The following is a 68057-nucleotide window of genomic DNA, read 5'->3' as shown; positions in this document are numbered from 1 at the left end:
GCTGGCTGGGGATGGGAAGTGAGGGCAGATGGGGTTGTCTGCCTCGCTGGGCCCCAGAACAGGGGTCCTGTTCTCTGTACCTACAAGCTCTGTTTTAGATGGTGTCCCTGTCATCTAATAAACCTCTGTGTTACTGGCTGGCTGAGAGTCACGTCTGACTGCAAAGTGGGGGTGCAGGACCCTGTGGCTTCCCCAGGACCCCGCTGGGGCGGGCTCACTGTGGGAAGCGCACGGAGGGGCGGAGGATGCTGAATGCTCCAAGGAGAGACCCAGGAGGTGAAGCCGTGTGAGCTTCTTGCCCTGCAGACAGTCTGCTCCGAGGGAGAGGAGGCTCCCCAGAGTCCTGCCTGGCTTTGTGGGGAGCAGTTCCAGAGCATCGCCAGGGGGAGCAGCTGAGCTGGGACTGATGGATCCACCCCATCTGAACGCCAGAGGCCCACTGGGGCAGTGGAAGGGGGCAGCCTGGTGCAAGGCCTGCGGCACAGGGAGTCAGGGCCTGGCGGCATGAACTCTGGCCCACACAACATGACAAAGTGTGTGTGGGTTTTTTAAAGGTGTTGCACTAATACAGTGTGTGCCTCAGTTTCCCTTGCATTGCACAAGTATCTTGGTGATGGGACAGGGTATGTGATTGTCGCAGAGGGGAAGGGACAAAGGACGGAGAAGGATAATGGCCGTGATAGAGGCCGGGCAGCTGGAAGTGAGTCAGTCTCCTGGTTGGGGACTCAGGGGCAAGGGCCCAGTGCTCTCGCCCCCCCCATGGACTTTGCCGAAGGGCCCTGATCTCGGTGCTGCCAAGCTCTGTTCTACGCTGGGCTCCTCACGATAATAACCCATCTGTCACACGCAGGCTGGGAGTCATGGCTGGCTGCAGCGTGGGGGGCAGGACCCTTTGGGGGTGAGGCTCCCCCAGGGGTCCCACCCAGGGGGACTCGCTGCTGGGAGCTCACGGGGTGATCAGGGGGCTGAACGCTCCCAGGTCGGACCCAGGAGGTGCCGAAGCGGAGCAGGGTCCTTGCCCTGGGACAGGTGCGCTGGAAGCTGTCACAGCAGAGGGTCCTGTCTGGCTCTTTCCTGAGCAGTGCCAGAGCCCAGTCCGGGCGCCTGGGACACATGTTCTCTGTCTGGTCCGTGCACTTGGCAGGGGCTCGGCTGGCGCTGCTCAAACTCAGCCGCTCCCAGGACGTGCCAGGCTCTGGGAACTCAGGTAAACACATTCCAGCTGGGAGCCCGGCGCCCCCGAGAGCGAGGGGATAAACACTGGCCTGCAGCTGGCCCAGGGACACGCCGACCCCGAGCAGAGTCACGGACGGGCAGGACGAGGGACGGGCTGGGGGGTGGAGCCAGCAGGGCTGTGCTGACGGGGCAGGAAGGGACAAGGAGCAGTGCTGGCTCAGCAGCTGCATTCGGTGGCAAAGTTGCTCGGCCGAGTTTCTTGCCGACGAGCCTGGTACTCATGCCCCGGCTCCATGGTACAGGGACACACAGTGGGCTGGTCACCCGCTCCGGCCTCAGGCGAGGGCTGGCCCAGGTGTAAGAGCTCCCAGGCTGATCGGGCGAGGCAGGCTCAGATGTGGCCATGCCCCAGTCAGGGCCCATTATAAGAGGGCAGTGGGCCAGGAGACTCGCTCTCTCTCTCTCGCCTGTGGAGAGGGAGGGACCAGGCTGCTGGGAGCTGAGGAGGGTACCTAGGGGGAGCAGTGCTGGGAGAGGGCCAGGGAGCAGAGCCCCAGGCTGCGGCCGAAGGAAGGGCCCCCTTGAGGGTACTGGGGCTGCAGAGGGGCAGCCCCGCTATAGGCAGAGGCAGCAGGTGTGATGGAGTAGGGACTGTCTGTGCGGGGGATGGGAGAGCAGGGGGTGACTTTAGGTGAGGGACAGGATCTAGGCCTGTAACCTGAGCCAGGTAGGGGGGAGGGGTTCAGCACCTTTGCCCGGGAAGCTGGACAAAGGAAGGGGCCGGCTGGAGGGAGTTCAGTTCAGTTTCACTTTCAGGCTGGGTGGTTGGAATTCAGGGAATCCCAAGCTGGGATCCAAGAACCCTGAACCCCCAGAAGGACTCGATTGAGGGGTCCTGGCTGTGTCTCCAAGCTCTGCTGTAACCTGCATTCCTGTTGTCCAATAAACCATCTGTTTTACTGGCTGGCGGAGAGTCACTGTGGGTCCCAAGAAGAGGGGTGCAGGGCCGGACTCCCCCACACTCCGTGACAACTGGTGGCAGCGGTGGGAGATACTGCACCCCGTGTACGGCGCTTCCTGCAGTAAGTGACTGGGGAGCAGTAAAACGAAGGAGTGATTAACCCCTGGGAGTGTGTGCCCAGTGAGAAGGACTTTGCAATAACAGGGTCCCCTGGGGGATGCAGTGAGCGGTCCCAGGGGCGGAGGAGTCTGCAGCTCGACCCTGGCAGAGAGGTGGTGACCTCAAGAAGGGCTGGTGCACTGGGGGTCTCCCTGGAAACTGTGGGGAGCGGCGAGCACCCCGGCCTGTGAGTGGCCAGCAGGAAGAGGTTTGCCCAGCGGCGCAAGTGTGACCTGGTGGAGCTGTGCAAGCAGAGGGGGCTGCAGCAGAGGGAGGCTCATCAAGGACCAGCTGATTGCCCACCTGGAGGAGGGAGATTGCTTGAATGAACGGAGCCCTGTCTCTGGGGGAAGCAGCCGGGCAGATGCAGCGCAGGCACCAGTGTCTGTCCCCGCTGGGAGTGGTCAGCCGGCGGACGAGGGCTTCCCGAGACCCCCCCTTCCTAGGCCTAGGGGAAGGGCGGGGAGGAGCTCAGCGAATGCCGAGGGCACCGTGACCCCCCTGGCCAGCAGGGGATCCTCCCAGTGAAGCTCACCCCCCAGCAGGGAATCGTCCCAGTGAAGCTCACCCCCCAGCAGGGGATCCTCCCAGTGACGCTCGGCATCTGTGGAGCAGAAGCGGCTGGAATGGGAGAGAGAGCTAAAACTGAGAGCTGGAGTATCATAACCTTAATCCCAGATTTGGACCTTAGCGTCCAAAATATGGGGGTTAGCATGAAAACCTCCAAGCTTAGTTACCAGCTTGGACCTGGTACCTGCTGCCACCACCCAAAAAATTAGAGTGTTTTGGGGCACTCTGGTCCCTCTGAAAAACCTTCCCTGGGGACCCCAAGACCCAAATCCCTTGAGTCTCACAACAAAGGGAAATAATCCTTTTTCCCTTCCCCCCTCCAGGTGCTCCTGGAGAGAAACACAGACACAAGCTCTGTGAAACTACACAGAGAGACTCCCCCTCTCTGTTCCCAATCCTGGAAACAAAAAGTACTTTCCTATTCCCCCAGAGGGAATGCAAAATTAGGCTAGCAATCCAACACACAGATCTCCCCGATTTCTTCCTCCCACCAATTCCCTGGTGAGTACAGACTCAATTTCCCTGAAGTAAAGAAAACTTCAACAGGTCTTAAAAGAAAGCTTTATATAAAAAGAAAGAAAAATACATACAAATGTTCTCTCTGTATTAAGATGATATAACACAGGGTCAATTGCTTAAAAGAATATTGAATAAACAGCCTTATTCAAAAAGAATACAAATTAAAGCACTCCAGCACTTATATTCATGCAAATACCAAAGAAAAGAAACCATAGAACTTACTATCTGATCTCTTTGTCCTTACACTTAGAAACAGAAGATTAGAAAGTAGAACTACTTCTCCAAAGCTCAGAGAAAGCAGGCAGATGACAAAAGACTCAGATACTCAATTCCCTCCACCCAAAGTTGAAAAAATCCGGTTTCCTGATTGGTCCTCTGGTCAGGTGCTTCAGGTGAAAGAGACATTAACCCTTAGCTATCTGTTTATGACACGCCCCCCAAATTGCAGACAGTGGGGAAACTCACTGGCGGCGATTTCCTTCTAGAACTTGAAAATAAACAGATTAATACAACGCATAGACCTTTACATATACTCCTAAGTATATAACTAACAGACTTCTACATTTTAAGAACACTTTTTAACTACTGAATTCTGGGAAACTCTCACGGGAGAGTGCATCAGCTACTTTGTTAGAAGCTCCTGTGATGTGTTGAATTTCAAAATCAAAATCTTGGAGAGCTAAACTCCAACGAAGAAGTTTCTTGTTGTTCCCCTTGGCAGTATGAAGCCACTTTAGTGCAGCATGATCAGTTTGTAGTTGGAACCGCCGTCCCCAAACATATGGGCGTAGCTTTTCCAGGGCGTACACAATGGCATAGCATTCCTTTTCACTGACTGACCAGTGACTTTCCCTCTCAGACAGTTTCTTGCTGAGAAACACGACAGGATGGAAGTTGTGATCTGTTGCTTCCTGCATGAGCACTGCTCCTATACCACGCTCAGATGCATCTGTTGTTACTAGGAATGGCTTGTCAAAGTCCGGGGCCCTGAGCACAGGGTCAGATATGAGCATCGCCTTAAGCTGGGTAAAGGCCTTTTGACACTCATCAGTCCACTTAACGGCATTTGGCTGGGTCTTTTTGGTCAGGTCGGTCAATGGGGCAGCGATTTGGCTGTAGTGTGGTACAAATCGCCTGTAGTATCCGGCCAAGCCTAAGAAGGATTGGACCTGCTTCTTTGACTTTGGGACAGGCCACTTTTGGATAGCATCCACCTTGGCCTGTAGGGGGTTTATGGTTCCTCGACCCACCTGGTGCCCCAGGTAAGTCACTCTGTTTTGGCCTATTTGACACTTTTTGGCCTTAACAGTTAGTCCGGCCTGCCTGATGCGCTCAAAGACCTTTTCCAGGTGTAGTAGGTGTTCGGGCCAGGAGTCTGAAAAAATGGCCACATCATCGAGGTAGGCAACTGCAAATTCTCCCAGTCCAGCTAGTAGACCATCTACCAGCCTCTGGAAGGTGGCGGGTGCATTTCGAAGGCCGAAAGGAAGGACATTGAATTCATACACCCCCGCATGGGTGACGAATGCTGACCTCTCCTTGGCAGGTTCATCTAGCGGTACTTGCCAGTACCCCTTGGTTAAGTCTATTGTAGAGATGAACTGGGCACGTCCCAACTTTTCCAATAGCTCATCGGTGCGTGGCATTGGGTAGTTGTCCGGACGAGTTACCACATTTAGCTTACGGTAGTCCACGCAAAAGCGTATTTCCCCATCTGGTTTGGGTACCAGAACCACTGGAGATGCCCATGCACTGGTAGATGGGCGGATTATACCCATCTGTAGCATGTTCTGGATCTCCCGTTCTATAGCAGCTTGGGCATGAGGAGACACTCGGTAGGGTGGGGTTCTGATTGGGTGAGCATTACCTGTATCAATGGAGTGGTATGCCCGTTCAGTCCGTCCTGGGGTGGCTGAGAACAATGGGGCGAAGCTAGTGCACAGCTCCTTGATTTGTTGCCGCTGCAGACGTTCCAGGGTGGTTGAGAGGTTCACCTCTTCCACACCACCGTCTTTTTTCCCGTCATAGTAGACACCGTCAGGCCACTCAGCATCATCTCCCTGGACTGTAAACTGACAAACCTGTAAGTCTCTGGAATAGAAAGGCTTGAGAGAATTAACATGGTACACTTTAGGCTTTAGTGAGGAATTGGGAAATGCTATGAGGTAGTTTACAGCTCCCAGGCGCTCTTGGACCGTGAATGGCCCTTCCCATGATGCTTCCATCTTATGGGCCTGTTGCGCCTTCAAGACCATAACCTGGTCTCCTACCTTGAAGGAACGTTCTCTGGCATGTCTGTCATACCAGGCCTTTTGCTCTTCTTGAGCATCCTTTAGGTTCTCTCTAGCAAGGGCTAAAGAGTGTCGGAGGGTGCTTTGTAGGTTGCTTACAAAGTCCAGAATGTTAGTTCCCGGAGAAGGCGTAAACCCCTCCCATTGCTGCTTCACCAACTGTAATGGCCCCTTAACCTCGTGACCATACACAAGTTCAAATGGTGAAAACCCTAAACTGGGATGTGGTACAGCCCTGTAGGCAAACAGCAACTGCTGCAACACTAGGTCCCAAGTATTGGAGAATTCGTTGATGAATTTTCGTATCATGGCCCCCAAAGTTCCATTGAACCTTTCAACCAGGCCATTGGTTTGATGGTGGTACGGGGTGGCAACCAAGTGATTCACCCCATGAGTTTCCCACAGTTTTTCCATGGTCCCTGCCAGGAAATTAGACCCTGAATCTGTAAGGATGTCAGAGGGCCAACCTACCCTGGCAAAGATGTCTGTTAGGGCCAGGCACACAGTGTTAGCCCTGGTGTTGCCTAGAGCTACTGCTTCTGGCCATCGGGTAGCAAAGTCCACTAAAGTCAGTACGTACTGCTTTCCTCTGGGCGTCTTTTTTGGGAAAGGGCCCAGAATATCCACAGCTACTCGCTGAAATGGGACCTCAATTATGGGGAGTGGCTGGAGAGGGGCCTTGACCTGGTCTTGAGGCTTTCCCACTCTTTGGCATACCTCACAAGACCGGACATACTTGGCAACGTCCTTGCCCATCCCCTCCCAGTGGAAGGACTTCCCCAACCGGTCCTTGGTTCTGTTCACCCCAGCATGGCCACTGGGATGATCATGGGCTAAGCTTAAGAGCTTCCCCCGGTACTTAGTTGGAACCACCAACTGTTTTTGCGGCTGCCATTCTTCCCGGTGTCCACCAGAAAGAATTTCCTTGTATAAAAGTCCTTGGTCTATAACAAACCGGGATCGATTAGAAGAGCTGAGAGGCGGTGGGGTGCTCCGTGCCGCCGCCCAAGCTTTCTGAAGGCTGTCATCCGCTTCCTGCTCAGCCTGGAACTGTTCCCTTGAGGCTGGGGTCACCAGTTCTTCCTCAGACTGTGGACTTGGGCTTGGTCCCTCTGGAAGCGATGTAGGTGATGGGGTTGTTTCCGTTGCTGGTGAACCGCTCTCCGCTGGTGCACCTGAGGGTATTTCAGGCTCTGGCTGAGCCTTTTGGGTATGGCTGTCTGTTGCTTCTGCCAGTTTTGGCTCGCTGGCGCCCTCTGGCGTTGAGTTTGAAGATGTAGTTGCACTTGCTGGTGCTGGTTGCTGTTCCAGTTCCGGGCCTGGGACTGGAGGTGCTGTGGCTGTTTCAGTGGTAGGCATGGAATCCGGGTCCACTACCTCTGTCTGGGTCTCTGGTAACACAGACGGGGCCTCTGTGGACGGCTCAGGATCAGGAATGGGTCTGGAAGCTTGCCTGGTTTGGCTACGTGTAACCATTCCCACTCTCTTGGCCCGCCTCACCTGGTTGGCCAAGTCTTCCCCCAGTAGCATGGGGATAGGATAATTGTCATAGACTGCAAAAGTCCACATTCCTGACCAGCCTTTGTACTGGACAGGCAGTTGAGCTGTAGGCAAGTCTACAGCTTGTGACATGAAGGGGTAAATTGTAACTTTGGCCTTTGGGTTGATGAATTTGGGGTCAACGAAGGATTGGTGGATAGCTGACACTTGTGCCCCCGTGTCTCTCCACGCAGTAACCTTCTTTCCGCCCACTCTCAAATTTTCCCTTCGCTCCAAAGGTATTTGAGAGGCATCCGGGCCTGGGGATCTTTGGTGTGATGGTGGTGTAATGAATTGCACTCGCATGGTGTTCTTGGGACAGTTGGCCTTGATATGTCCCAGTTCATTACACTTAAAGCATCTTCCATCTGATGGGTCACTGGGCCGAAGTGAGTTACTGGAGACTGGTGAGGTGGAAGGGTAGGGTGTCTGTGGCTTTACTTGGGTGGTATGTGGGGTCTTTGGCTGTCCTCGGTTGTAGGGTTTATGGTCTGTGTGCCCCCTGGGGTAATCGTTCCCCTTGACAGTAGCTTTCTTGCTTTCTGCCAGTTCCATCCATTTGGCTCCAATTTCCCCCGCCTCAGCGATATCTTTGGGATTTCCATCTTGTATGTACCGTGTGATGTCTTCAGGAACACCATCCAAGAACTGCTCCATTTGTATGAGGAGGTTCAATTCTTCCAAGGTTTGAATGTTGTTTCCTGTTATCCAGGCCTCATAGTTTTTTGCAATGTAGTAGGCGTGTTTGGGAAATGACACCTCGGGTTTCCACTTTTGGGTTCTGAAGCGCCGACGGGCATGATCTGGGGTTATCCCCATTCGGTATCTGGCCTTGGTTTGAAAAAGTTTATAGTCATTCATTTGCAGCTTAGGCATTTCAGCTGCCACCTCTGCTAAAGGTCCACTGAGCTGTGACCTCAATTCTACCATGTACTGGTCTTCGGGGATGTTGTACCCAAGACAGGCTCTTTCAAAATTTTCCAAGAAGGCCTCGGTGTCATCACCTGCCTTGTAGGTGGGAAATTTCCTGTGCTGTGGAGCAATAATTGGCGCCGGGTTGTTAGGGTTGGCTGGCACATGCAGCCCAGCTTTTGCCATCTCCAGTTCATGTTTTCTCTGTTTTTCCTTCTCTTCATTCTCTTTTTGTTGTTTTTCCATTTCTTTTTGTTGTTTTTTCCATTTCTTTTTGGTGTTTTTCCATGTCTCGGCGGTGGGCCGCCTCTTCTTCTGCTTGTTTCCTTCGGTAGGCCAACTCTTCTTCTTCTAGTTTTCTTTTGTGTGCTGCCTCTTGGGCTGCCTGTTCTCTTTGGAAGGCTGCCAGTTTCATGCTTTCTTCCTTTTCTTTCATCTCCATCTGTCGCCTGTGTTCAGCTTCTTTGATTTGTTCTTCGGCCTCAATTTTTGCCTTAGAAGTCATGGTTCCTGTTTTCTTGTGTTGGGGTGCCCTCCGGTGTTTATCTTTTGAACTGCAGGTTCTGTTGCCTCCTGAAGTCTGCCTAGCAACAGTGCCTTTTTTCCCTTTCTCTCTCTAGCTAATGTTCAATGAAAGGAAACCAGAAAAACCACTTTATTTGCATGCATATAAGTGCTGGTACTTGCCTCCTAATGGGAGGGCTATTGCATGACAAAAGACCCTTAACAGTTTGGTAATGGCTTCTCGCTTAACATGCAAGCCACAAACTGCCAGAGAGAGCAGAAAAAAAAAAATTCCCTTTGGTTCCCTTTTAAAACCAAACTGTTTCTCTCTGCTAAAAAGCCCCTAGCAGAGAAAAGAAAAATAAAATATTTCCACTGGCTTCTGGATTCTGTCTATCCTGTAACCGCTGCTACACCATATCATAACCTTAATCCCAGATTTGGACCTTAGCGTCCAAAATATGGGGGTTAGCATGAAAACCTCCAAGCTTAGTTACCAGCTTGGACCTGGTACCTGCTGCCACCACCCAAAAAATTAGAGTGTTTTGGGGCACTCTGGTCCCTCTGAAAAACCTTCCCTGGGGACCCCAAGACCCAAATCCCTTGAGTCTCACAACAAAGGGAAATAATCCTTTTTCCCTTCCCCCCTCCAGGTGCTCCTGGAGAGATACACAGACACAAGCTCTGTGAAACTACACAGAGAGACTCCCCCTCTCTGTTCCCAATCCTGGAAACAAAAAGTACTTTCCTATTCCCCCAGAGGGAATGCAAAATTAGGCTAGCAATCCAACACACAGATCTCCCCGATTTCTTCCTCCCACCAATTCCCTGGTGAGTACAGACTCAATTTCCCTGAAGTAAAGAAAACTTCAACAGGTCTTAAAAGAAAGCTTTATATAAAAAGAAAGAAAAATACATACAAATGTTCTCTCTGTATTAAGATGATATAACACAGGGTCAATTGCTTAAAAGAATATTGAATAAACAGCCTTATTCAAAAAGAATACAAATTAAAGCACTCCAGCACTTATATTCATGCAAATACCAAAGAAAAGAAACCATAGAACTTACTATCTGATCTCTTTGTCCTTACACTTAGAAACAGAAGATTAGAAAGTAGAACTACTTCTCCAAAGCTCAGAGAAAGCAGGCAGACGACAAAAGACTCAGATACTCAATTCCCTCCACCCAAAGTTGAAAAAATCCGGTTTCCTGATTGGTCCTCTGGTCAGGTGCTTCAGGTGAAAGAGACATTAACCCTTAGCTATCTGTTTATGACATGGAGGATCGTGAGAGACAGAGAGAACATGACCGGGAGGAGAAAGAGAGACAGAGGGAACATGAGCTGGAACTGGCGAGGCAGAGGGGCAGCGGGCCCCCAGCTGCGATGAGTGAGGGGGGGCCCAGGACTGCGCAGAGCTTTGATAAGTGCATCCTGGCCCAGCGTAAGGAGGGGCAGGACATGGATGACTTCCTGGATGCCTTTGAGACGGTATACGAGCTGCACCAGGTAGATCCTGCAGACAGGCTCCGGGTTCTCCCCCTTACTGGACCCCAAGGCCGTAGCATTGTACCGCCAGCTGGGAGAGGAAGAGAAAGGGAACGACGAACTATTCAAGCAGGCCCTGCTGCGCGAGTTTGGGCTGACTCCTGAGATGCACCGGGAGAGGTTCCAGAGTCAGGATAAAACCCCTGAGGTCTCATATCTGCAACTAGCCATCCGCATGGAGGGATACGCCAGCAAGTGGGCAGATGGGGCCCAGACGATGGGGGTCGTGGTTAAACTGCTGGTACTGGAGCAACTGTATGAGTGGTGCCCATCCGACCTGAGGCTGTGGTTGAGGGACCAAAAGCCAGAGAACCCGCGACATGCAGGGCGGCTGGCTGATGAGTTTGTGAAGAGCCGGTCGGGGGGTGGCAGGGAGGAGTCCCAAAGGAACAGGCCTGCCGCGATGCAGACAGAGTCATCCTGGGACCTCCCAGAGGGGGAATAGGGAGAACCCCTCCCAAGGGGAACGCCCAGCGTCAGGGACAACCGACCGGTTCGAGGGGACCAAGGGGACATGAGCTGCTATCAATGTGGCCAGAGGGGCCACATACGGTCCCAGTGCCCCAAGCTCAAGGACAGACTGAGCAGACCGACCCCACACCGGGTTAACTTGGTAGAGAACCAGCTGGTGCCCTGGTTGTGACCCATAGTCAGAGTCGGTGAAGGGCACTGTGCCCTGACAACGGGGAAGGGACTCTGCCTGAGGCACGGACCCTAACCTGGTGGGGAGGGAACGCACACGGACATGGCTCAGAGAGGCTGCTGCCTCAGACCCAGCCGGTGAGAGAGAGCAGGTCCCCATCCCTGTCCCAGCTGCTGAGTTCCAGGCCGAGTTGCAGAAAGATCCCTCCTTGCGGAGGCCAAAGGACCTGGCCGACCTCAGTGCGGTACAGACCATGAGGAGAGGTTGCAAGGAGAGGTTCCTGTGGGAGAAGGGGTTCCTATACCGAGAATGGGCTCCCCCAGGGGAAGTAGAGTCATGGGGGATCAGGAGGCAGCTGGTGGTTCCCCAGAAGTTCCGTCACAAGCTGTTGTACCTGGCCCATGACATCCCTCTCGCAGGGCACCAGGGAATCCGGTGCATCAGGCAGAGGCTGCTACAGAACTTTTACTGGCCTGGGGTCTTTACCCACGTCCGACAGTACTGCCAATCCTGTGACCCCTGCCAGAGGGTGGGGAAGGCCCGGGAGAAGGGGAAAGCGGCTTTGAGGCCTTTACCCATCATATAAGAACCTTTCCAGAAGGTGGCCATGACATAGTGGGACCTCTCAGCAGGGCAAACCGGTCAGGGAAGAAATACATCCTGGTGGTGGTGGATTTTGCCACTCGCTACCCCGAGGCGGTGGCCTTGTCCTCTATCGAAGCAGACACCGTGGCAGATGCGCTGCTGACCATTTTCAGCCGGGTGGGGTTCCCCAAGGAAGTCTTAACGGACCAGGGCTCCAACTTCATGTCGACCCTGCTCCGGTGCTTGTGGGAGATGTGTGGGGTCCGGCACAGCTGGGCCCCAGCGTATCACCCCCAGTGCAACGGGCTGGTGGAAAGGTTCAACGGGACACTGAAGATGATGCTAAAAACATTTATGAACCAGCACCCGCAGGACTGGGACAAGTACTTACCTCACCTGCTGTTCACGTACAGGGAGGTACCCCAGGAATCTACCGGGTTTTCACCTTTCGAACTGTTGTATGGAAGGCGGGTAAGGGGGCCCCTGGACCTGATGAGAGACGAATGGGAGGGGAAGGCCGCTCCCGAGGGAGAGTCAGTGGTGGAGTATGTCCTGACCTTCCGGGAAAGACTGGCCGAGCTCATGGGCCTGGCCAGGGAGAATCTGGCCCAAGCCCAGAGGAGGCAGAAGGTCTGGAATGACCGCACGGCACAGGCCCGCGCCTTCGCAACCGGGGATCAGGTGATGGTTCTCATCCCCGTGAGGAGAAACAAACTCCAGGCTGCCTGGGAAGGGCCCTTCAAGGTTGTCAAGCAACTAAATGAGGTAAACTATGTGGTGGAGCTGTCAAACCGGGCACATCACCGTCGGGTGTACCATGTGAACATGATGAAACCATACTATGACAGGGGGAATGTGGTGTTGGCCGTGTGTGGACATTGGGAGGAGCAGGGAGATGACCCCTTAGTGGATCTATTCCCTGGGACAAAAGCTGGTTCCCCCCTGGAGGCAATTCCCCTCTCTGATCAGCTGTCCCTGGCCCAGCACACTGAGGTCAGAGGGGTGCTGCATCTATACCGACAGCTGTTTTCCAACCAGCCTGGACGCACTAATTTGACTGTCTACCGGGTGCAGACCGGGTCACATCCCCCTATAAGATGCTCCCCTTTTCGGGTCACCGGGAAAACTGACCAGGACCTAGAATGAGAGGTCAAGGACATGGTGGCTTTGGGGGTGATCCAGCAGTTCTCCAGCCGTTGGGCCTCGCCAGTGGTGCTGGTCTCCAAGAAGGATGGGTCAATCCGGTTCTGTGACGACTATCGAAAGCTCAATGCCATCATGGTATCCGATGCCTACCCTATGCCCAGGCCTGACGAGCTCCTAGACAAGCTGGGAGGCACTCGGCACCTCACCACCATGGATCTTACAAAGGGCTACTGGCAAGTGCCGCTGGACGCAGATGCCAGGCTGAAATCGGCCTTTATCACCCCTCTGGGGCTCTATGAGTTTCTGACCCTATCCTTCGGCCTCAAGGGAGCACCGGCCACCTTCCAGCGCCTGGTGGATCAGCTACTGAGGGGGATGGAGAGTTTTGCCGTGGCGTATATTGACGACATCTGTGTCTTTAACCGGAACTGGGAGGACCACGTGTCCCAGGTTAAACAAGTGGTGGACCGACTCAGAGAGGCTGGATTAACCATAAAGGCTGAGAAGTGCAAGGTGGAGATGGCTGAAGTATCTTACCTGGGCCATCAGGTGGGGAGCGGCTGCCTATAGCCAGAACCAGCCAAGGTGGAGGTGATCAGAGACTGGCCCACTCCCCAAACCATAAACCAAGTCCAGGCCTTTATTGGGATGGCGGGGTACTATCGAAGGTTCGTGCCCCACTTTAGTGCCATAGCCGGCCCCATCACTGAACTATGCAAAAAGGGGAAGCCAGACAAGGTGATCTGGACTGAGCAGTGCCAGGAGGCTTTCCGGGCGCTGAAGGAGGCTCTGGTTAGTGGCCCAGTTCTGGCAAACCCAGACTTTGACAAGCCCTTTATGGTGTTCACCGATGCCTCAGACACGGGACTGGGGGGGGTGTTAATGCAGGAGGATGAAAAGGGGGAGAGACACCCCATCGTGTACCTGAGTAAGAAGCTGCTACCCCGGGAACAGAACTATGAGGCCATCGAGAAGGATTGCCTGGCCATGGTATGGGCCCCTAAGAAACTGGAGCCATATCTCTTTGGGCGACACTTCACCGTGTGCACCGACCACTCTCCCCTGACCTGGCTGCACCAGATGAAAGGAGCCAACACCAAGCTCCTGAAGTGGAGCCTGCTCCTGCAGGACTATGACATGGACGTGGTCCACGTGAAGGGAAGTGCCAACCTGACAGCGGATGCGTTGTCCCGGAGAGGGGGCCCTGAACTTCCCCAGGTCACTGGGCAGAGTGACCCCTCTCAGGTCAGTCTCGAAGGCGGGATGTGATGGAGTAGGGACTGTCTGTGTGGGGCATGGGAGATCCGGGGATTACTTTAGGTGCAGTTCAGTTTTGGTTTTGGGCTGGGTGGTTGGAATTCAGGGAAACCTAAACTGGGATCCAAAGACCCTGAACCCCCAGAAGGACTTGATTGAGGGGTCCTGGTTGTGCCTACAAGCTCTGCTGTAACCTGCATTCCTGTTGTCCAATAAACCTTCTGTTTTACTGGCTGGCTGAGAGTCACTGTGAGTCCCAGGAAGAGGGGTGCAAGGCCGGACTCCCCCACACTCTGTGACAGCAGGTCCAAACTCTCCTTGTTGATGATGAGTGGCTGACACTGCCGTCTGCACCAGGGCACGAGGAGTAGCTGGGGACTGGCTGTAGCCTACGACTGAGTCGGGATGGGGATGGGTGGGTTTCCCTGGGTGGGGAGACCCAGAGACTGTGGGGTTGTCGTGGAGTGTGGGGGAGACCAGGTCCTGCATCCCCCACTTCCTGTGATTCACCAGGACTCTTAGCCAGCCAGTAAAACAGAAGGTTTATTAGCCGACAGGAACACAGTTCCAGACAGGTCTTACCAGTACAGACAACAGGATCCTCCCCAGTTAGGTCCATCTTGGGGGACGGGGGCAGGGAGGCCAGAGTACCATCTGAGCTCCCCTCCATTTTCCCAGCCAGCTCCAAACTGAAACTGAAACTCCCTCCAGCCTCTCACTCAGCCTTCCCCCGGCTCCTTCCCCAGCCTTGTGTCCTTTGTCCAGTGTCCGTGGCAGAGGTGTCACCTGGCCTTCAATCCCCCACCTGGGTTCTCAGGTTACATGCTCAGGTATCCTCCCTTCCCCAAGGCAGCTGGTCCCAGCACAACCCCCTGCAACCTTCCCAGGATGGGGAATCTAAAATCTAAAGGTTTATTCATACAAGGAAAAAGATAGAGATGAGAGCTAGAATTGGTTAAATGGAATCAATTCCATACAGTGATGGCAAAGGTCTTAGTTCCGGCTTGTAGCAGTGATGGAGTAAACTACAGGTTCAAATCAAGTCTCTGGAGAACATCCCCAGCTGGGATGGGTCATTCAGTCCTTTGTGCAGAGCTTCTGTTTGTAGCAAAGTCCCTCCAGAGGTAAGAAGCAGGATTGAAGACAAGATGGAGATGAGGCATCAGCCTTATAGAGGCTCTTCCAGGTGTAAGAACCTCTTTGTTCTTACTGTGGAAAATTACAGCAAAATGGAGTCTGGAGTCACATGGGCAAGGCCCTGCACACCCTGCTGAGTTACAAGGCGTATCTGCCTCCTCTCAATGGGTCAATTGTGTAGCTGATGGTCCTTAATGGGCCATCAAGCAGGCTAAGCAGAGCTAACACCAAGTTATCTGGGATGTCTCCCAGAAGCACAGCACCAATTTGAAATACAGACAGGATACAGTCAATATTCCTAACTTCAACTACAAAAAGACACATGCACACAGACACCATAATCATAACCAGTAACCCATAACCTGGTCTTAGACACCTTATATGACCCCCTTTACATCGGATTTGGTGCCACTACAGGACCTTGGATGCAACCATGTTCTATATGGTCCCAGTTTAAGTCAATAACATGACACCCCCTGCCCTGGGTTGGTACCCCCTTCCAGACCCTACACCCCATCCCTCACCCCAACTCCCCGCCCCAGGTCGGAACCCCCTCCCACACCCCAAATCCCCCACCTGGGTTGGAGCCCCTTCCTGCACCCTGAACCCCTCATTTCTTGCCCCACCCCAGACCCTGCACCCCCAGCTGGAGCCCTCACCCCCTCCCTCTGCCTCAGACTGGGGAAAGTGAGTGAGGATGGGGGAGAGCGAGCGATAGAGGGAGGGGGGATGGAGTGCCTGGAGCTGGGGCCTCAGAGAAGGGGTGAGGTCTCCTGGAAGGGGCGGGGTGGGGGCAGGGCAAGGCTGTTCAGTTTTGTGCATTTAGAAAGTTGGCAGCCCTAGTGTCTGACGCGTCACCAACTCCTCCACAGCCCTGCTGGCTCCACCCCCCAGCCCGTCCCTCGTCCTGCCTGTCCGTGACTCTGCTCGGGGTCAGCGTGTCCCTGGGCCAGCTGCAGGCCAGTGTTTATCCCCTCGCTCTCGGGGGCGCCGGGCTCCCAGCTGGAATGTGTTTACCTGAGTTCCCAGAGCCTGGCACGTCCTGGGAGCAGCTGAGTTTGAGCAGCGCCAGCCGAGCCCCTGCCAAGTGCACGGACTGGACGGGGACGTGGAGCCAGCGTCGCCTGGTGTCAGCATCTGGGCACTGGGATGGCACCCCCCCCAGTGTCAGCGTCCAAGCGCTCGCACGTCTCCCCCCACCCAGTGTGAGCGTCTGGGAGCTGGGACTGGGCCCCCTCGGTGTGAGTGTCTGGGTGCTGGGACGTTCCCCTCCCCCAGTGTGAGTGTCTGGGTGCTGGGATGTCCCCCCCCAGTGTGAATGTCTGGGTGCTGGGATGCCCCCCCCCAGTTTCAGGGTCTGCGCGCTGGGACATGCCCCCCCCCCGGTGTGAGCATCTGGGCGCTGGGACAGGCCCCCCCCGGTGTGAGGGTCTGGGCGCTGGGACAGGGGGGGATGTGAGCGTCTGGGTGCTGGGATGTCCCCCCCCAGTGTGAGTGTCTGGGTGATGGGACGTCCCCCCCCCCAGTGTGAGTGTCTGGGTGCTGGGATGGGGCCCCCTCGGTGTGAGCATCCGGGTGGTTGCATGCCCCCCCCCTGCAGTCTGAGCGTCTGGGCACTGGGACGCCCCCACCCCCCGGTGTGAGGGTCTGGGTGCTGGGACAGGCCCCTCCCAGTGTGAGCATCTGGGCGCTGGGACGGGGGGGATGTGAGTGTCTGGGTGCTGGGATGTCCCCCCCGCAGTGTGAGTGTCTGGGTGCTGGGATGGGGCCCCCTCGGTGTGAGCATCCGGGTGCTTGCATGCCCCCCCCTGCAGTCTGAGCGTCTGGGCACTGAGACGCCCCCTCTCCCCCGGTTGAGGGTCTGGGTGCTGGGACGCCCCCCCCCCCCCCCGGTGTGAGGGTCTGGGTGCTGGGACACCCGCCCTCCGGTGTGAGAGTCTGGGCACTGGGACAGGCCCCCCACCCGGTTGAGGGTCTGGGTGCTGGGACAGGCCCACTCCCCCCCCCCCCCCCCCGTGTGAGCATCTGGGCGAGTGAGCATCACAGTCACTATCACATCCTGGCCAGGTGGTCGGTAGTAGAGCCCACTGCTATAGTCTTGTTCTTCGAGCTGGAATTCCTCTCCAGGGAGAGTCTAGGGTTCACTTCGGTTTTTTTACTTCATTTGATTCTACACTTTCTCTCACATCTAGTGTCACTCCCCCACCAGCACGACCTGTTCTGTCCTTCCGACAAATAAATCTAGCTTGTATTTTACCTAGAAGACCGTGTGCTGTTTGAAGTGCAAAGGGGGGAAATCTCAGCTCAGGACCAAGAGATGGGGCCCGCCCATGTCCCATTGTGGAAGTGGTGGCCTGGGTAATACATACGCACTGGTTGGGCTTGGGCCAGGGTAGGCTGGTACAGCTCCGGGGGCCTGGGCTGGGGACTTGGGGGTGTTTCGGCTGGAGCTGTGCTCTGTTGTGGGTTCACGAGTGGCTGGGATGAGTTCAGGCTTGGAGGGTTTGGCAGCTTGTCTCATCACCGTGCAAGAGGGCGCCTGGCTGGGGGTCAGGGGGCTCAGTGGTACCCCAGTTTGAGGTGGCACCTGGGGGGGGGCCCGTCCCACATCCCACCAGCCCCTGGCTGGGTGGTGGTGGGTACCTTGCTGGGAAAGCCACTCGTGGCACTCCGCCCTGTGCAGGGACGTGGGCGCCTGGTGAGTACGCGCAGCACCGACGCACATGCCCCAGCTCCATACAAAGCACAGCGGCTGCAGGCCGGCGTCACGGTGTCGCCCACTGTCCGTGGCCAGAGAGACTCAGTGGGGTGGAGGGGGGCACTGGCTGAGCTGGGAGGGGTCAGCACAAAGCACCGTCGGAGGCTGGCCCTTGTCAGTGGGGACTCGCAGACGCAACGGCAAAGCTACTTGCCCGGGGCTGGCGAGCGATCGGGTGGGAGGGGGAATCATGCTGGCAGCTCCCCCCGGGGACCGGAGTCACCTGGCTGGGGAATGGCTCTGGGCTCTGAGGTGCCTGGGCCGGCCAGCGCTGTGACCAGGCCACTAACCCCCCAGCCTGCTTCGACAATGCTGCACGGCCTGGAGACACTGGCTGGACACGGGGGGGCCGTGGTTCCCAGTCAGGGGGGCCACAGGTCCTGGCTGGGGGGGCCTGCAGCACCCAGCTGGGGGGAGAGCTGCAGCTCCTGGCTTGGCAGGCGGGGGGGGGGGGGCCTGTGGCTCCTGGCTGGGCACGGGGGGGGTCTGCGAGCTGCGGCTCCTGGCTGGGGGGGCTCTGCAGCTCCTGGCCTGGGGGGGCCCTGCAGCTCCTGGCCTGGGGGGGGCCCTACGGCTCCTGGCCAGGGGGGGACCTGCTGCTCCTGTCCTGGGGGGCCCTGTGGCTCCTGGCCTGGGAGGGGGCCTGTGGCTCCTGGCCTGGGGGGCCCTGTGGCTCCTGGCCTGGGGGGGGCCCTGTGGCTCCTGGCCCGGGGGGGACCTGCTGCTCCTGGCCCGTGGGGGCCTGCAGCTCCCAGCTGGGGGGAGGGCTGCGGCTCCTGGTTTGGCGGGGGGGGCCTGTGGCTCCTGGCTGGGCATGGGGGGGGGTCTGCGGGCTGCGGCTCCTGGCTGGGGGGGCTCTGCAGCTCCTGACCTGGGGGGGCCTTGCAGCTCCTGGCCTGGGGGGCCCTGTGGCTCCTGGCCGGGGGGGGGGACCTGCTGCTCCTGGCCTGGGGGGCGCTGTGGCTCCTGGCCTGGGGGGGGCCCTGCGGCTCCTGGCCTGGGGGGCCCTGTGGCTCCTGGCCTGGGGGGCCATGTGGCTCCTGGCCTGGGGGGGGCCCTGCGGCTCCTCGCCAGGGGGGGACTGCTGCTCCTGGCTGGGGGGGGCCTGCTGCTCCTGGCCTGGAGGGCGCTGAGGCTCCTGGCCTGGGGGGGGCCCTGCGGCTCCTGGCCGGGGGGGGACCTGCTGCTCCTGGCCTGGGGGGGGCCCTGCGGCTCCTGGCCTGGGAGGGGGCCTGTGGCTCCTGGCCTGGGGGGCCCTGTGGCTCCTGGCCTGGGGGGGGCCCTGCGGCTCCTCGCTGGGGGGGACCTGCTGCTCCTGGCTGGGGGGGCCTGCTGCTCCTGGCCTGGGGGGCCCTGTGGCTCCTGGCCTGGGGGGGCCCTGCGGCTCCTCGCCGGGGGGGGGGGACCTGCTGCTCCTGGCTGGGGGGGGCCTGCTGCTCCTGGCCTGGGGAGCCCTGTGGCTCCTGGCCTGCGAGGGGGCCTGTGGCTCCTGGCCTGGGGGGCCCTGTGGCTCCTGGCCTGGGGGGGGCCCTGCGGCTCCTGGCCGGGGGGGAACCTGCTGCTCCTGGCCTGGGGGAGGGCTGCGGCTCCTGGCCTGGCCGCGTGGCCAGCCTTGTGGGAGAGCGGGATCCCGGGGGTCTGGGCCACTGGGGGGCTCCAAAGCTGGGGGTGTAGCCCCATTCCTGCCATGAGGCCCCTTCTATAGAACTGATAAATGAAATTGTTTTTAATTTTCACTTTATTAATGTAACTTCTGTTCACCATCCACTACACTTGTCTACATTGTAACGTCTGTTCACTGTTTGCCATACTGGAATTCAACCCCCATTTTAAAACACTCACTCCATTTTGTAAAAGCTTCCTCCAGCCTTCATTCTGCAAACCCGGCTGTGATCTTATTAGCTTAGTTTCGCTGTGTGACTGAGGGATGGATGGATGATGGGCTCAACCTCCAGCCCCAGCCTGTCCTGATGAAATAGAGTTCAACGCCCCCGCCCGGCTGAAGATGCAGACAAGAGCCCTAACGAAGTAAGCAGAGTCCACCCTGAACAGAAAAGGTGCAATAGAAGGAAGATCAAAGGCAGGTCCCAGGCTGACAGTCACCTGCAATTGACAGGTGATCAATCACCAAACCCAGAGGCAGTGACACAGCAAGACCTAGAGACTCTGGATTCAGACTAAAGCCTACAGAAAGGATGGGTGAGATGGGAGACTTTGGAGGGTAACGTTCTGCTGCCAACATCTGTGCAGGCCCAACAGAGCCCAGCTCGTCCTCGTGCCTGGCTTTCCTGGCCAGTTACCACCACGAGCTACGAACCCAAGCTGCAAAATCAAGCCACGAACTCAAGCTATGTCCAGGCCTGGTAACTATGCAGCAGCTGCAGAACATCTGATGGGTGTGTGTGTGTGTGTGTGTGTGTGTAGGTATTAGGTATAATGTGTGTGTATAAGGATTAAGATATTAGTTATTGGTCATAAATCAGATTGTTCTCATAATAAATGTGGCATCTTTGTCTTCCCCCTGAAAAGATCCTGTGTAGTTTTGTCTGTACAACACTTCCATTAGCTTTCCCTGGGCCCCCACCCAGCCTCTCACCCCCCAAATCGCTGTCCTGTCATCCTCTGCCTCCCAGCAGGAGCTGCGGGGGTGGGCACGTCCCATAAGCAGCACTGGGATATGCCAGGGCCTGTGGAACTCCCTGCTGCAGGAACTCACATCAGCACAGCCCTGCCACAGACCCCGACGGACACAGCTGTGAAGCCCCCCATCCCCCGCGGGGGACCCAGGCCCTTCTGCACCCCTCAGGCTGCCACCCCAGAGCCGAAGGAGCACAGCATGGCTCCTGCCAGGGCCTCTGCCCCAGATGCCCAGCTCCTGCCCCAGACGGGCCTCTGCAAACCCATCATAGCCAGAGTCTGGGGCTGGGTGCACCAGGGCAGGTGATGTGGCTGGCAGCACGCCCCTTCCAGCACAGTCTGACCCCTTCTGTCACCCGCAAACCCAGAGACCCCCTCCAACCTCCCACAGGCCCCCCTCCCTCACCTGCACCCCGCCTTCTCCCCCATCCCCCTCCAACCTCCCCCAGGCCCCCCTCCCTCACCTGCACCCTGCCTTCCCCCCATCCCCCTCCAACCGGCCCCCCTCTCTCACCTGCACCCCGCCTTCCCCCATCCCCCTCCAACCAGCCCTCCTCCCTCACCTGCACCCCGCCTTTCTCCCATCCCCCTCCAACCTCCCCCAGGCTCCCCTCCCTCACCTGCGCCCCGCCTTCCCCCATCCCCCTCCAACCTCCCACAGGCCCCCCTCCCTCACCTGCACCCCGCCTTCTCCCCCATCCCCCTCCAACCTCCCCCAGGTCCCCCTCCCTTACCTGCACCCCGCCTTCCCCCCATCCCCCTCCAACCTCCCCCAGGCTCCCCTCCCTCACCTGTGCCCCGCCCTCCCCCATTCCCCTCCAACCTCCCGCAGGCCCCCCTCCCTCACCTGCACCCCGCCTTCCCCCATCCCCCTCCAACCAGCCCTCCTCCCTCACCTGCACCCCGCCTTCCTCCCATCCCCCTCCAACCTCCCCCAGGCCCTCCTCCCTCACCTGCACCCCGCCTTCTCCCCCATCCCCCTCCAACCTCCCCCAGGCCCCCCTCCCTCACCTGCACCCTGCCTTCCCCCCATCCCCCTCCAACCGGCCCCCCTCTCTCACCTGCACCCCGCCTTCCCCCATCCCCCTCCAACCAGCCCTCCTCCCTCACCTGCACCCCGCCTTCCTCCCATCCCCCTCCAACCTCCCCCAGGCTCCCCTCCCTCACCTGCACCCCGCCTTCCCCCCATCCCCCTCCAACCTCCCCCAGGCTCCCCTCCCTCACCTGTGCCCCGCCCTCCCCCATCCCCCTCCAACCTCCCGCAGGCCCCCCTCCCTCACCTGCACCCCGCCTTCCCCCATCCCCCTCCAACCAGCCCTCCTCCCTCACCTGCACCCCGCCTTCCTCCCATCCCCCTCCAACCTCCCCCAGGCCCTCCTCCCTCACCTGCACCCCGCCTTCCCCCATCCCCCTCTGTCACGGAGTGTGGGGAGTCCGGCCCTGCACCCCTCTTCCTGGGACCCACAGTGACTCTCCGCCAGCCAGTAAAACAGAAGGTTTATTGGACAACAGGAACACAGGTTACGGCAGAGCTTGCAGGTACAGCCAGGACCCCTCCACCGAGTCCTTCTGGGCTTTCAGGGTGCTTGGATCCTAGCTAGGATACCCTGAATTCTGCCCATCCAGCCCCAAGCCCAAACTCAAACTGCTTCCCTCCTGCCACTCCCTTCCTTTTTCCCCCCTTCCCGGGCAAAGGTGTTGACCTTTCCCCTCCCTTACCTAGCTCAGGTTACAGGCCCTGGCATCATCCATCCCCTAAAGTCCTCCCCTGCTCTCCCACTCCCCACACAGACAGTCCCTACTGCATCACATCTCTCCCCCCTTCGAGACTGAACTGAGCGGGGTCACTCTGCCCAGTGACCTGGGGAAGTTCAGGGTCCCCTCTCCGGGACAATGCGTCCGCTATCAGGTTGGCACTTCCCTTCACATGGACCACGTCCATGTCATAGTCCTGCAGGAGCAGGCTCCACCTCAGGAGCTTGGCGTTGGCTCCTTTCATCTGGTGCAGCCAGGTCAGGGGAGAGTGGTCGGTGTACATGGTGAAGTGTCGCCCAAAGAGATATCGCTCCAGTTTCTTAAGGGCCCACACCATGGCCAGGTATTCCTTCTCGATGGCCGCGTAGCTTTGTTCCCGGGGTAGCAGCTTCTTACTCAGGTACACGATGGGGTGTCTCTCCCTCTTTTCATCCTCCTGCATTAACACCGCCCCCAGTCCCGTGTCTGAGGCATCGGTGAACACCATAAAGGGTTTGTCAAAATCTGGGTTTGCCAGAACTGGGCCGCTAACCAGAGCCTCCTTCAGTGCCTGGAAAGCCTCCTGGCACTGCTCAGTCCAGATCACCTTGTCTGGCTTCCCCTTTTTGCACAGTTCAGTGATGGGGCCGGCTATAGCACTAAAGTGGGGCACGAATCTTTGATAGCACCCTGCCATCCCAATAAAGGCCTGGACCTGCTTTTTGGTTTGGGGGGCAGGCCAGTCTCTGATCACCTCCACCTTGGCTGGTTCTGGCTTCAGGCAGCCACTCCCCACCCGATGGCCCAGGTAAGATACTTCAGCCATCCCCACCTTGCACTTCTCAGCCTTTACTGTTAACCCAGCCTTTCGGAGTCGGTCCAAGACTTGTTTAACCTGGGACATGTGGTCCTCCCAGGTCTGGCTGAAGACGCAGAGGTCGTCAATATACGCCACGGCAAAACTCTCCATCCCCCTCAGTAGCTGATCCACCAGGCGCTGGAACGTGGCCGGTGCTCCCTTGAGGCCGAAGGGCAGGGTCAGAAACTCATAGAGCCCCAGAGGGGTGATAAAGGCCGATTTCAGACTGGCATCTGCGTCCAGCGGCACTTGCCAGTAGCCTTTGGTAAGATCCATGGTGGTGAGGTACCGAGCACCTCCCAGCTTGTCTAGGAACTCGTCAGGCCTGGGCATGGGGTAGGCATCAGATACGGTGATGGCATTGAGCTTTCGATAGTCCACACAGAACCGGATTGACCCATCCTTCTTGGGGACCAGCACCACTGGCGAGGCCCAAGGGCTGGAAGACGGCTGGATCACCCCCAAAGCCAGCATGTCCCTGACCTCTCTTTCAAGATCCTGGGCAGTTTTACCAGTGACCCGAAAAGGGGAGCATCTTATAGGGGGATGTGACCCTGTCTGCACCCAGTGGATAGTCAAACTAGTGCGTCCAGGCTGGTTGGAAAACAGCTGTCGGTACAGATGCAGCATCCCCCTGATCTCAGCGTGCTGGCCCGGGGTCAGTTGATCAGAGAGGGGAATCGCCTCCAGCGGGGAACCAGCTTTTGTCCCAGGGAATAGATCTACTAAGGGGTCATCCCCCTGCCCCTCCCAGTGTCCACACACAGCCAACACCACATTCCCCCTGTCATAGTATGGTTTCATCATGTTCACATGGTACACCCGACGGTGATGTGCCCGGTTTGACAGCTCCACCACATAGTTTACCTCATTCAGTTGCTTGATAACCTTGAAGGGCCCTTCCCAGGCGGCCTGGAGTTTGTTTCTCCTCACGGGGATGAGAACCATCACCTGATCTCCAGTGGTGAAGGCACGGGCCCGTGCCGTGCGGTCATACCAGACCTTCTGCCTCCTCTGGGCTCGGGCCAGATTCTCCCTGGCCAGGCCCATGAGCTCGGCCAGTCTTTCCCGGAAGGTCAGGACATACTCCACCACTGACTCTCCCTCGGGAGCGGCCTTCCCCTCCCATTCGTCCCTCATCAGGTCCAGGGGCCCCCTTACCCGCCTTCCATACAACAGTTTGAAAGGTGAAAACCCAGTAGATTCCTGGGGTACCTCCCCGTACGTGAACAGCAAGTGCGGTAAGTACTTGTCCCAATCCTGCGGTTGCTGGTTCATAAATGTTTTTAGCATCATCTTCAGCGTCCCGTTGAACCTTTCCACCAGCCCGTTGGACTGGGGGTGATACGCTGAGGCCCAGTTGTGCTGGACCCCATATTTCTGCCATAAGGACCGGAGCAGGGCCGACATGAAGTTGGACCCCTGGTCCATTAAGACCTCCTTGGGGAACCCCACCCGGCTGAAAATTGTCAGCAGCGCATCTGCCACTGTGTCGGCTTCAATACCCGCCTCGGGGTAGCGAGTGGCAAAATCCACCACCACCAGGATGTATTTCTTCCCTGACTGGGTCATCTTGCTGAGGGGTCCCACTATGTCCATGGCCACCTTCTGGAAAGGTTCTTCTATGATGGGTAAAGGCCTCAAAGCCGCTTTCCCCTTGTCCCGGGCCTTCCCCACCCTCTGGCAGGGGTCACAGGATTGGCAGTACTGTCGGACATGGGTAAAGACCCCAGGCCAGTAAAAGTTCTGTAGCAGCCTCTGCCTGGTGCGCCGGATTCCCTGGTGCCCTGCGAGAGGGATGTCATGGGCCAGGTACAGCAGCTTGTGACGAAACTTCTGGGGAACCATCAGCTGCCTCCTGATCCCCTATGACTCTACTTCCCCTGGGGGAGCCCATTCTCGGTACAGGAACCCCTTCTCCCACAGGAACCTCTCCTTGCAACCTCTCCTCATGGTCTGTACCGCACCAAGGTCAGCCCGGTCCCTGTGCTTCCGCAAGGAGGGATCTTTCTGCAACTCGGCCTGGAACTCAGCAGCTGGGACAGGGATGGGGACCAGCTCTCTCTTGCTGGCTGGGTCTGAGGCCGCAGCCTCTCTGTACCGTGCCTGTGGGCGTTGCCCGCTCCCTGGGTTAGGGTCCTGCACCTCGGGTCGAGTACCTTCCCCGTTTTCGGGGTGCAGTGCCCTTTGCCGACTCTGACTACGAGTCACGACTAGGGCACTCTGGGTGTTACTAGGCTAGTCCTCAAGGTCCCCTCCCATTAACACGTCAGTGGGCAAATATCGGTGTACTCCCACATCCTTGGGACCCTCCTTGGCCCCCCTTTCAGGTGTACCCTTGCCACGAGCACCCTGAATGGGGTCCCGCCCACACACATCAGGGTCAGGTAGGTGTCGGGCACCATCCGATCTGAGGCCACTACCTCGGGCCGGGCCAGCGTCACCTCTGCGCCCGTGTCCCAGTACCCAGTGACCTTCCTCCTATCTACCTCCAGAGGAACAATGCACTCCTTCCGGAGGGGCAGCCCCGCGCCCACCTGGTAAACCAAAAACCCAGAGCCTGGAGCATCCACAGGTGGTATGTTGCCAGCCCCCCTTTCCTGGGAATGTAGCCCCTCCTCTGATTGGGTTTTTACCCAGTCCACCCTCTGCGGGTTGGGTCTGCTTGGTCTGTCCCTGAGCTTGGGGCACTGGGCCCGTATGTGGCCTCGCTGGCCACAGCGATAGCACCCCATGTCTCGTGGGTCTCCTTGAGTGGGTCGGAGGGACCTGACGCTGGATGTTCCCCTTTTGGGGGTGTTCTCCATAGGCCCCCTTTGGGAGGTCCCATGATGACTCTCTCTCTGCGTTGAGGCAGGCTTGCTCCTTCGAGACTCCTCCCTGCCATCCCCTGCCCGACTGTCCACAAATTGGTCGGCCAGCTGGCCTGCGTGCTGTGGGTTCTCCGGCTTCTGGTCCATCAACCACAGCCTCAGGTCGGACGGGCACTGCTCGTACAGGTGCTCCAGTATGAATAGGTCAAGCAGGTCCTCTTTAGTTTGGGCCCCAGCTGTCCACTTGCGAGCATACCCCTGCACCCGGATGACCAGTTGTAGGTATGTGACCTCACGGGTTTTACGCTGGCTCTGGAACTTTTTCCAGTACATCTCAGGAGTCAGCCCAAACTCGCGGAGCAGGGCCTGTTTGAACAGTTCGTAGTCCCCTGCCTCCGCCCCTTTCAGTCGGCTGTACACCTCCACGGTGGTGGAGTCCAGTAAGGGGGTGAGAACTGCGATCCTGTCTGCAGGGTCAACCCTGTGCAGCTCGCAGGCCTTCTCAAAGGCCGTCAGGAAGGTATCTATGTCCTCCCCCTCCTTACGCCGGGGCAGCAAGTGCTTATCAAAGCTCTTTGTAGGCTTGGGTCCCCCCTCACTCACCGCAGCCGGGGCCTCACTGTTCCTCAGCCGGGCCAGGTCCAGCTCACGTTTACGCTGTTTCTCCTTCTCCTCCCACTCATGTTTACACTGTTTCTCCTTCTCCTCCAGCTTTTGCCTCTTTAACTCGAGCTTCTCCCTTTCACATTCCAGCCGCGTCCGCTCCACGGATGCCGAGCGTCGCTGGGAGGATCCCCTGCTGGGGGGTGAGCTTCGCCGGGAGGATCCCCTGCTGGGGGGTGGGCTTTGCCGGGAGGATCCCCTGCTGGCCGGAGGGGTCACGGTGCCCTCGGTATACACTGGGCTCCTCCCCGCCCTTCCCCTAGGCACAGGAAGGGGGGGTCTCGGGAAGCCCTCGTCCGCCGGCTGACCACTCCCAGCGGGGACAGACACTGGTGCCTGCGCTGCATCTGCCCGGCTGCTTCCCCCAGAGACAGGGATCCGTTCATTCCTGCGATCTCCCTCCTCCAGCTGGGCAATCAGCTGGTCTTTGGTGAGCCTCCCACTGCGCAGCCCCCTCTGCTTGCACAGCTCCACCAGGTCACACTTGCGCCGCTGGGCAAACCTCTTCCTGCTGGCCACTCACAGGCCGGGGTGCTCGCCGCTCCCCACGGTTTCCAGGGGGACCCCTAGTGCACCAGCCCTTCTTGAGGTCACCACCTCTCTGCCAGGGTCGAGCTGCAGACTCCTCCACCCCTGGGACCGCTCGCTGTAATCCCCCGGGGGACCCTGTTACTGCAAAGTCCTTCTCACTGGGCACACACTCCCAGGGGTTAATCACCCCTTCGTTTTACTGCTCCCCAGTCACTTACTGCAGGAAGCGCCGTCCACGGGGTGCAGTATCTCCCGCCGCTGCCACCAGTTGTCACGGAGTGTGGGGGAGTCCGGCCCTGCACCCCTCTTCTTGGGACCCACAGTGACTCAGCCAGCCAGTAAAACAGAAGGTTTATTGGACAACAGGAACACCGGTTACAGCAGAGCTTGCAGGCACAGTCAGGACCCCTCCATCGAGTCCTTCTGGGCTTTCAGGGTGCTTGGATCCTAGCTAGGATACCCTGAATTCCGCCCACACAGCCCCAAGCCCAAACTCAAACTGCTTCCCTCCTGCCGCTCCCTTCCTTTTCCCCCTTCCCGGGCAAAGGTGTTGACCTTTCCCCTCCCTTACCTAGCTCGGGTTACAGGCCCTGGCATCATCCATCCCCTAAAGTCCTCCCCTGCTCTTCCACTCCCCACACAGTCAGTCCCTGCTGCATCACACCCTCCAACCGGTCCCTCTCCCTCACCTGCACCCCGCCTTCCCCCATCCCCCTCCAACCAGCCCCCCTCCCTCACCTGCACCCTGCCTTCCCCCATCCCCCTCCAACCGGCCCCCCTCCCTCACCTGTGCCCCACCTTCCCCCCCTCCTCCTCCATCCTGCCCCTCTCCCTCACCTGCACCCGGCCTTCCCCCCCTTCCCCTCCAACCAGCCCCCCTCCGTCACCTGCACCCCGCCTTCCCCCATCCCCCTCCACCTGGCCCCCCTCCCTCACCTGTGCCCCACCTTCCCCCCCTCCCCCTCCAACCGTCCCCCCTCCCTCACCTGCACCCTGCCTTCCCCCCCACTCCCTCCAACCGGCCCCCCTCCCTCACCTGCACCCTGCCTTCCCCCATCCCCCTCCACCTGGCCCCCCTCCCTCACCTGCACTCTGCCTTCCCCCCATCCCCCTCCAACATCCCCCAGCCCCCCCTCCCTCACCTGTGCCCCACCTTCCCCCATCTCCCTCCAACCGGCCCCTCTCCCTCACCTGTGCCCCACCTCCCCCCCATCCCCCTTCAGCCTCCCCTAGGCCCCCCTCCCTCACCTGCACCCCACGTTCCCCCATCCCCCTCCAACCTCCCCCAGACCGCCCTCCCTCACCTGCACCCCACATTCCCCCATCCCCCTCCAACCTCTGCCCCCCATCTCGGTGTCCATCTCGCCCCCCCAGCTGAGCACCAGGTGCTTTGCTCAGGGGCCGGCTGCTGAGCGAGGTCCCCAGGGAGGGCGAGCGACACTGCGCCAGCCACTGCAGCTGCCCCCGCCCCCCGGCGCTGCCTCGTTAATTCAGTTAGCCGGAGCCACAGGCAGGAAGCTGACTGAGAGCTGGGGCAAGGGGGGACCCCGGGGACCAGCCGCTTGGTGGCTCTGAGCAGCTCTCACTCATGGCTGGCACAGACGGTCCAAGCCGACCCCCCCTGGACACTGGGCGCCCGGCTGGGGGGCTCTGTGCGCGTGGCCGGGCTCTGGAGGAGACGGGGGGCAGGGGGTGGCTTGCACCTCACAGCACAGTCTGACCCTGCTGAGGGCAGGGAAGCCCTGACCAGGCTGCGAGGGGGCCTATGCATGGAGCCCCCGGCCTGGCACCGCGCCCCAGGGAGCCCTGGGTCTCCCACTCTCCTCCAGGGCCACCACGGCCTCAGCACCTCTGGGCTCCAGGCTGCCCCCGGCCTCCCCGCAGGTGGCCCCACTTGGGGCCCCCGCCCGAGGCAGCGCTGGCCAGGGGGTCTCCCCGCTGGGCTGGGATCTGGCCACAGCTGCTCCTCCCACCCCAGCCCCCTCCCGTCACTGCAGGCCCTGGGCTCCAGGATGCCTGGGTTCTCTGCTGAGCCCTGCCTGGAACTGGCTGTTCCTGCTCCTGGGGGCAGCTGGAGCAGCCTGGCTAGGTGCCATCCGTGCCCGCAGCCCTAACGACATGTCTGTGACCGAGCTGGACAGATCCTGGCTCAGCTCCTGGCGCCTGGGAAGCTAATGGGAGCTGGTCTCCCCTGCACTCATCTGCAGCTCGCGGGCACTTCCTGTCCCAAACGCTGCCGTGGTGCAGGGCTGGCCTGGCCCGTACAAGGCTGCCCCTGCGCTGGGAGGCAGAGCTGGGACTGAGGGGGCATTCCCCATGGCGCAGGGGATGACCCCCATCACAGGGTTAGGCTTGGCCTCTGCTGGGGGCACGGGACCCGTTTGTGGAAATCACCTCTTGTGAATCCTTGTGCAAATCTGTGATTGTGCAAAAGAGCTTGTGCCAGGATGTGTGTGCAAGAGGCTCCTAGCACGGCTGGGCTGGCAGGGGGTGTGGGTCAGGAGTGAGGGGCCCCAGCAGGGATGGGGGGAACCTGGGCTGGGCTGGTAGGGGGCTGTGGGTCGGGAGTGAGGGGCTGTGATGGAGTGTGGGGCAGTCAGGGCTCTGCACCCCCGACTTCCTGCGATTCACCGGGACTCTCAGCCAGCCAGTAAAACAGAAGGTTTATTAGCCGACAGGATCACAGTCCCAGGCAGGTCTTGCAGGGACAGACAACAGGGCCCCTCAGTCAGGTCCATCTGGGAGCCCCAGGGAGGCCAGAGCCCTGTTGGTCGGGGCTCCCCTCTCCATTTCCCAGCCAGCTCCAAACTGAAACTCCCTCCAGCCTCTCACTCAGCCTCCCCCAGCTCTGCCCCCAGTCGTTGTGTCCAGCTTCCCGGGCAGAGGTGTCACCTGGCCTCCAACTACCTCTGGGTTCTCAGGTTACCTGCTCAGGTCTCCTCCCTTCCCCAGGCAGGCCCCCAAACTCTCCTCCAACCCCCTCCTGGGTTCTCAGGTTACCTGCTCAGGTCTCCTCCCTTCCCCCAGGCAGGCCCCCAAACTCCCCTCCAATCCCCCTCCTGGGTTCTCAGGTTACCTGCTCAGGTCTCCTCCCTTCCCCAGGCAGGCCCCCAAACTCCCCTCCAACCCCCTCCTGGGTTCTCAGGTTACCTGCTCAGGTCTCCTCCCTTCCCCAGGCAGCCAGTCCCAGCACAGCCCCCTGCACCCTTCCCAGGCCAACTCCCCCCACTTTGCAATCCCATAACACATCAGGAACATTCCCACTTCGTCAGAGGGGCCCCAGCAGGGATGCGGGTGGGTGCCCAGGGCTCGGGCTGCGCAGCCTGGGAGTTGGGGGAGCCAGGAACCGACCAGCTGAGGGGTCCAGGCAGCCCTAGCAATAGCACCCCCCCCCGTGTCCGTTTTTATAACCCATCTCAGCGATGGGTGTAGCCTGGGGAATGTGGGCCGGCCATCCATCAGGCTCCGCCTCTCCTGCGGCAGGCCCCGCCCCTCGGGGGAGGGTGGGGCGTGATGTGCAGCGACCCTGGGGTGGGACTGGTTATCCAGGGGCCCTGCTATGAATGGACCCTGGCTGGGCAAGGCCCCATCCCGGCCCCCCGCCCAGGGTCATTCAGCTGGGGGTGAGGGCACGGCAGCGCCCCCCCACATACCCACGTCAGTGGGCAGCATGGACCAGCCCCTCAGCATCACCCCATGAGCCAACAAATAACCACAGGGCCTGGCCCCCCCGGGGGGCACTGGCCACAATCCAGACCCAGGGGGACAGGCTGGGGGGCGGGGAGTGGGGCCCTGGAGCCCGTCCCCCCTGGAGGTGCTGGCCACAGTTCAGACCCGGGGGACAGACTGAGGGGACAGGGAGTGTGGCTCATCCCCCCGGGGGGCACCAGCCACAATCCAGACCCAGGGGGACAGGCTGGGGGGCGGGGAGTGGGGCCCTGGAGCCCGTCCCCCCTGGAGGTGCTGGCCACAGTTCAGACCCGGGGGACAGACTGAGGGGACAGGGAGTGTGGCTCATCCCCCCGGGGGGCACCAGCCACAATCCAGACCCAGGGGAACAGGCTGGTGGGGGGCAGGGAGTGGGGCCCTGAAGCCCGTCCCCCTGGGAGGCGCTGGCCACAATCCAGACCCAGGGGAACAGGCTGGGGGGGGCAGGGAGTGGGGCCCTGAAGCCCGTCCCCCTGGGAGGCACTGGCCACGGTCCAGACCCGGGGGACAGACTGGGGGGCAGGGAGTGGGACCCATCCCCCCTGGGGAGCACTGGCCACAATCCAGACCCAGGGGAACAGGCTGTGGGGGTGGGGCCCCAGGGGGACCTGCTGGGGTTGTGGGGCCTGGCCCCTCTGGAAGATGCTGGCCTCAGGCAGGACCCTCTGCCAGGCTTGGCCCATGGTGGGGGCTGCACAGCCCCAGCCGGGCACAAGCCCCCCCTCCGACCAGACTGTGCCATGTGGGGGGTAGCTCCAGGCTGTGGAGTGGGTTGGGGGGTCCCTGGGGGACCAGGCTGTGTGGGGTTGGGGGTCACTGCAGGGTTCCAGGGGTTCCGCAGGAGGAAGCAGAACCGGAGCCGTTTCAAGGTGTTTATTATCCATGGGCCCCATGTGGGGCCTAGCAGCAGCACAGAAATGTGGGGGGCACGGGCTGGGCTCTGCTGACATGACCCTGGAGAATGTGGGGGGCACTGGCTGGACCGGGTCACCGATGCAGCCATTGGGGCACTGGGTGGGGGAGGGGAAAGGGGGGCACCAGCTCTGAGCCCAGGTGGCCAATGCCAGGTGCTGCCAGCAGCTGGGCACAGGGACACTGGGGGTCCAGGAGCCTGACCTGCACTGTCCCCCACTGACTCCAGCAGGGAATATCCAGCCTGGCTGGTCGGCAGTCTCTGCCCCCCTGATCAGCAACAGGCTCCCCCGTTAACCCAAGACCCCGCCCCAGGCACAGCTCCCCTGTCACCCCCTGAGATCCCGCCCCATGCACGGCTCCCCTGTTACCCGAGACCCCGCCCCGGGCATGGCTCCCCCGTTACCCCCCGAGACCCTGTCCCAGGCATGGCTCCCCCATTACCCAGAGACCCTGTCCCGGGCATAGCTCCCCCATTACCCCGAGACCCTGCCCTGGGCACGGCTCCCCCTTCACCCTCCAGAGACCCCATCCCAGGCATGGCTCCCCCGTCACCCCCTGAGATCCCGCCCTGGGCACAGCTCCCGAGACCCCGCCTGGGCACAGCTCCCGCATCACCCCCCGAGACCCTGCCCTGGGCACGGCACGGGGAGATGGAGCCTCATTCCCGGAGACTTCCAGCCAAACCGGGAGGGATGGCGCCCGAGCCCAGCCCAGTCCTCAGCCATGGCAGAGCACCCCCCATTTCCCAGCCCCTGGGCCCCACTTCCAGCACCAGGGAGCCCAGGCCCCGGCCTTTAGGAGTCCATGGGGCAATGCAGCCCTGGGGGGACAGGGGCTGATGGTTGGGCAGAGGGGACTCAAAGTGGCCCCAGGCTGCTGATGGAGGGGCACCAGGGGGGCGCCAGGCTGCTGACGGGGGGTGCTAGGGGAGCCCCAGGCTGCTGATGGGGGGCACCAGGGGGGGCAAGGCTGCTGACGGGGGGGCACTAGGCTGCTGACAGGGTGGCGCTAGGCGGGCCCTGGCTGATGACATGGGGAGTCCCGGGGGGATCCACTGGCTGCTTACAAGGGAGCACTAGGGGGGCCCCAGGCTCATGATGGGGGGGCAAGGCTGCTGACGGGTGGGCGCCAGGGGGACCCCTGGCTGCTGATGGGGGGATGCTAGGGGGGCGCCAGGCTGCCGACGGGGTGGCACCATGGAGGGCAAGGCTGCTGACAGGGGGGCATCCAGGGGGCCCCTGACTGCTGATGGGGGGGGCACTAGGGGGGTGCCAGGCTGCTGACGGGGAGCACTAGGCTGCTGACAGGGTGGCGCTAGGGGGGCCCCGGCTGATGACAAGGGGAGTCCCGGGGGGTCCCCTGGCTGCTTACAAGGGGGCGCTAGGGGGGCCCCAGGCTCATGATGGGGGGACACCTGACTGCTGATGGGGGGATTCTGGGGGGGCAAGGCTGCTGATGGGAGGGCGCCAGGGGGACCCCTGGCTGCTGATGGGGGGGGTGCTAGGTAGGCCCCAGGCTGCTGACGGGGGGGCACTAGGGGGACCCCTGGCTGCTGACGGGGGGATTCTGGGGGGGCAAGGCTGCTGATGGGAGGGCGCCAGGGGGACCCCTGGCTGCTGATGGGGGGGGTGCTAGGTGGGCCCCAGGCTGCTGACGGGGGGGCACTAGGGGGGCGCCAGGCTGCTGACGGGGGGGTGCTAGGTGGGCCCCAGGCTGCTGACGGTGGTGTAGCTGATCTTGGAGAGGGAGGCGCCAGTGGCAGGCATGTCGTCGTCGGGCGGGGGCAGGCGGGGGCGCCGGGGGCGGCAGCGGACGAAGGTGGCGGCGAAGGCGGAGCGGAAGCGCCGGTTCATGAAGCAGTAGATGAGCGGGTTGGTGCAGGCCGAGGTGTAGGACAGCAGGTGGATGAAGGAGATGGGGGCGCCCGAGAGCGCCCGCTGGGCCGAGGCCGCGGCAAAGGCACGCCAGGTGTTGGCGGAGAAGATGGGCAGCCAGCAGAGAAAGAACATCACCACGATGACGATCAGCATGCGGATCACCCGCTTCTTGGCCAGCAGCATGGCCTGCGAGCTGTTAACGCGGGCGCGGTCCTGCTGCCCCGTGCCCACCCGGCCCAGCAAGCTCAGCTCCAGCGCCCCCCCAGGCCTGGCCAGCTGCACGTAGCAGCCGTCGTCCTCCACCCCTGGTGCCAGGGGCTCCGTGCTGCCGTGCTGGAGACCTGGGGAGAGAACAGAGCCAGGGGTCGGCCCATTCCCACCCGTGTCTGCGGACAGGCCTGAGAGGAGTCCAAGTGGTGATAGTGGGGGCCTGGGAAGTGGATGGGGGGGTTGGCGGGTGTGAATGAAGGACCCTGGGGGTGGACGGTGAGACAAAGTGGGGTTTTATTTATCTTGTTATGTTACATGTGAGTCTTAGTGTCTGTGACAGACCCAGGCCAGTGGGGGACAGGAGTCTGGCAGACGGCAAATATCCTGGTCACTGGAGGAGCAGTTTTCTGTTCCCTGAGTGACCAGAGCAGGGGCTGCACTAGAGTAATCAGGAACCTGCTAGAACCAATTAAGGCAGACAGGCCGATTAGAACACCTGCAGCCAATCAAGGCAGGTTAATCAGGGCACCTGGGTTTTAAAAGGAGCTCACTCCAATCAGAGGAGAGGAAGTGCGTGTGAGGAGCTGGGAGCAAGAGGCACAAGGAGCTGAGAGTAAGAAGGTGTGCTGCTGGAGGATTGAGGAGTACAAGCATTATCAGACACCAGGAGGAAGTTCCTGTGGTGAGGATAAAGAAGGTGTTCGGAGGAGGCCATGAGGAAGTAGCCCAGGGGGTTGTAGCTGTCATGCAGTTGTTACAAGAGGCACTATAAACAGCTGCAATCCACAGGGCCCTGGGCTGGAACCTGGAGTACAGGGCAGGCCCGGGTTCCCCCCAAACCTCTCAACTCCTGATCAGACGCAGGAGGAGTTGATCCAGACTGGGGGGAAGATCACTGAGGTGAGCAAATCTGCCAAATAAGTGCAGGACCCACTAAAGTAGAGGAGGAACTTCATCACATGTCCTATACTAATACTGGCTGTGCCTCAGTTTCCCTGTGTGCTGCACCAATACGTCAGAGGTGGGAATTGGGGGTGTGATTTTGCTGAGGCCCTGGGGCAGGTGAGGCTGCTCAGCTGTTTGCAGCTGCCTAACCTGAGACCCAGCGGGGGGTGCGACCAGCTGGAGACACAGAGAAGGAGGAAGAGCAACAGGGGGTGTCGGAGATGGGGTGGCTGGAGGCTGGCAGCCTGCGGGGGGACCGGAAGAGGGGGAGTTCAGGGTGTCAGGCCCAGGACTCCCCAAGATGGACTTGGCTGAAAGTCACTGATTTCTGTGCTAACAAGCTCTGCCCTACGCCGTGTTCCTGTCAGCTAGTAAACCTTCTGTGTTACTGGCTGGCTGAGAGTCACGTCTGACTGCAAAGTGGGGGGGCAGGACCCGGTGGCTTCCCCAGGACCCCGCCTGGGCGGACTCGCTGTGGGAAGCGCACGGAGGGGCAGAGGATGCTGAATGCTCCAAGGAGAGACCCAGGAGGTGAAGCCGTGTGAGCTTCTTGCCCTGGACACAGTCTGCTCCAAGGGAGAGGAGGCTCCCCAAAGTCCTGCCTGGCTTTGTGGGGAGCAGTTCAAAAGCATTGCCCGGGGACACCGTAACAGGGTGTGTGGAAGGGCGACACCGGCGTAGATGGGTGGATCCTGGGGGTTGGGTGTAGGGACAGGGGGACCCTGGAAGGGGGGTGTCTCAGCCTCTCACTCACCGGCGGCTTCTCTCTTGACGTCCATCTCGAAGCGGATGCCACGGTAGAGCTCACGGGAGATGAGTCCATAGGCCACGGCCATCACCATGCCGGGGATGAAGAAGAGGATGAGAAGCAGCAGGATGTACCTGGGGTGGGGGACAGCCTGTCTCATGGGAGCTCCTCAGCCCGGCTGCCAGCTTGAGCCCCCCACTCCCGGGGCCTGGACACCCCCCAGTCAGCCGGGCCAGGCCACCCACGCCAGCTGCCCCATCCCAACGGGGGCTTGGCTCCCGGCACCACCCCAGGCAGCGCGTCCGCTGGGCCAGAGCCCAGTGCGGGGGGAGGCAGGCGCTGGGGGCTGGGCGGGGGGGGCCATGACTCAGTGCGGGCGACTTAGCAGGCCAGTTTGAAGGGCTGGCTGGGCCAGCGGTGCTGGCACTGGGCGAGGCCGGGCGGGCGCTGGGGGGGGCATGGGGGGTGTGATGCAGTAGGGACTGTCTGTGCGGGGGAAGGGAGAGTGGGGGATGACTTCAGGGGAGGAATGGTACCTGAGCCAGGCAGGTGGGTAGGGGGAGTCAACACCTTTGCCGGGAAGCTGGACAAAGGAAGGGAGCCTGCTGGAGAGTGTTGGGTCAGTTTCTGTTTGGGGCTGGGGGGTGCAGCACAGGGAATCCCAAACTGGGGTCTAAGCTCCCTGAACCCCCCGTTGTCACAGAGTGTGGAGGAGTCAGGCCCTGTACCCCTCTTCCTGGGACCCACAGTGACTCTCCGCCAGCCAGTAACACAGAAGGTTTATTGGACAACAGGAATGCAGGTTACAGCAGAGCTTGGAGGCACAGCCAGGACCCCTCCATCGAGTCCTTCTGGGGGGCAGGGAGCTTAGATCCCAGTTTAGGATTCCCTGAATTCCAACCACCCAGCCCAAAACTGAAACTGACCCAACCTTCTCCAGCAGGCTCCCTTCCTTTGTCCAGCTTCCCAGGCAGAGGTGCTGACCCCTCTCCCCCCTGCCTGGCTCAGGTTACAGGCTCAGGTCCTGTCCCTCACCTAAAGTCCTCCCCTGCTCTCCATTCCCCCATGCACAACCCCTACTGCGTCATAAGGGGTGCAGGGGGGTCCTGGAGAGCACCAGGTCTGTTTGAAGGGCTGGCTTGGCCAGCGGTGCTGGCACTGGGTGAGGCCGGGCCGGGTGGGCACTGGGGGGCACGACTCACCAGGCCTGTTTGAAGGGCTGGCTCGGCCAGCGGTGCTGGCACTGGGTGAGGCCAGGCCGGGTGGGCACGGTGGTGCTGAAGATGGCGTAGGGCAGCATAAGCAGCAGGGACAGCAGCCAGGTGCTGGCGATGACCCGGTAGGCGTGGGAGCGGGTCTGCCACACGCGGGACTGCAGCGGGTTGCAGATGGCGCTGTACCGCTCGATGGCGATCGCCACCAGGCTGAAGGTGGAGACGCTGACGGAGATGCCTGGGGGGGGCACACACCGCATGAGCACCCCTCCCCGGCCCGTGCCTGGCACTGCTCAGCACAGGGTGCAGATAAACCCAGCACCCAGTGCCACTCCCAGAGGCAGGGAGATCGAGCATGGCCTGACCCCCCCTCCCCAGTGCCAGGAGGGGCTGGCAGCTCTGCTCAGGAGCTCCCTGGCCACCCCCCCCGGGCATGACTCTGGTGCCTAGAGATTCCAGGCTGCACCCAGCCCCTGGCCCCCAGGACCCTGCCGAGCCCCCAGATCCCTGGCCCCCCAGGTCCCCAGCCCTGCCCAGCCCCCATCTCCGTCCAGCCCCTAGCACCCAGATCCCTGCCCCCCCAGGTCCCCAGCCCTGCCCAGCCCCTCACAGATCCATGGCACCCCCAGATCTCCAGCTTCACCCCTGGACCTGCCAGGTTGCAAGCTCCCAGCCCTGCCTGCACTCACTCATGAGATAGGCCACGAGCTTGCAGACAGTGGGGCCGAAGACGAAGGTGCCCATGAGGCTGGGCACGAGGGTGAAGGGCATGCAGCACAGCGCCAGCAGCAGGTCGCTCAGCGCCAGCGAGAGCAGGAAGCAGTTGGTAACCGTGCGCAGGCGGCGATTCAGCACCAGCACCAAGATGATCAGCGAGTTCCCGAAGACGCTGAGCAGGAAGATCAGCGCATAGAGCAGGACCCGCACCGTGAACTCCAGGTCTGCAGAGACGGAGAGCAGGGGAATGCCGGGGGCCGGGACGCCCGGACCTACCCCGGCTCGGGTGGGGGAACGCCAGGGGCCGCGACGCCCACACCTACCCCGGCTCAGGCGGGGGAACGCCGGGGGCCGGGACGCCTGGGCCCTCCCTGTGACGAACTGGGACTGTTCTGACTGTGGCCTGTGAATGCTGGGGGGGGGGGGGGGGTTGGCCTGGGAGGATGATCTGCATGGGGGGATGGGAGACTGGCTGGAGGGAGGAGACCTGAGCAGGTAACGGGAGAACCCAGGAAGGGGTTGGAGGCCAGGTGACACCTCTGCCCAGGAAGCTGGACAAAGGCTGGGGGAGGAGACGCTGGGGGGAGAGAGGGAGTTTTTGGGAGGTGGCTCGGGAATGGAGGGAGGCGCAGATGGGGCTCTGACCCCCCAAAGGGGCTGTGGTGCCTCTGGAACCCCAAAAAGGACCTAACGGGGGGAGGGCGGGTCCTGTTGTCTGTACCGGCAAGACCTGTCTTGGACTGTGTTCCTGTTGTCTAAATAAACCTTCTGCTTTACTGGCTGGCTGAGAGTCCCGGTGAACTGCAGGAATTTGGGGGTACAGGGCTCTGACTCCCCCACTCCATGACAACTGGTGGCAGAGGTGGGATCTACCGCACCCTGGGGACGGCGCTTCCTGCAGTAAGTGACTGGGGAGCAGGGACCAGGCGTGCTGAAGAGTCAGAGAGACGGGGTCAGGGGACGATTAACCCCTGGGAGCGTGTGACCGGCTAGAAGGACTGTTGCAGTGACAGGGTCCCCCGGGGATCACAGTGAGCGGGCCCGGGGGACCCTGGCAGAGAGGGGTGACCTGAAGAAAGGCTGGTGCACGAGGGGTCTCCCTGTAACGGTGGAAAGCTGAGAGCACAGGCCGGCGAGTGGCCAGCAGGCAGATGTATGCTAAACGTGACCTGGTGGAGCTGTGCAGGCAGAGGGGGCTGCGCATTGCGAGGTCCACCAAAGACCAGCTAATTGCCCAGCTGGAGGAGAACGATCGCTTGGGTGAACCGAGCCCTGTCCCTGAGGGAAGCTGCCTGGTGGATGCAGCATGGGCCCCGGGGCCTGACATGGCTGGGAGGTGCCAGACTGCTGCCGAGGACACCCCAGACCCTGCCCACCTATACCTAGGGGAGTGGCTGCGGGAAGCCCAGCGAATACCGAGGGCACCGGTGGCCAGCAGAGGATCGTCCCGGCGGAGATCCCCGTCCCTGGAATGGATGCGGCTGGAATATGACAGGGAGCTGAGATGGGAAGAGCTCGAGTTAAGGAGGCAAGAACTGAAGCAGGAGCGGGAAGAACGAGAAAAACAGCGTCCGCATGAGGAGAACCAGCATAAGCATGAGCTGGAGCTGGCCCTGGCCCGGCTGAGGAGCAGTGAGGCCCCGGCTGCAGCGAGTGAGGGGGGACCCAGGCCTACAAAGAGCTTTGATAAGGGCTTCCTGGCCCGGCGTAAGGAGGGGGAGGACATAGACACCTTGCTGACGGCCTTTGAGAAGGCCTGCGAGCTGCACAGGGTTGACCCTGCAGACAGGATCGCAGTTCTCACCCCCTTACTGGACTCCACAGCCGTGGAGGTGTACAGCCGACTGAAAGGGGCGGAGGCAGGGGACTACGAACTGTTCAAACAGGCCCTGCTCCGCGAGTTTGGGCTGACTCCTGAGATGTACTGGGAGAGGTTCCAGAGCCAGCGTAAAACCCGTGAGGTCACATACGTACAACTGACCAACCGGGCGCAGGGGTACGCCCGCAAGTGGACAGCTGGGGCCCAAACTAAAGAGGACCTGCTTGACCTATTCATACTGGAGCACCTGTATGTGCAGTGCCCACCCAACCTGAGGCTGTGGTTGATGGACCAGAAGAGAGAGAACACGCAGCACGCAGGCCAGCTGGCCGACCAATTTGTGGACAGTCAGACAGCGGATGACAGGGAGGAATCCCAAAGGAGCAGGGCCACCACGACGCAGAAAGAGTGACCTGGGGACCTCCCAAAGGGGAAGCATGAAGAACCCTGCTCGAGGGGACCCATGGGACATGGGCTGCTATCACTGTGACCAAAGAGGCCACATATGGGCCCAGTGCCTCAGGCTCAGGGACAGACTGAGCAGACCCAACCCACAGAGGGTTGACTGGGTAAAGACCCAGCTGGATGAGGGGCAGCGTTCCCAGGCAAGGGGGCTGGCAGCGTACCACCTGCTGAGGAGGGCCCCAGGCCCGCTTTTCTGGAGGGCTGAATGCTCCAGGCTCTGGGTTTTGGTTTACAGGGTGGGTGCGGGGGCTGCCCCTCCGGAGAGAGTGCCTTGTTCCCCTGGAGGTAGATGGGAGGGAGGTCACTGGGTACTGGGACACAGGCACAGAGGTGACGCTGGCCCGGCCCGAGGTGGTGGCCTCAGATCAGGTGATGCCCAACACCTACCTGACCCTGAATGGGGTCCTGCCCACACCCATCAAGGTGCCCGTGGAGAGGGTACACCTGAAGTGGGGAGCGAAGAAGAGCCCCAAGGAGATGGGGGTGCACCTGCATTTGCCCACTGAGGTGTTGATGGTGGGGGACCTGGAGGACTGGCCAAGCAACGCCTGGGGTGCCCTGGCCATGACCCGCAGTCAGAGCCGGCGAGTGGCACTGCGCCCTGACAACGGGGAAGGTACCTTGCTCGAGGTGCAGGACCCTAACCCAGGGGGGAGGGAACGCCCAGGGAAATGGCTCAGGGAGGCTGCAGCTTCAGACCCAGCCGACGAGAGAGAGCAGGTGCCCAACCCTGTCCCAGCTGCTGAGTTCCAGGCCGAGGTGCAGAAAGATCCCTCCTTGCGGAAGCACAGGGACCGGGCTGACCTTAGTGCGGTACAGACCATGAGGAGAGGTTGCAAGGAGAGGTTCCTGTGGGAGAAGGGGTTCCTGTACCGAGAATGGGCTCCCCCAGGGGAAGTAGAGTCATGGGGGATCAGGAGGCAGCTGGTGGTTCCCCAGAAGTTTCGCCACAAGCTACTGTACCTGGCCCATGACATCCCTCTCGCAAGGCACCAGGGAATCCGGCGCACCAGGCAGAGGCTGCTACAGAACTTTTACTGGCCTGGGGTCTTTACCCAGGTCCGACAGTACTGCCAATCCTGTGACCCCTGCCAGAGGGTGAGGAAGGCCCGGGACAAGGGGAAAGCGGCTTTAGGAGCCTTGCCAACACATGGGGGCCTTTCCAGAGGGGGGCTAAGGTCAAAATGGGGGCTCTGAACCAAAAGAGCCCGAATCACAGCCCCCCAGACTGGAACACGGGGAGAAGACCCCAGCCCAGCTTGAACCCCAGGGGTACTGGGGTGGGGAAAGGGCACGGGCCCCATAAACCTTCCCACATGCAAACTACGAGTGCCACCGAGCTCCCCCCGACCTAAAGGGGGGTGTGAAACTGGAAGGGCCTGGGGTAACTCCCACCCAGGAATGGGAGGGATGTTGGGGCGTCCCTGGGAATGTGGGTAGGTTCGAACTTCCCCAGGTCACTGGCTGAAGTGACCCCGCTCTGTTCGGTCTCGAAGGGGGGAGAGACGTGACGAACTGGGACTGTTCTGACTGTGGCCTGTGAATGCTGGGGGGGGGTTGGCCTGGGAGGATGATCTGCATGGGGGGATGGGAGACTGGCTGGAGGGAGGAGACCTGAGCAGGTAACGGGAGAACCCAGGAAGGGGTTGGACGCCAGGTGACAAAGGCTGGGGGAGGAGACGCTGGGGGGAGAGAAGGAGTTCTTGGGAGGTGGATGGGGAATGGAGGGAGGCGCAGACAGGGCTCTGACCCCCCAAAGGGGCTGTGGTGCCCCTGGAACCCCAAAAAGGACCTAACGGCGGGGGGTCCTGTTGTCTGTACCGGCAAGACCTGTCTGGGACTGTGATCCTGTCGGCTAATAAACCTTCTGCTTTACTGGTGACTGAGAGTCCCGGTGAACTGCAGGAAGCTGGGGGTGCAGGGCCCTGACTCCCCCATACTCCATGACACTGCCCAGCTCAGGCAGGGGAACGGCGGGGGCCAGGACGCCCGGTGTGACGAAGTGGGACTGTTCTTAATGTTTCCTCTCAATATTGTGTGGGTGCCTCAGTTTCCCCTACGCAGTTCTTAAGTCTCCAGTGTGCATAAATGGCTGACACCCTGGATCCTGGCAACAAATGGCCGGGGCCCTTCCCCCCTGGCAAGGGGATGCTAAAGGTGAATAAAGAGATCAGGTGACCTCCTGGCCCAGGAAAGAGACTAAGGCCAGACAGGAGGGGCTGGAGGGGGGTTTCAGTTCGGAGCTGGCTGGGGATGGAAGTGAGGGCAGACGGGGTTGTCTGGCTCGCTGGGCCCCAGAATGGACCCGGCCGAGGGGTCCCGTTCTCTGTACCTACAAGCTCTGTTTTAGACCCTGTTCCTGTCATCGAATAAACCTCTGTGTTACTGGCTGGCTGAGACTCACGTCTGACTGCAAAGTGGGGGGGCAGGACCCGGTGGCTTCCCCAGGACCCCGCTGGGGTGGACTCGCTGTGGGAAGCGCACGGAGGGGCAGAGGATGCTGAATGCTCCAAGGAGAGACCCAGGAGGTGAAGCCGTGGGAGCTTCTTGCCCTGCAGACAGTCTGCTCCGAGGGAGAGGAGGCTCCCCAGAGTCCTGCCTGGCTTTGGGGGAGCAGTTCCAGAGCATCGCCCGGTGACTCCGTGACACCCGGGTGCTCCCTGGCTTGGGCAGGGGAATGCCAGGGGTCAGGATGCCCATGACAATGCCTGAGGGGCCTCCACTGACTCTTCCTCAGGATGGCTCCCCCACCCTGCGCCTGCTGGTCACCCTCCCCACTGGGCACAGGCTCCCCTGGCACCGGGGCAGCCACAGGGCTGACGGCTGGGAACGACACCCCGTGGGGACCAGTGTGACACAACCGACACCCTGGGCAGCGAGAGCTTGCGGCCCCGCGCTGGGTCCCTCCCCCTGCCCCCCGGGAGCCGTGCTGGGTCCCTCCCCCTGCCCCCCAGCTGGGTCCCTCCCCCTGCCCCCCCGGGAGCCGTGCTGGGTCCCTCCCCCTGCACCCCAGCCCCCCCCTGGGTCCCTGCCCCTGCCCCCCCCGGGAGCCGCGCTGGGTCCCTCCCCCTGCCCCCCCGGGAGCCGCGCTGGGTCCCTCCCCCTGTCCCCCCGGGAGCCGCGCTGGATCCCTCCCCCTGCCCCACCCAGCCCTGTGCTCAGTCCCTCCCCCTGCACCCCCTGCCAGATCCCTCCCCCTGCCCCCCCGGCCCCAGCGCTGGGTCCCTCCCCCTGCCCCCCCGGGAGCCGTGCTGGGTCCCTCCCCCTGCACCCCAGCTGGGTCCCTCCCCCTGCCCCCCCCGGGAGCCGTGCTGGGTCCCTCCCCCTGCACCCCAGCCCCCCCTCTGGGTCCCTGCCCCTGCCCCCCCCCGGGAGCCGCGCTGGGTCCCTCCCCCTGCCCCTCCGGGAGCCGCGCTGGGTCCCTCCCCCTGCCCCACCCAGCCCTGTGCTCAGTCCCTCCCCCTGCACCCCCTGCCAGATCCCTCCCCCTGCCCCCCCGGCCCCAGCGCTGGGTCCCTCCCCCTGCACCCCAGCCCCACCGCTGGGTCCATCCCCCTGCCCCTCGGGAGCTGCACTGGATCCCTCCTCCTGCCCCCCCCAGCCCTGTGCTCAGTCCCTCCCCCTGCCCCCCCGCAGGATCCCTCCCCCTGCACTCCCGCCCCCACGCTGAGTCCCTCCCTCTACCCCCCCTAGCCCTAGCGCTGGGTCTCTCCCCCTGCCCCCCCGGCTCTGCACTCGGTCTCTCCCCCTGCCCCCCCCACCAAATCCTTCCCCCTGCCCCCTCCTGCCCCAGCACTGGGTCCCTCCCCCTGCCCTCCCGAGTGCTGTGCTGGGTCCCTCCCCCTGCACCCCAGCCCCCCCGCCGGGTCCCTCCCCGTGCCCCCCCCAGTCGCGGCACCAGGTCCCTCCCCATGCCCCCCCAGGCGCGGCACCGGGTCCCTCCCCATTTCCCCCCCCAGTCGCGGCACCAGGTCCCTCCCCATGCCCCCCCAGGCGCGGCACCGGGTCCCTCCCCATTTCCCCCCCCAGGCGCGGCACCAGGTCCCTCCCCATTTCCCCCCCAGGCGCGGCACAGGGTCCCTCCCCATTTCCCCCCCAGGCGCGGCACAGGGTCCCTCCCCATTTCCCCCCCCAGGCGCGGCACCAGGTCCCTCCCCATTTCCCCCCCAGGCGCGGCACAGGGTCCCTCCCCATTTCCCCACCCAGGCGCCATGCTGGGTCCCCTCTGTCACGCAGTCCCTGGGCGCTGCTCCCCACCAAGCCAGGCAGGACTTTGGGGAGCCTCCTCTCCCTTGGAGCAGACTGGGTCGGGGGGGCACTTGCTGGCAGGTGCCGAGATGGAACCAGACGCAGGCGAGCGGCGGGGTGACACCGTGACACCCTCGGCCGGCTGGGACCAGGGGGCGCTGCATGGGGCGGGCAGGAGTGTTCGGGTGCCGCCAGGGGGGATGCAGCTCCCCCAGCCCGAGCGGCGTTGCCCCAGCCCCCGGGGTAACAGCGCTACCTCCCCCCACAGCCGGCACGCCCCTCCCCCGCCGAACCCCACAGCGGCACCAGCTGCCCAGAGTGGGTAGGGGGCTTGGGAAGGGGCCCAGGGAGGGGCATGGGGGGCTCAAGGAGGGGCCCAGGATGGCTCGGGGAGGCACCGAGAACAGACTGGGCTCACGCCTGGGGCGACAGGGGCCTGGGAGGGAGCCTGGGCCGGATGCGGGCCCGGTGCTGGCGGTTTGCCGTGCTGGGGCCGGGGGCTTTGAGCCAGGCAGGCCAAGGTCGCCCAAGCTGGTGCCAGCTGCCAAGCGAGTGGCGGGAACAGGCCGCTGGGGTCCGGGCAGGGGACACAGGCGGCTGGAGCCCAGAGGCTCCGTTTGACAGGCCGTGGGGCCGGCCCCACAGGAAAGCAGGAGCCGGGGGGGAGGGAGGGCCCTCGCAGGGACTGATAGTGGGTGCAGCGCCAAGATGCTCGGGCCAGGTCTGAGTTTCCCTCCTCTGGGAGGTGCCAGGCCGTGCTGCCCCCTGCCCATCGGCACCGCAGGACGCCAATGGATTCAGGGTCCCAGTGAACAAGCGACCCCCCCTGGGCTCCCCGGGCCCCTCTGCGCCAAACACCGGGGGGGGGCAGCCGGCCAGCGGGGAGGGTGGTGGCTCATGGCGGCTCCGGTACCGACCCAGGGCCCAGCCCCAGGCAAGGGAGCTCCTCTCCAGAGAGGGACTGAGGGTCAGGAGTGAGGGGCACCAGCCAGGCTGAGGGCGGGGGGGCAGGACTGGGCTGGCAGGGGCTGCAGGTCAGGAGTGAGGGGCAGCGGCAGAGCTGGAGGGGGGGGAGGCAGGACCAGGACGTCAGGGGCTGCAGGTCGAGAGTGAGGGGCACTGGCAGAGCAGGGGAGGGCTGGGCTGGCAAGTGCTGCGGGTCAGGAGTGAGGGGCACCAGCCAGGCTGAGGGCGGGGGGGCAGGACTGGGCTGGCAGGGGCTGCAGGTCAGGAGTGAGGGGCAGCGGCAGAGCTGAGGGGGGGGGAGGCAGGACCAGGATGTCAGGGGCTGCAGGTCGAGAGTGAGGGGCAGCGGCAGAGCTGAGGGCGGGGGGGCAGGACTGGGCTGGCAGGGGCTGCAGGTCAGGAGTGAGGGGCACCAGCCAGGCTGGGGGGGGAGCAGCCTCTCACTTGCAGAACAACCCCCCTCCCCACCATTTTTGCCGCCCCATGTGCTTCCTCCACGGGTGACTGGAGCCGCCCTGACCCCCACCCCATTCCCAGCCCCACAGGCCACTCCCAGAAGTGGAGGATCCCTGACCCAGGCGCGGGGGGGGGGGGCGCAGGACGGAGCCCCTGGGACTCATCCCCACTGCGGCAGCAGCGGCCCCAGCCGCATGTGAGCGAAGGCCGAACCCCGGGGCCGGGGGCAGTGCGGGGCATAGGACACATGGGGCAGCACCCGCAGGGCGGGGGAGCCGGTCTCACCTGCGCAGGGGGGCCTGGTGCCGGGGGGCCCGGGATCCTGGGGAGGGAACAGGGCCAGAGGACCAGTCTCACCTGGAGGGGGGCTCGGTGCAGGAGGGCCTGGGAAGGGGTAGGGAGCAGGGGGGGGCGGTCTCACCTGCGGGAGGGGGCTCGGTGCGTGGGGCCCGGGGAAGGCGGGGGGGCTCGCTGCGTGGGGGCCGGTCTCACCTGTGGGAGGGGGCTCGGTGCGTGGGGCCCGGGGAAGGCGGGGGAGTCGGTGCGGGGGGGGGCCTGGGGAAGGCGGGGGGGCCGGTCTCACCTGCAGGGGGGGGCCCGGGCGGGCTCCGCAGCAGGTCGCAGAGGCTCCGGTTCCAGCCCGAGGCGTTGCCGGGCCCCCCCCCGCACAGCAGCCGCTGCAGCGTCTCGTTCGGGCGCCGCGGGTCCAGCGCTCCGGCCGCGCCCATCCCCGGGGCCTCGCGGCGCCCTCCCGCGCCCGCTGCGGACTCGCCGCCGCCTCCGCTCGGCTCCAGCGCCGGGACCGACTGAGCCCGGAGCCGCCACCCGCCGCGGAGCCGCAAGCGAACGGCGCCCTCTGCCGGGCCCGGCGCGAACGGTGGGAAGGGGCGGGGGGCTGCGGGGCGGGAGTGGGGGGCACTGGCAGAGCTGTGGGGAGCCTGGGGCTGGGCTAGCCGGGCGCTGCGGGTCGGGAGTGGGGGGCACTGGCATAGCTGGGTTGGGGGCAGGGCTGGGCTAGCCGGGCGCTGCGGGTGGATAGTGAGGGGCACTGACAGAGCTGGGGGGAGCCCAGGGCTGGGCTAGCCGGGCGCTGTGGGTCGGGAGTGAGGGGCACTGGCAGAGCTGGGGGGAGCCCGGGGCTGGGCTAGCCGGGCGCTGCGGGTCGGGAGTGGGGGGCACTGGCAGAGCTGGGGGGAGCCTGGGGCTGGGCTAGCCGGGCGCTGCGGGTTGGGAGTGGGGGGCACTGGCAGAGCTGGGTTGGGGGCAGGGCTGGGCTAGCCGGGCGCTGCGGGTCGGGAGTGAGGGGCACTGACAGAGCTGGGGGGAGCCCAGGGCTGGGCTAGCCGGGCGCTGCGGGTCGGGAGTGGGGGGCACTGGCAGAGCTGGGGGGAGCCTGGGGCTGGGCTAGCTGGGCGCTGCGGGTCGGGAGTGAGGGGCACTGGCAGAGCTGGGGGGAGCCCGGGGCTGGGCTAGCAGGGGCTGTGGGTCGGGAGTGAGGGGCACTGGCAGAGCTGTGGGGAGCCCAGGGCTGGGCTAGCCGGGCGCTGCGGGTCGGGAGTGAGGGGCACTGGCAGAGCTGGGGGGAGCCCAGGGCTGGGCTAGCCGGGCGCTGCGGGTTGGGAGTGGGGGGCACTGGCAGAGCTGGGTTGGGGGCAGGGCTGGGCTAGCAGGGGGCTGCGGGTCGGGAGTGAGGGGCACTGACAGAGCTGGGGGGAGCCCAGGGCTGGGCTAGCCGGGCGCTGCGGGTCGGGAGTGAGGGGCACTGGCAGAGCTGTGGGGAGCCCGGGGCTGGGCTAGCCGGGCGCTGCGGGTCGGGAGTGAGGAGCACTGGCAGAGCTGGGGGGAGCCCGGGGCTGGGCTAGCCGGGCGCTGCAGGTCGGGAGTGAGGGGCTCCTGCAGAGCTGGGGGGAGCCCAGGGCTGGGTTGGCAGGGGGCTGTGGGTTGGGAGTCAGGGGCACCGGCAGGGCTGGGGGGAGCCCAAGGCTGGGGCACCAGCTCCCCTGCTGCCCCAGGGTTAGTGAATTTCAGTTCTGGGTCCTATCTGGGGTCCCACACAGGGTCCCTGCGTCTCCCCCAGGCCCCAGAGCTCAGCTGTATCAGTTCAAACAGTTTACCAAATCCCAGCTCTCATTGCGTAAACATGCAGCTCAGAGCCAGTGTCACATTTTGGTGCCATGAAACCAAGTTGCGAAACTTATCAAATGTCAAAAAATTAACAAGTGTCCAAATCTGAGGCCCCTTGGAGCTTGAGGAGCGGGCCAAATGGCCCCCTGGCCCCCTCCGATGGGCCCTGGGCCTGGCTGCTATTGGGGTGGCCAGGTTGTGGGGCTGTAATTTCTTGTCTCTGGGACGGGGCGGGGGAAGGGGGGCCCAGGGGTCCAGCCCCCAGGAAAAGTTGCTGGGACCCCAAGTCCATTCAACACCCCCTGGCTGGCCCCTGGCATCGGCCTGCGGTGGGTCTATGCCCTACCCCGCAGGGTCACTGGGGGTTGGGTAGCTGGAACCCCTGGCCCAGGGCTGGGCCCAGACACATCCACAGGGACCTGGGAGGGGGCTCCCAGCCAGTTGGGGCCAGGAGAACCCAGGCATCCGGGTGCCCATCCCCTGCCCTATGCACTGGGCGAGCCCCCGGTGCTGTGGGGCGTCGCATTGGGGCAGGTGGCCCCGGGGTGCTTCTTGGGGGGCAGGGCTGGCCAGGAGCTGCCCCACGGCGGGTGAGGGTCACTGGGAGCAGACGCCGTCTCCCAGCAGCACCTGGCCCCGCAGGCATCTTGTGTTTGTCCTGCTTATCCGGGCGGGCGGCACAGGCCCCGCGGTGCGCCGGGAGGGGCCGTGTTGACTCGCGGCTCCAAGCTCCATCCTGTTTACCTGGGGGGCGGGGGGGGGAAGCGGGAACAGCTGCAGGTTTTCACCCCAGCCGCTGGCCCATTGTCTGGGCACCTGGCACCCAGAGCCGCCTGCCCACGTGGCCTGCGGTGTGGACAGAGACCCCCCCCCTGAGCCCCGTGACGTGGTACAGCTCCCAGCGCCCCCGCAGAGCCTTGTGATGTGCTACAGCCCCCAGCGCCCCTCCCTGGAGCCCCTGACGCGGTACACCCCTCCAGCACCCCTCCCCAGAGCCCCGTGATGTGGTAACCCCCCCAGCACCCCTGCCAGAGCCCCGTGATGTGGTACCCCCCCCAGCTCCCTCTGGGAGTCCCATGATGTGGTACACCCCCCCCAGTACCTCCAGAGCCCCATGACGTGGTACACCTCCCCAGTGCCCCCCTTGAGCCCCATGACTTCGTACACCCCTCCAACCCCCCTGATCCCCATGATTTGGTACAACCCCCCAGTACCCCCCCAGGAGCCCTGTGACATGGTATGGCCCCCGACCCCCCCTGGAGCCCCATGACTTGGTACGACCCCCAGCACCCCCCCCCAGAGTCCCATGATGTGGTACGACTCCCCCCCAGAGCTGCCCCCCCTGGAGCCCCGTTATGTGGTATGACCCCCAGTGCCCCCCCAGACATCTGTGATGTAGTATAACCCCTCAGTGCCCCCATGTGACAAAGTGGGGTTTTATTTATCTTGTTATGTTACATGTGAGTCTGTGTCCTCTACCAACACTGGCTGTGCCTCAGTTTCCCTGTGTGCTGCACCAATACGTCAGAGGTGGGAATTGGGGGTGTGATTTTGCTGAGGCCCTGGGGCAGGTGAGGCTGCTCAGCTGTTTGCAGCTGCCTAACCTGAGACCCAGCGGGGGGTGCGACCAGCTGGAGACACAGAGAAGGAGGAAGAGCAACAGGGGGTGTCGGAGATGGGGTGGCTGGAGGCTGGCAGCCTGCGGGGGGACCGGAAGAGGGGGAGTTCAGGGCGTCAGGCCCAGGACTCCCCAAGATGGACTTGGCTGAAAGTCACTGATTTCTGTGCTAACAAGCTCTGCCCTACGCCGTGTTCCTGTCAGCTAGTAAACCTTCTGTGTTACTGGCTGGCTGAGAGTCACGTCTGACGGCAAAGTGGAGGGGTAGGACCCTGTGGCCCCCCCAGCACCCCGCCTGGGTGGACTCGCTGTGGGAAGCGCACGGAGGGGCAGAGGATGCTGAATGCTCCAAGGAGAGACCCAGGAGGTGAAGCCGTGGGAGCTTCTTGCCCTGCAGACAGTCTGCTCCGAGGGAGAGGAGGCTCCCCAGAGTCCTGCCTGGCTTTGTGGGGAACAGTTCCAGAGCATCGCCCGGGGACTCCGTGACTCCTGGTGGCAACGGTGGGATCTACTGTAGCCCATGGACAGAGCATCCTGCAGTGTTGCCCGGTGACTCCGAGACACCCGCACAAAGCCCCATGAAATGGTATGACCCCCCACAGTGCCCGGTCATGTGGTTTGACCCCCCCCAGAGAGCCCAGTGACATGGGACATCCCCCCCAGTGACCCCCACAGACCCCATCACATGGTACAACTCCCTCCTCCCCCTAGATAACACTGCCCAGCCTCCTTGTAACTCCAGCCAGTGGGGCCCTGTTCACCCCCCGTCACTAGAGTGGCTGGGCTCCCCTCTTCCTGCCCCCCTCACTCCCCACTGCAGTGACCCTGGGGCAGCTGCCAGCTCTGGGAGCAAAGCGTGGGGGGCCCCTCTGCATGGAGGGCAGGTCCCCACAGCCGGCTGCTCTGCATGCGCTGCCCCCCAGGCGCTGGGTCCCTGCAGGCCCCCTGCGCGTGGGCTGATACCATGGGAGCGCCCGGTGCCGCCCCACAGACAGTGACCAGCGGGCCAAGGAAGGGCCGGGGCGACAGGGACAGGCGCCCCTGAGCTAGGCAGGCAGTTTGTCCCTGATGGCTGCAAAACTGCCCTTGGAAGCGGGAGCCATGAGTCACCGACACAGAGGCATCTGCCTGGAACAACAGCTGGGCAGGGTGGGATGGGCCTCGCCCCCTACCCCGCCTCTCACAGGCGTTAACTCTGAATCAGAGCAATGGCAGCGCAGTTAGCGCTTTCATTGCTGGCGTCCTAGCAGCGCCCGCCGGCCACCCCGGCTGTGGCCAGCCCTCAGGTTGGGTTTACACTCCGCTCCCTGGCTGCTCTTATCACTGCTTTGGCTGCGTGCCCAGGATGGGTAAAGATGGAAAAACTCACACAGGCACTGCCGCCTGGTTACACAAACTAGGACCTTTTACGCTCTGGCGGTTACACCCGGTGCCGGCAGCACCCCAGGGTCCCCCCCTCGCTGGGAAGCGCCAAAACACTGCTCACTTGGAGCCAGTTTGTGTTCCAGAGCCAGTGACAACACTGCCCCCCCCGGGCAGTTCAAATTCTTCCAGACAGCCCCTGCCCACCCATTCTGCCCCCGCGTGTGTCCCAGATCCATGGGCCTGGGCTCTCGCAGAGTTCAGTCCCTGGGAGGCCCCCGTCACACGCTCTCACTAGGGAGAGCCGCTCGGTTTCACCACCTCCGGGGCCTGAGCGAGCAGGGCGGAGGCGCCGGAGTGTGAGGTGTGACAAAGTGTGTTGGGGGCTGGGTTCTTGTTTTGCTAGTGGTTTGAATGCTGAGTGGGGAGTGTTGGCCTGGGAAGGGTGCAGGGGGCTGTGTTGGGACTGGCTGCCTGGGGAAGGGAGGAGACCTGAGCAGGTAACCTGAGAACCCAGGAGGGGGTTGGAGGGGAATTTGGGGGCCTGCCTGGGGAAGGGAGGAGACCTGAGCAGGTAACCTGAGAACCCAGGAGGGGGATTGGAGGGGAGTTTGGGGGCCTGCCGGGGGGAAGGGAGGAGACCTGAGCAGGTAACCTGAGAACCCAGGAGGGGATTGGAGGGGAGTTTGGGGGCCTGCCGGGGGGAAGGGAGGAGACCTGAGCAGGTAACCTGAGAACCCAGGAGGGGATTGGAGGGGAGTTTGGGGGCCTGCCGGGGGGAAGGGAGGAGATCTGAGCAGGTAACCTGAGACCCCAGGAGGGGGATTGGAGGGGAGTTTGGGGGCCTGCCTGGGGGAAGGGAGGAGACCTGAGCAGGTAACCTGAGAACCCAGAAGGGGGTTGGAGGGGAGTTTGGGGGCCTGCCTGGGGAAGGGAGGATACCTGAGCAGGTAACCTGAGAACCCAGGAGGGGGATTGGAGGGGAGTTTGGGGGCCTGCCTGGGGGAAGGGAGGAGACCTGAGCAGGTAACCTGAGAACCCAGGAGGGGGATTGGAGGGGAGTTTGGGGGCCTGCTTGGGGGAAGGGAGGAGATCTGAGCAGGTAACCTGAGAACCCAGGAGGGGGATTGGAGGGGAGTTTGGGGGCCTGCCTGGGGGAAGGGAGGAGATCTGAGCAGGTAACCCGAGAACCCAGGAGGGGGATTGGAGGGGAGTTTGGGGCCCTGCCTGGGGGAAGGGAGGAGACCTGAGCAGGTAACCTGAGAACCCAGGAGGGGGATTGGAGGGGAGTTTGGGGGCCTGCCGGGGGGAAGGGAGGAGACCTGAGCAGGTAACCTGAGAACCCAGGAGGGGGTTGGAGGAGAGTTTGGGGCCCTGCCTGGGGAAGGGAGGAGACCTGAGCAGGTAACCTGAGAACCCAGGAGGGGGTTGGAGGGGAGTTTGGGGGCCTGCCTGGGGGAAGGGAGGAGACCTGAGCAGGTAACCTGAGAACCCAGGAGGGGGATTGGAGGGGAGTTTGGGGGCCTGCCTGGGGGAAGGGAGGAGATCTGAGCAGGTAACCTGAGAACCCAGGAGGGGATTGGAGGGGAGTTTGGGGGCCTGCCGGGGGGAAGGGAGGAGATCTGAGCAGGTAACCTGAGAACCCAGGAGGGGGTTGGAGGGGAGTTTGGGGCCCTGCCTGGGGGAAGGGAGGAGACCTGAGCAGGTAACCTGAGAACCCAGGAGGGGGTTGGAGGAGAGTTTGGGGCCCTGCCTGGGGGAAGGGAGGAGATCTGAGCAGGTAACCTGAGAACCCAGGAGGGGGTTGGAGGAGAGTTTGGGGCCCTGCCGGGGGGAAGGGAGGAGACCTGAGCAGGTAACCTGAGAACCCAGGAGGGGGTTGGAGGCCAGGTGACACCTCTGCCCGGGAAGCTGGACAAAGGACACAACGGCTGGGGGCAGAGCTGGGGGAGGCTGAGTGAGAGGCTGGAGGGAGTTTCAGTTTGGAGCTGGCTGGGAAATGGAGAGGGGAGCCCCGACCAACAGGGCTGTGGCCTCCTTGGGGCTCCCAGATGGACCTGACTGAGGGGCCCTGTTGTCTGTACCGGCAAGACCTGTCTGGGACTGTGTTCCTGTCGGCTAATAAACCTTCTGTGTTACTGGCTGGCTGAGAGTCCCGGTGAATCGCAGGAAGTGGGGGTGCAGGGCCTGGTCTCCCCCCACACTGCGTGACAAGGGGAGAGGGAGTTTGTTGGGACACAGGACCGGAGAGGGAACGTGGGACCCCGGCCGATCGCCTGGAGAATGGAGACCCCAGCGACTGGTGACCTGGGGACCCGGAGACCCAGCTCAGGAGACACAGCCGGTTCTGGCCTGTAGAAGGACAATGGGCTGTGGGGAGAGGACCCCGGTGACCTGACCAGCCGGTTCCAGCCAGAGGGACCAGAGGACAGAAGAGGGGAGAGGGGGCCCAGGCACCCTGGAGAGAAGCCAATGGACAGAGGGGCTTGGGGCCGGGGGTATCAGATGCCCAGCTGGGAAGCAGGGGGGCTCTGGGCTGGAGACGGGGAGCAGGCAGAGCCCCCCTGGCTGCAGGGGGACTGGGATGTGCTGGGCTGAGGGAGGCCAGACCTGAGGGTCAGAGTTTCCTGTGCTGGGTTCAACTCTCAATAAACCCTCCTGTTTTATGCTGGCTGAGAGTCGCTCTGGGCTAGAGAACGGGGGGCGGGGGCATCAACCCCTTCAGGAGTGAGGAGGCCCCGGGGTCCCAGAGCACGTGGACTCCCTGAGGGGGCCCACGGTGAGACACAGACGTGCTAAGGCTCAGAGAGGTGCGGCTCCAGGAGGTGCAGGGGTCTGACCCCGATAGAGAGTGGACCCCCCAGAAGGGCTGTCTCACTGAAAGGGCCACCCCCCACGGATGGCATGGGGCCACGTGTGGGCCTGACCTGTGAGTCCGTGACAACGTGGTAGCAGAGGATGGTTGGCGGATGCCCCCTGTAGACATGTGGCTGCGGGCGCAGGCTCTTTGCAGTGAGTGGCTGCCAGCAATAGAACGAGGGTATTGAACGGAACCAGCCTGGAACTGGCCTAGAACCGGCTCCGTAAGAGACACCTGGCAGGTCTGTGCAGGGAGAGGGGGCTGAGTGTGGGGAGGCTCCCTAAGGAGTGGCTGATTGCTCAGCTTGTAGAGAATGACCAGTCTGAGGACCAGGCTCCAGACCCCAGGGGGGCTCCCGGGGTGCCCGGTGAGCCGGGGAGTAGCCGGGGGGGCAGTCTGTGTAGCGACCGGGAGGGTGTCAGACCCGACTCCCCAGTCAGCACAGGGAGACCCCAGTCAGGTTCCTCCCTCGAGGAGCTGCGGAAACTGGAGCTGGAGCTGAAAGCGAAGGAGCTGGCACTGGAGGAGCGGAGGCTGGTGGACAGAGAGAACGAGAGGACCGTGCAGAACAGCGGAAGAACGAATTGGAGCTGGAGGAGCGGTGGGCCAAGAGGGCCTGCCGGGGTAAATGGGGAAGGGCCCCGAGATGCCAGTGGTGTGGGGACTCTAGATACCAAACTGCTGCCCCAGTTCAAGGAAGGAGGGGGGATATTGATGCTGTGACGAACTGGGAAAGTTCTTAATGTTTTCTCTGAATACTGTGTTGGTGCCTCAGTGTCCCCATGGCAGTTCTTAAGTATCTGGCAGAGCAAAGGGCCAGTGCACCTAAATGTCTGACACTCTGTCTCCTAGCAACTGATGGCCTGGGCCCCTCCTCTGCAAAGGTGCCAGCTGAAGGTGTTGGAGACAAAGGGATCAGGTGACCTCCTGGCCCGGGAAAGGGGCTGAGGAGAGAGGAGGGGCTGGGAGGGGTTGTTAGTCTGGAGCTGGCTGGGGTCGAGGGTGGAGGGCAGACCTGGGGGTCTGGCTCACTGCCCCCCAGAATGGACCCAGCCGAGGGGTCCAGTTCGCTGTATCTACAAGCTCTGTTTTAGACCCTGTTCCTGTCATCGAATAAACCTCTGTGTTACTGGCTGGCTGAGAGTCACGTCTGACTGCAAAGTGGGGGTGCAGGACCCGGTGGCTTCCCCAGGACCCCACTGGGGCGGGCTCGCTGTGGGAAGCGCACGGAGGGGCAGAGGATGCTGAATGCTCCAAGGAGAGACCCAGGAGGTGAAGCTGTGTGAGCTTCTTGCCCTGAACAAGTCTGCTCCAAGGGAGAGGAGGCTCCCCAAAGTCCTGCCTGGCTTGGTGGGGAGCAGTTCCAGAGCATCGCCCGGGGACTCCGTGACAACTGGTGGCAGCGGCGGGACGTACTGCACCCCGTGAATGGGGCTGCTTGCAGTAAGTGACTGGGGAGCAGTAAAACAAAGGAGGGATAATGAGGACCAGGCATGCTGAAGGCTCAGAGTGGGACGGTTTCAGGGGGCGGTTAACCTCTGGGAGTGTGTGACCAGCGAGAAGGACTGTTGGAGTAACAGGGTCCCCCTGAGGACTGCAGCGAGCAATCTCGGGCGGAGGAGCTTGCTGCTCGACCCTGGGAGAGAGAAGGATTTTTGCAGTAGCAGGGTTCCCCTGGAGATTGCAGGAGCGGTCCCAGGGTCGGAGGAGTCTGCAGCTCGACCCTGGCAAAGAGGTGGTGATCACGAGAAGGGCTGGCACACCCGGGGTTCTTCCTGGAAACCATGGGGGAGCCAAGAGCACACAGGCCTGTGAGTCCAAAGCCACTTGGGAACAGTGAAGTGATGGCCTGTCACCATCTCCTTGAGAAGGACATTGTGATCCTGTGCACAAAGAGAGGGTTACGCATGGGGATGTTCACCAAGGCACAGTTAATCGTGCAGTTGGAGGAGAAGGACCGCTCTGAGGAGCAAATTCCTGGCCCAGATGGGGCTACAAGAGGATCTGGGAGCAGCTGGAGCAGCAGCCAGGCATCCCCGGGAGTCTGGTCCCCAATCAGATGAGGGTCTTCACGATTCGGTTCCCCATCAGGAGATTGGAGACGGATGGGATGGGAGCAGAGCCCGAGAGAGCGAGAGGACCGTGAGAGAGAGCAAGAGCCCGAGGAAGAGCTGCAGGAGAAGCAGCAGCAGCGTGGACTGGTGATGGTGGAGCAGAGAGACATAGGGGGCTGCCCAGGGGTTAGTGGGGAAACAAGCCTGCGGGGTCGAGACCCTGGGACAGAGAGAACTGTGGTGGTGCAGCCCCAGATGCTGAGGGGCTGTGGGACCTGGGTGAAGTTCCCTGGGGTGAGGCCCCTCGCCCTGCCTATGGCCCAGATCCCTGAGCAGACCCAGGAGGGGTCGGGCTGGCTGGTAGTTGGGGTTCTCCAGGATATCGGCTGGGAGGCCCTGTTGTGGGGTGACTGTCTCCCCATGGGACAGGATCCAGGCCCCGCTCCTGTAACGGCCGAGGGTTTGAATTCAAATCCAGGGAACCAATTGGCTAGGATGGAAATGGTCAGTGAAAATGCAAATGACCTGGCTGGCAGGGGGGAGGGGCTGCTGGGCTCAGGATACCTGCCTACCTGTAACCAGCCCCCTGGGGCTGAGTGGGAGGGAGAGATGCTCCCCGCCCCCCTGCACACCGGAGAGGGGGCTCACGCTGGCTCTGATGCTGTGACCAGAGCAGAGAGCTCGCTGCCTGCCCCCACTGGGACAGCAAGGGCAGTGCTGAGCATGGGGGGAGCTGAGACCCCAGCTGAGTGGGGGGACACCCAAGCAGGGCAGGTCAGCTGCCAAACAGGTTTGTTTGCCTGGTCCAGACGTGCTGCTGGGAAGTGATTACACAGCAGGGAGGGAGCTACCAGGGACAGGGCTCAGGGGGGCTGTGACCCCAGGCCCAGCCAGCGAGAGGGAGCAGGTCCCACTCCCTGCCCCAGCTGCTGAATCCCAGACCGAGCTGCAGAGGGATCCCTCCTTGGAGAAGCTGAGGGAACTTGCTGGCCACAGCGCTGCAAACCCCCTTGGGGAAGGCTGCAGGGACAGAGTCCTGCCGGAGAAGGGATTCCTGTACCGGGAATGGGCTCCCCAACGGGAAGTAGAACTGGGGGGAATCGGGAGGCAGCTGGTGGTGCCCCAGGAATCCACAGGGCTCTTCCCATTCGAGCTGCTGGATGGGAGGAGAGTGAGGGGACCCCTGGACCTGAAGAGGGAGGATTGGATGGAGAAGGGGGAAGACCCCCAGGGGGATCTCTTCCCTGAGGTGGGAGACAATCTCCCCATCAGGTGTTCCCCGTTCAGAGTCACTGGGAAAGCAGCCCAGAACCTGGAGAGAGAGGGCAAGGACCTGCTGGCTTTAAATGGGATCCAGCCGTTTTACAGCCCATGGGCCTCACCCGTGGGGCTGATCCCCAAGGGAGACAGGATGATCTGGTTTTATGGGGGCTATCAGAAGCTTAAAGCCATCACAGTGTCTGATGCCGACCCCATGCCTAGGCCTGGGGAGATTCTAGACAAGCAGAGGGCGATGGAGAACTTAGCCCTGGCAGACACTGATAACGTGCACCTTTAGCCAGACCTGGGAGGAACAGGTGTCCCAGGTGAAGAGGGGGCTGGGCTGCCTCAAGGAGGTGGGACTGACATTAAAAGCTGGAAAGTGTAAGGTGGGGATGGCAGAGGTGTTGTATCTGGGCCACAAAGTGGGAAGCGGCTGCCCAAGCCCAGAGCTGGCCAAGGCCAAGATGGGGGCTCTTAAGCAAGAGAGCCCGAATTGCAGCCCAGAGAGCGGGGAGAAGACCCCGTCCCAGTTTGAACCCCAGGGGTATTGGGGTGGCAAAAGGGTTCAAGCCACATAAACCTTCCCACACGCGGCCTGCGAGTGCCATCAAGCACACCCGACCTAAGGCAGGGCGTGAGACTGGACTGTCCTGCTGTAACTCACACCAAGGAATGGGAGAGATGCTGGGGCATCCATGGGAACGTTGGTGGGTTCGAACTTCCCCAGGTCACTGGCTGGAGTGACCTCGCTCAGTTCGGTCTCGAAGGGAGGAGAGATGTGACGAACTGGGAATGTTCTTAATGTTTTCTCTGAATACTGTGTTGGTGCCTCAGTGTCCCCATGGCAGTTCTGAAGTATCTGGCAGAGCAAAGGGCCAGTGCACCTAAATGTCTGACACTCTGTCTCCTAGCAACTGATGGCCTGGGCCCCTCCCCTGCAAAGGTGCCAGCTGAAGGTGTTGGAGACAAAGGGATCAGGTGACCTCCTGGCCCGGGAAAGGGGCGGAGCAGAGAGGAGGGGCTGGAGGGGAGTTAGTCTGGAGCTGGCTGGGGACGAGGAGTGAAGTGCAGACGTGAGGGTCTGGCTCACTGCCCCCCAGAATGGACCCGGCCGAGGGGTCCAGTTCTCTGTACCTACAAGCTCTGTTTTAGACCCTGTTCCTGTCATCGAATAAACCTCTGTGTTACTGGCTGGCTGAGAGTCAGGTCTGACTGCAAAGAGGGGGTGCAGGACCCGGTGGCTTCCCCAGGACCCCACTGGGTGGACTCGCTGTGGGAAGCGCACGGAGGGGCAGAGGATGCTGAATGCTCCAAGGAGAGACCCAGGAGGTGAAGCCGTGGGAGCTTCTTGCCCTGCAGACAGTCTGCTCCGAGGGAGAGGAGGCTCCCCAGAGTCCTGCCTGGCTTGGTGGAGAGCAGTTCCAGAGCATCGCCCGGTGACTCCATGACAGATGCTTATCTCACAGCCTTTGAGAAGGTCTGTGATCTGAACCAGATTGACCCCATAGACAGGCTCCGCTGTCTGACCCCCCTGCTGGGTCCCAAGGCCATAGAGGGGTTCAGCCAAATGGATGGTGTTGAGACGGGGGACTACGACCTGTTCAAACAGGCTTTGCTGCTGACCCCCGAGGCGAACAGGAAACCATTCCGGGGTGTGCGCAAGACCTCAGGTGTCACTTACAAGGAGGTAGCCAACCTGCTGGGGGAATATCTCCGCGAGTGGGGGAAGGGCGCAGGGGCCACCCCCACGGAGGATGTGTATAACCTGGTGGGATTGGAGCAGCTGGATGACATCTGCCCTCCAGACCTTAAGATGTGGCTAGTGGACCGGAAGCCCAAGGATCTGCACAGTGCGGGGTCACTGGCGGATGAGTTTGTGGACAGCAGATCTGGGGCAGGAGGAAGGCCCACACCGGGGGCTCAGAAGGGGAGTCACCCAGAAACCTCTCAAAGGGGGGACTCCAGGAGGCCCAGCTCAGGGGTGGCCTGGAATGCTGGAGTGGCCAACCCCCCGCATGGGACTTGAGGGACCTGAAATGTAATTACTGTGGCCAAAAGGGGCACAAGGTGGCCCAGGGCCTGAACATGAAGGAAATGGTGGCCAAGCAGAACCCGAGGGGTGTTAACTGGGTGGAAGCCCACCGAGAGGGGGCACTGCCGGGCCAGGGGTCCACAGTCTAGAGGGCTGTGCCAGGGGGAGGGGACCGCCAGGCCAGGCCAGCAGTGGAAGGCAGGGCCCCAGGTCCAGAGCGACCAGATCCATCCGCCGGGTGAGCATGGGACAGGCCCTGGGGGACAATCATCACATCATCCCCATTGAGGTGGGGGCAAGGCGCGTCCAGGGGTTCTGGGACACGGGCGCGGAGGTGACGCTGGAGCTGTCCGAGGTGGTGGACCCAGACCAGCTAGTGCCCGATGCCTACATGACCCTGAGGGGAGTGCTCAGGCCCCCCATCAGGGTGCCTGTAGCTAGGATACACCTAAAATGGGGGGCTAAGGAGGGACCCAAAGAGGTCGGGGTGCAGGATCACTTGCCTACCGAGGTGCTAATGGGTAATGACTTGGAGAACTGGCCGGATGGCACTCAGAGTGCCCTGGTCCTTACCCGGAGCCAGAGCCAGCGAGGGTCGAGGGACCTCCTGAGGAGGGGGCCCGAAGCGCCGAGAGTAAGGCTCGACAGGGCTGGGCTGGCGCCTCTGTCCCAGGATGGGGAAACTGAGGCACCACCAGCCAGGGCTGTATCCTCAAACCCAACCGCTGAATTCCAAACGGAGCTGCAGGTGGATCCCTTCCTGGAGAAACTGAGGGCCCTGGCAGGCCACGGCAGGGCAGGGTCCCAGGGGGAGGACCGCCGGGAGCGATTCCTGTGGGAGAAAGGATTCCTGTACCAGGAATGGGCTGGTTCAGGGAAAACTGAACCTTGGACAGGTGGGAGGCAGTTAGTGGTTCCCCAGAGGTACCGCCACAGACTGTTGTACTTGGCCCCCGATATTCCCCTGCCAGGGCATCAGGGCATCCGGCGCACCAGGCAAAGGCTGCTGCAGCACTTTCACTGGCCTGGGGTCTTTGACGCTGTCCGACGGTATTGCAGGTCCTGTGACTCCTGCCAGAGGGTGAGGAAGGCCCGGGACAAAGGGAAAGCGGCTTTGAGGCCTTTACCCATCATAGAGGAACCTTTCCAGAAGGTGGCCATGGACATAGGGAGCCCCTCAGCAGGGTGACCCGGGCAGGGAAGAAACACATCCTGGTGGTGGTAGATTTCGCTAAGCGCTACCCCAAGGCGGTGGCCCTATCCTCTATTGAGGCAGACACCGTGCCAGACGCGCTGCTGACCATCTTCAGCAGAGGGGAGTTCCCCAAGGAAGTCCTTACACACCAGGTGTTACGGAGTGTGGGGGAGTCAGGGCCCTGCACCCCTCCACTTCCTGTGATTCACCGGGACTCTCCGCCAGCCAGGAGAACAGAAGGTTTATTAGCCGACAGGATCACAGTCCCAAGACAGAGCTTGTAGGTACAACCAGGACCCCTGTCACGGAGTCCCCGGGCGATGCTCTGGAACTGCTGCCCACCAAGCCAGGCAGGACTTTGGGGAGCCTCCTCTCCCTTGGAGCAGACTTGTTCAGGGCAAGAAGCTCACACGGCTTCACCTCCTGGGTCTCTCCTTGGAGCATTCAGCATCCTCTGCCCCTCCGTGCGCTTCCCACAGCGAGCCTGCCCCAGCGGGGTCCTGGGGAAGCCACAGGGTCCTGCCCCCACACTTTGCCGTCAGATGTGACTCTCAGCCAGCCAGTAACACAGAGGTTTATTCAATAACAGGAACAGGGTCTAAAACAGAGCTTGTAGGTACAGAGAACTGGACCCCTCGGCCGGGTCCATTCTGGGGGGCAGTGAGCCAGACCCTCACGTCTGCACTTCACTCCTCGTCCCCAGCCAGCTCCAGACTAACTCCCCTCCAGCCCCTCCTCTCTGCTCCGCCCCTTTCCCGGGCCAGGAGGCCACCTGATCTCTTTGTCTCCAACACCTTGAGCATCCCATGCAGGGGGGCAGGGCCTGGCCATTAGCTGCCAGGCGACAGGGTCGGCCAGGGCTGAGGCCCCCTCCCAGTATTCAGAGGGAACATTAAGAACAGCCTCACTTCCTCACAACCCCTCAGCCAGGTCCCTCTGGGGGGCAAGGAGCTTAGACCCCAGACTGGGGGTTCCCTGCCTCTTCCCACCCAGCCCAAAACTGACACTAAAAACCCGTCCAGCTGGGTCTCCTCTCCTTCTCCCCCTCTAGCTTTGTCCAGTTTCCTGGGCAAAGGTATCAACTCCCCTCAGGTACCATCCCTCACCTACAGTCACCCCCTGCTCTCCCCTCCCCCATGCAGACAGCCCCAGTAAAACTAGAAAACATTCCCAGGTCAATCCACTTCGGTCCCAACTGCATCACATCTCTCCCCCTGAGACTAAACTGAGCGGGGTCACTCTGCCCAGCAACCTGGGGAACTTCAGGGCCCCCTCTCTGGGACAACGCGTCCGCTATCAGGTTGGCACTTCCCTTCACATGGACCACGTCCATGTCATAGTCCTGCAGGAGCAGGCTCCACCTGAGGAGCTTGGCGTTGGCTCCTTTCATCTGGCGCAGCCAGGTCAGGGGAGAGTGGTCGGTGTACACGGTGAAGTGTCGCCCAAAGAGATATGGCTCCAGTTTCTTAAGGGCCCACACCATGGCCAGGCATTCCTTCTCGATGGCTGCATAGCTTTGTTCCCGGGGTAGGAACTTCTTGCTCAGGTACATGATGGGGTGTCTCTCTCCCTTTTCATCCTCCTGCATCAACACCGCCCTCAGTCCCATGTCTGAGGCATCGGTGAACATGATAAAGGGCTTGTCAAAGTCTGGGTTTGCCAGAACTGGGTCGCTAACCAGAGCCTCCTTCAGCGCCCGGAGAGCCTCCTGGCACTGCTCAGTCCAGATCACCTTGTCTGGCTTCCCCTTCTTGCACAGCTCAGTGATGGGGGCAGCTATGGCGCTAAAGTGGGGCACGAACCTTCGATAGTACCCCGCCATCCCCATAAAGGCCTGGACCAGCTTTTTGGTTTGGGGAGCGGGCCAGTCTCTGATCACCTCCTCCTTGGCTGGTTCCGGCTTTAGGCAGCCGCTCCCCACCTGATGGCCCAGCTAAGATACTTCAGCCATCCCCACCTTGCACTTCTCAGCCTTTACTGTTAACCCAGCCTTTCGGAGTCAGTCCAGGACTTGTTTAACCTGGGACACGTGGTCCTCCCAGGTCTGGCTGAAGACGCAGATGTCGTCAATATACGCCACGGCAAAACTCTCCATCCCCCTCAGTAGCTGATCCACCAGGCGCTGGAAGGTGGCCGGCGCTCCCTTGAGGCCGAAGGGCAGGGTCAGAAACTCGCAGAGCCCCAGAGGGGTGATAAAGGCTGATTTCAGCCTGGCATCTGCGTCCAGCGGCACTTGCCAGTTGCCCTTTGTAAGATCCACGGTGGTGAGGTGCCGAGCACCTCCCAGCTTGTCTAGGAGCTCGTCAGGCCTGGGCATGGGGTAGGCATCAGATACGGTGATGGCATTGAGCTTTCGATAGTCCACACAGAACCGGATCGACCCATCCCTTTTGGGGACCAGCACCACTGGCGAGGCCCAAGGGCTGGAGGATGGCTGGATCACCCCCAAAGCCAGCATGACCTTGACCTCTCTTTTTAGGTCCTGGACAGTTTTCCCAGTGACCCGGAAAGGGGAGCATCTTCTAGGGGGATGTGATCCGGTCTGCACCCGGTGGACAGTCAAATTAGTGCGTCCAGGCTGGTTGGAAAACAGCTGTCGGTATAGATGCAGTACCCCTCTGATCTCAGCGTGCTGGCCCGGGGTCAGCTGATCAGAGAGGGGAATTGCCTCCAGGGGGGAACCAGCTTATGTCCCAGGGAACAGATCCACTAAAGGGTCATCTCCCTGCTCGTCTCAATGTCCACACACGGCCAACACCACATTCCCCCTGTCATAGTATGGCTTCAACATATTCACATGGTACACCCAGCGGTGGTGCGCCTGGTTCGATAGCTCTACCACATAGTTTACCTCATTTAGTTGCTTGACAACCTTGAAGGGCCCTTCCCAGGCAGCCTGGAGTTTGTTTCTCCTCATGGGGATGAGAACCATCACCTGATCCCCGGTGGCGAAGGCGCGGGCCCGCGCCATGCGGTCATACCAGACCTTCTGCCTCCTCTGGGCTCGGGCCAGATTCTCCCTGGCCAGGCCCATGAGCTCGGCCAGTCTTTCCCGGAAGGTCAGGACATACTCCACCACTGACTCTCCCTCGGGAGTGGCCTTCCCCTCCCATTCATCTCTCATCAGGTCCAGGGGCCCCCTTAGCCACCTTCCATACAACAGTTCGAAAGGCGAAAACCTGGTAGATTCCTGGGGTACCTCCCTGTACGCAAACAGCAGGTGAGGTAAGTACTTGTCCCAGTCCTGCGGGTGCTGGTTCATAAATGTTTTTAGCATCATCTTCAGTGTCCCGTTGAACCTTTGCACCAGTCCGTTGGACTGGGGGTGATATGCTGAGGCCCAGCTGTGTCAGACCCCACATTTCTCCCACAAGCACCGGAGACGGGCCGACATAAAGTTGGACCCTTCGTCTTTCAAGACTTCTGTAATGAGGCGTCCTGGCTCCCAGCCGCTCTGGAGGACGAAAAGCCCAGCGAGACGCCGGACTGGGCGGAGCTACAGAGCTCTGAGCCCGCCCCGCAAAGGGTTAAGCGCCGACCCGGAAGTATAAAGGCGGTCATCCGAGCTCAGTGAGGCCCCAGCGGCTGGAGCGAGCGGACGTCCCTCCGGGAGCTCAGGACTGGGAGACTCCTGCAACCCAGGGTAGCCGCCCAGAGTGGCCTGAACTTCCCCGTTCTCACTACCCAGAGGAGCCACTGGAGCTCCCCCGTGCTCGTTATCCAGAGGAGCCACTGGAGCTCCCCTGTTCTCGTTACCCAGAGGAGCCACCGGAGCTCCCCCGTGCTCGTTACCCAGAGGAGCCACCGGAGCTCCCCCGTGCTCGTTATCCAGAGGAGCTGTCAGAGCTCCCCCATGCTCGTTATCCAGAGGAGCTGCTGGAGCTCCCCCGTGCTCGTTATCCAGAGGAGCTGCTGGAGCTCCCCCGTTCTCGCTACCCAGAGGAGCTGCCGGAGCTCCCCCGTGCTCGTTATCCAGAGGAGCCACCGGAGCTCCCCCGTGCTCGTTATCCAGAGGAGCTGTCAGAGCTCCCCCATGTTCGTTATCCAGAGGAGCCGCCGGAGCTCCCCCGTGCTCGTTATGCAGAGGAGCTGCTGGAGCTCCCCCGTGCTCGTTACCCAGAGGAGCTGTCGGAGCTCCCCCGTGCTCGTTATCCAGAGGAGCTGCTGGAGCTCCCCCGTGCTCGTTATCCAGAGGAGCTGCTGGAGCTCCCCCGTGCTCATTATCCAGAGGAGCTGCTGGAGCTCCCCCGTGCTCGTTATCCAGAGGAGCTACCGGAGCTCCCCCGTGCTCGTTATCCAGAGGAGCTGTCAGAGCTCCCCCATGCTCGTTATCCAGAGGAGCTGTCAGAGCTCCCCCGTGCTCGTTATCCAGAGGAGCCACTGGAGCTCCCCCGTGCTCGTTATCCAGAGGAGCTGCTGGAGCTCCCCCGTGCTCGTTATCCAGAGGAGCTGCCGGAGCTCCCCCATGCTCGTTATCCAGAGGAGCTGTCAGAGCCCCCCCGTGCTCGTTACCCAGAGGAGCTGTCAGAGCTCCCCCGTGCTCGTTATCCAGAGGAGCTGCTGGAGCTCCCCCGTGCTCGTTATCCAGAGGAGCTGTCAGAGCTCCCCCGTGCTCGTTATCCAGAGGAGCCCCCGGAGCTCCCCCATGCTCGTTATCCAGAGGAGCTGTCAGAGCTCCCCCGTGCTCGTTATCCAGAGGAGCTGTCAGAGCTCCCCCGTGCTCGTTATCCAGAGGAGCTGCTGGAGCTCCCCCGTGCTCGTTATCCAGAGGAGCTGCTGGAGCTCCCCCGTGCTCGTTATCCAGAGGAGCCACCGGAGCTCCCCCGTGCTCGTTATCCAGAGGAGCTGTCAGAGCTCCCCCGTGCTCGTTATCCAGAGGAGCTGTCAGAGCTCCCCCGTGCTCGTTACCCAGAGGAGCTGCCGGAGCTCCCCCGTGCTCGTTACCCAGAGGAGCTGCCGGAGCTCCCCCGTGCTCGTTACCCAGAGGAGCTGCCGGAGCTCCCCCGTGCTCGTTATCCAGAGGAGCTGCTGGAGCTCCCCCATGCTCGTTACCCAGAGGAGCTGTCAGAGCTCCCCCGTGCTCGTTATCCAGAGGAGCCCCCGGAGCTCCCCCGTGCTCGTTACCCAGAGGAGCTGCCGGAGCTCCCCCGTGCTCGTTATCCAGAGGAGCTGTCAGAGCTCCCCCGTGCTCGTTATCCAGAGGAGCCACCGGAGCCCCCCCGTGCTCGTTACCCAGAGGAGCTGCTGGAGCTCCCCCGTGCTCGTTATCCAGAGGAGCTGTCAGAGCTCCCCCGTGCTCGTTATCCAGAGGAGCTGCTGGAGCTCCCCCGTGCTCGTTATCCAGAGGAGCTGCTGGAGCTCCCCCGTGCTCGTTATCCAGAGGAGCTGTCAGAGCTCCCCCGTGCTCGTTATCCAGAGGAGCTGTCAGAGCTCCCCCGTGCTCGTTATCCAGAGGAGCCGTCGGAGCTCCCCCGTGCTCGTTATCCAGAGGAGCCACCGGAGCCCCCCCGTGCTCGTTATGCAGAGGAGCTGCTGGAGCTCCCCCGTGCTCGTTATCCAGAGGAGCTGCTGGAGCTCCCCCGTGCTCGTTATCCAGAGGAGCTGTCGGAGCTCCCCCGTGCTCGTTATCCAGAGGAGCTGCCGGAGCTCCCCCGTGCTCGTTACCCAGAGGAGCTGCTGGAGCTCCCCCGTGCTCGTTACCCAGAGGAGCTGCTGGAGCTCCCCCGTGCTCGTTATCCAGAGGAGCTGCTGGAACTCACCCGTGCTCGTTATCCAGAGGAGCCACGGGAGCTCCCCCGTGCTCGTTATCCAGAGGAGCTGTCAGAGCCCCCCCGTGCTCGTTATCCAGAGGAGCTGCTGGAGCTCCCCTGTTCTCGCTACCCAGAGGAGCCACCGGAGCTCCCCCGTGCTCGTTATCCAGAGGAGCCACCGGAGCTCCCCCGTGCTCGTTATCCAGAGGAGCTGTCAGAGCTCCCCCGTGCTCGTTATGCAGAGGAGCTGCTGGAACTCACCCGTGCTCGTTATCCAGAGGATCTGCCGGAGCCCCCCCGTGCTCGTTATCCAGAGGAGCTGTCAGAGCTCCCCCGTGCTCGTTATCCAGAGGATCTGCCGGAGCCCCCCCGTGCTCGTTATCCAGAGGAGCTGTCAGAGCTCCCCCGTGCTCGTTATCCAGAGGAGCTGTCAGAGCTCCCCCGTGCTCGTTATCCAGAGGAGCTGCTGGAGCTCCCCTGTTCTCGCTACCCAGAGGAGCCGCCGGAGCTCCCCCATGCTCGTTATCCAGAGGAGCTGTCAGAGCTCCCCCGTGCTCGTTACCCAGAGGAGCTGTCAGAGCTCCCCCATGCTCGTTATCCAGAGGAGCTGTCAGAGCTCCCCCGTGCTCGTTATCCAGAGGAGCTGTCAGAGCTCCCCCGTGCTCGTTATCCAGAGGAGCTGTCAGAGCTCCCCCGTGCTCGTTATCCAGAGGAGCTGTCAGAGCTCCCCCGTGCTCGTTATCCAGAGGAGCTGCCGGAGCTCCCCCGTGCTCGTTACCCAGAGGAGCTGCTGGAGCTCCCCCGTGCTCGTTATCCAGAGGAGCTGTCAGAGCTCCCCCGTGCTCGTTATCCAGAGGAGCTGCCGGAGCTCCCCCGTGCTCGTTATTCCGAGGAGCTACCGGAGCTCCCCCGTGCTCGTTACCCAGAGGAGCTGCCGGAGCTCCCCCATGCTCGTTATCCAGAGGAGGTGCCGGAGCTCCCCCGTGCTCGTTATTCCGAGGAGCTACCGGAGCTCCCCCGTGCTCGTTATCCAGAGGAGCCACCGGAGCTCCCCCGTGCTCGTTATCCAGAGGAGCTGCCGGAGCCCCCCCGTGCTCGTTATCCAGAGGAGCTGCTGGAGCTCCCCTGTTCTCGCTACCCAGAGGAGCCGCCGGAGCTCCCCCGTGCTCGTTATCCAGAGGAGCTGTCAGAGCTCCCCCGTGCTCGTTATCCAGAGGAGCTGCTGGAGCTCCCCCGTGCTCGTTATCCAGAGGAGCTGCCAGAGCTCCCCCGTGCTCGTTACCCAGAGGAGCTGTCAGAGCTCCCCCGTGCTCGTTATCCAGAGGAGCTGTCAGAGCTCCCCCATGCTCGTTATCCAGAGGAGCTGTCAGAGCTCCCCCGTGCTCGTTATCCAGAGGAGCTGTCAGAGCTCCCCCGTGCTCGTTACCCAGAGGAGCTGTCAGAGCTCCCCCGTGCTCGTTATCCAGAGGAGCTGTCAGAGCTCCCCCGTGCTCGTTACCCAGAGGAGCTGTCAGAGCCCCCCCGTGCTCGTTATCCAGAGGAGCTGTCAGAGCTCCCCCGTGCTCGTTATCCAGAGGAGCTGCTGGAGCTCCCCCGTGCTCGTTATCCAGAGGAGCTGCTGGAGCTCCCCCGTGCTCGTTACCCAGAGGAGCCGCCGGAGCTCCCCCGTGCTCGTTATCCAGAGGAGCTGCTGGAGCTCCCCCATGCTCGTTATCCAGAGGAGCTGTCAGAGCTCCCCCGTGCTCGTTACCCAGAGGAGCCACCGGAGCTCCCCCGTGCTCGTTATCCAGAGGAGCTGTCAGAGCTCCCCCGTGCTCGTTACCCAGAGGAGCTGTCAGAGCTCCCCCGTGCTCGTTATCCAGAGGAGCTGTCAGAGCTCCCCCGTGCTCGTTATCCAGAGGAGCTGTCAGAGCTCCCCTGTGCTCGTTATCCAGAGGAGCCACCGGAGCTCCCCCGTGCTCGTTATCCAGAGGAGCTGTCAGAGCTCCCCCGTGCTCGTTACCCAGAGGAGCTGTCAGAGCTCCCCCGTGCTCGTTACCCAGAGGAGCTGCCGGAGCTCCCCCGTGCTCGTTATCCAGAGGAGCCACCGGAGCTCCCCCGTGCTCGTTATCCAGAGGAGCTGCTGGAGCCCCCCCGTGCTCGTTATCCAGAGGAGCCACCGGAGCTCCCCCGTGCTCGTTATCCAGAGGAGCTGCTGGAGCTCCCCCGTGCTCGTTATCCAGAGGAGCTGTCAGAGCTCCCCCGTGCTCGTTATCCAGAGGAGCTGTCAGAGCTCCCCCGTGCTCGTTATCCAGAGGAGCTGCCAGAGCTCCCCCGTGCTCGTTATCCAGAGGAGCCGCCGGAGCCCCCCCGTGCTCGTTATCCAGAGGAGCTGTCAGAGCTCCCCCGTGCTCGTTATCCAGAGGAGCCGCCGGAGCCCCCCCGTGCTCGTTACCCCGAGGAGCTGCCAGACCTACTCTCCATCCCCGACTGGGACGAACCCATGCACCTGGACCCTGCGGAGGACGACCCCAGGATCCAGGTAAGCCCCGGGGAGGAGTCTGGAAGTAGCCCGGGGGCAGCCGACCC

The 68057-nt window shown here is 62.0% G+C and overlaps 2 protein-coding genes and 1 long non-coding RNA gene across 3 annotated transcripts; all 3 read right to left on the bottom strand.

The window, feature by feature from the left end:
* Window positions 1-33224: 33224 nt before the first annotated feature.
* Window positions 33225-45959, bottom strand: LOC127043749 (cholecystokinin receptor-like). The gene is made up of 5 exons (XM_050937867.1): window positions 45815-45959; window positions 37250-37501; window positions 36549-36798; window positions 35353-35480; window positions 33225-33784 (listed from the first exon to the last, which is right to left on the bottom strand). Exons 1-5 carry the CDS (start codon window positions 45957-45959, stop codon window positions 33264-33266), a joined length of 1296 nt encoding a protein of 431 aa, XP_050793824.1. The 3' UTR covers window positions 33225-33263.
* LOC127044855 (cholecystokinin receptor-like) lies at window positions 33264-37331 on the bottom strand. The gene is made up of 4 exons (XM_050940090.1): window positions 37250-37331; window positions 36549-36798; window positions 35353-35480; window positions 33264-33784 (listed from the first exon to the last, which is right to left on the bottom strand). The coding sequence occupies exons 1-4, from the start codon at window positions 37329-37331 to the stop codon at window positions 33264-33266; spliced, it is 981 nt and encodes a 326-aa protein (XP_050796047.1).
* Window positions 45960-51170: 5211 nt separating the features above from the next.
* Window positions 51171-52006, bottom strand: LOC127040130 (uncharacterized). Its single transcript, XR_007771370.1, has 4 exons — window positions 51971-52006; window positions 51745-51819; window positions 51291-51366; window positions 51171-51216 (listed from the first exon to the last, which is right to left on the bottom strand). It is a non-coding gene; the product is annotated as an uncharacterized LOC127040130 (long non-coding RNA).
* Between the last annotated feature and the right edge of the window lie 16051 nt (window positions 52007-68057).

Source organism: Gopherus flavomarginatus, chromosome 1 (genome assembly GCF_025201925.1).
Source record: "Gopherus flavomarginatus isolate rGopFla2 chromosome 1, rGopFla2.mat.asm, whole genome shotgun sequence".
NCBI classification, from domain to species: domain Eukaryota; kingdom Metazoa; phylum Chordata; order Testudines; family Testudinidae; genus Gopherus; species Gopherus flavomarginatus.
Note: the sequence above shows the minus strand (reverse complement) of the source record. Positions and strands in the feature narration are given on the sequence as shown.

Excerpts from the sequence above, each read along its gene's own strand:
- LOC127044855 (XM_050940090.1), bottom strand. The coding sequence starts at position 37,331 with ATGCCCTTCACCCTCGTGCCCAGCCTCATGGGCACCTTCGTCTTCGGC. Across the intron at positions 36,799-37,249 it reads GCTCGTGGCCTATCTCATGA|GCATCTCCGTCAGCGTCTCC; the intron begins GTGAGTGCAGGC and ends TGCCCCCCCCAG. Across the intron at positions 33,785-35,352 it reads CGTCAAGAGAGAAGCCGCCG|GTCTCCAGCACGGCAGCACG; the intron begins GTGAGTGAGAGG and ends TTCTCTCCCCAG.
- LOC127043749 (XM_050937867.1), bottom strand. The coding sequence starts at position 45,959 with ATGGGCGCGGCCGGAGCGCTGGACCCGCGGCGCCCGAACGAGACGCTG. Across the intron at positions 36,799-37,249 it reads GCTCGTGGCCTATCTCATGA|GCATCTCCGTCAGCGTCTCC; the intron begins GTGAGTGCAGGC and ends TGCCCCCCCCAG. Across the intron at positions 33,785-35,352 it reads CGTCAAGAGAGAAGCCGCCG|GTCTCCAGCACGGCAGCACG; the intron begins GTGAGTGAGAGG and ends TTCTCTCCCCAG.